General features: G+C 36.7%; 1 protein-coding gene across 1 annotated transcript; it reads left to right on the plus strand.

Annotated features, from left to right (window-relative positions):
• Positions 1-7,086: 7,086 nt before the first annotated feature.
• Positions 7,087-47,800, plus strand: rtn4r (reticulon 4 receptor). The gene is made up of 2 exons (XM_088935769.1): positions 7,087-7,772; positions 45,715-47,800. Exons 1-2 carry the CDS (start codon positions 7,751-7,753, stop codon positions 47,130-47,132), a joined length of 1,440 nt encoding a protein of 479 aa, XP_088791895.1. The 5' UTR covers positions 7,087-7,750; the 3' UTR covers positions 47,133-47,800.
• Positions 47,801-72,089: the final 24,289 nt, after the last annotated feature.

Consider the following 72,089-nt stretch of genomic DNA (forward strand, 5'->3'; position numbering starts at 1 on the left):
AATAACCACTAGGCTGATCTGAGTTAAGCAGCCTAGCGTGGCAGAACTCCAGGACTATGTGATGGATATAAAGGGACTTTGAATAGAAACAAAAGGACAGGAGTTGGAAGGTCTACCCTGTTAATAGCATGACAAATTATCTAATATTTTATGGAACAATGTATATTTAAATTCTGTATATTGTGCAAAAAACAATGCAGATATTATAACTGGTGATAGTTATGGTCGTTCAGTAATACAAATACAGTTTTTACCATGTTTACCATCACAATGTTTACCACAGTGAACAGCATGTACAATTTGCATATGAAACAGTGCTATGTTTTTCTATAAGTACTTTGCATTTTAAAATTCATATTATGCAAAACCTAGATACTCTTCCTAGTGATTTCTTTAAGTAAAAAGAGAACGGTTAAATTATTTATACCTATACTTGATGCAACATTTGAAAATCTAATTAAATGACAAAGAAAGAGAAATTGGAGCCCTTGTAATTACAGCTTAATGTTAACAAGTTTTCTTTGTCTGTATTCCAATAACTTAATGAGGTCTGGACACATTCGCTAGACAGTTTTATCAAATATATTGTCTCCCCAGCCTGTAGGCTGCAAAGCAATTAGCTTCCATTGGATTGCAACGGCAATGGACCTTCAGGCTTGAAGCATTAATATTCGTTTTCTTCAAATGTAAAATCAGTTTACAGATCACAATAGCTTTCGAGTGTCATGTTCTCACAAAATGAAATAATGAAACGAGTGAATACTATGATCGCATAGTTTTAGAATGTGTGGCAGGTTATCCCGTGAAATGACGGTAGGAATCCGAAACTACCACTAGGGGACGCCAAAGCGGGTTTGTAAAGACTGATCTTTGCCATTGTTTGGAATGGGTGCATTTTCACGTAGTGTTAATCAGGTCTTGCATATAAAGGTATACTTTGAGGGTTGTAGTAGTAGTATTTTGGACTAATTATTAGTTGAGTGTTATTTTTGGAGCAACTTATGTAATGAGAGTAGTGAAACCACCCCTGCTCTAGCTATTATTTTGATGAATTTTTTATAGTTTTTGCTAGAAAACCTGTCAATGGAGCCATGGAGACACCTGGAGCTTAAAAAAACCTTTGAGGTTTGTTGAGTAAAGGCCTGCAGAGCCATGTTACAAGACGAGCTCTTCCAGAGAACACATTTGCCAGTGAACTTCATCAGAGGGGAATCCCTATGCAGACAACAAGTTGGCAACAATACAGTACGGTACTAATAACACAGTGCTGTGATAAACTGCTTAACCTCTATCCTCAGTATTGAATTGTAAAGCCTTTTTGACTAGCTTCATTTAGTGCTGTGGGAGATTTCATCATTCACAGCTGGGCCCATGACAGGCAGTGATAAAGGCTCCCCTCCCTCCTCTCATTAGACTTTTTTTTGCATTTCTCTGACAGTTGGCACCTACAGGATAGCTTTAAAAACTCTCGTACAACTACGCTGGCCACTTCCGTCCTTTATCATGTTGTTGCAGCCATAAAAAAATTATTTCTCTTAAAAAGGAATCCCTTTTCTGATTTACAGACCTCTCCCTCTGATCAACTGATGACAGGGCTAGGTACCAAAACCTTCAGCCTTGAAACGTGTCATTCTGTGTGCTGTAGAGGATAATGCAATGAACTTCCAGTCTTAGGAATGGTGGAGCTGATAAAAAGAGAACTTTAATTCACTATAAATACATGCGGAGAGAGAAAAAACATTTAAGAATTTTGAAAGAAAATCAATTAATTAAGTTCAACATTTCACAGATTAAATGTTGGATTTAAGAGATGATTTGTGTGCTTCAAAATGACTATAAACATTTTAATTAATGTAGCACAGATTTAATATAGAGAATGACACTTTTCCAGGGCCAAATGTTAGTATAGTGTGCCAAAACAAGATTGCATTATAGATTATTATGTACTTAGTGCTTGGTCTTATTTAGTTGTGACTTTTTAATGTCGCAGTCTTCAGCACATAACCCTTAAAAGCACATTTCCTGATTACCTGGTAATAGATTACTATTATAAAAGGATAAAAAATGACCTTGATTGCTTTAATGCAAATGAATGACCATAACCTTTTCTATCTATGTGTGGCGTGTACAAATCAGAGTGTTTAATTAGTACCAAAGGAACTTAAAAAGAAAATATAAATAAATAAAAGCACTTACATATTATAAATGATGACTAGGGTCATGTTTACAGTGGTTTCAGATTACACAGAAAAAAGTTTCCATTTTCCTCAACGGTCCTGATTTTGTCACAGAGTTTTCATTTATAGTGTGACTGTGCTCAATAAGCATAAAGAAAAGCTCTCAGCACTGCTGACAATTTTCATTCCAGTAAGATTATACTCTAATATAGAGGGGAAATAAGTAACCATTACATTTTAGAATTCATTCCTGCATGCTACCCTCATGCTACTTCTCAGAAATAGAAATAAACAAAAACATCACATCTAGTATAAACAGGAATCTGTGACAGAGGATGGTCTGAACTTTTCTTTTTAATACAGTAGCGTCCCCCCTCCCCAGAAAATTAGACTGTGGTGTTGCAACCCTGCCTTCTGTCTGGCAGCTTCTCCTCCCTCTGCCCTACATAAAGAGGGTCAGCTCTAGTTTTCTTCGTCTTTGAACCACATAGCAAACTATGGGAGGCTGCACTCCCCTTTTCTTTACCCTTCACCTCTCTCCCTCCTTATTTCTCCCAAGAGAACAACACACACCTGTAACCTAAGGGGCAATAAACCCCTGCCTTGTGAAGCTGTATACCTGCCTCCTGCCTCAACAGTGTCTCCATTCTCCACTGAAACAGGTTTGGGGCCGTTTTGCCACAGTACTGTTGCTACCCTGCAAAACTAAACATTGGATCATTTACACTAAGCATAGACATACATGCTATGGTTCGTCTCATAATTATATATGTGGATTACAATAAGCATCCATCGAATAAATGCGATAAAGGATGCATTTTAGGTTTTGCTTGATAGCTGGACTTTCTTAGCAGGAGTTCTTTAAAGCACATTTACTGTTATAAACTGTATATGAAAAGACAGGAAAGCATGCTCACTTTTAGTATTATTTAATAACTGGGTTAAATGTAGCTGAGGATCCAGGGACACAAGCATAAATTAAGAGGATTATGAGTTGGATTGATGATTCAGAATTGGATGCACTTCTGTTCACAAAGGGCTACTGATGTCTGGAACAAGCTATCTAGCCATAGTGTTCAAGCACATTGGCTGGAATAGATGTCTGGCTCAAAAAGCTACTGGCAATCAAAGCAGCAAGAAGGACCCAATGGTCTTTTCCATTTGCATCTTTTCTTGAGTGCCTTAAAAACCAAAGACAAGAGGTACGTCTTTATACACGTGTGGCTGCATGAAACAACATACCTAGCTATGTTGCTGTATTGGATTAGTGGGAATCCTTCAAGAAATGACTGGGTGAGATTCTCAGATTGACAAAATACCAGGAGACAACTGAGCCAGGCAGGCTGCAAGACCTCCTCTCATTTGCAATCTTTTTTTATATCATAATCCAGTAGGTCCCAGTTCTGATCCTGGAGGTCAGCTCTGTTTTCTGCTTCTCACTTCAATTGATTTCTTAATCAATTAGTTTAAAGTATCGGTAGCTAATGGATAAGAAAAACGTGAATGGTGTCACCCCTGAAAATATAACAGGGTCATTCCCACTAGACATGATTACTTAGGAGGGCTGTTTAGACAGAATAAAAGTAGTTATTATAAATTGTTTAAAAGTGTTGATTAATAAAAGTAGCTGAGGAGTGAATGGACTGCTGAATTTCTCCTCAGCAAAAGACTTACAGCAGAGTATTTCTGAGACCAAAGACCAAGTGCGGAAACAGGGTTTAGAAGATCTAAACAAGGAAGAAGTTAAATTTAAACAGATCAATTAGCCTCAGATTAAGAGCTCAGTTAGAACAAAAACAAGAGGCTCTCCAGGACCAGGGTTGGAGAAAATCTTCTAGCATCTGGTGTCATTTTGTTTGATTATTTGTAAGAATGGGGGAAGATTAGTTATAAGCAATCAGAACTTGATTTAGTTTCAGAAAACTGTACTATAGCATTATGAAAGATTTGAATACTTGTGACTCTGTAAAGCCTAACTCTTTCAGTTAAAAATACATTCCTTTTAGCTAAAACTGTAAGTAGCTGTTGCTTAACCTTCATGTCAGATGCCCCTCGTGATTCTCACCACTTTCTGCTTTGTCCAAGTGGTTATTAATAAAACATTATTTTATATGATCAATGATCAAAAACAATTCTGTATACCTTCTCACCCTTTCCATTTATGTTTAGCACCTGTAATCTGCAAATACTGTTATTGACCATTATCTGCTTTACCATAGGTTGACATTTTTGCCATATGTGTTAGTAGGTACCTGCATGAGTATGTGAAGGCTATAAAAGAACAGGTAAAGGTTTAATCCATGCTGAAAGGTATAGAAAAGCAACACAATGTTTCAGCTGTGGAGCCCTGTGGAGCCTTTTTCAGGTGTGAGGGAGAGAGGGGAAGCAGATATAAAAGGCATAGGAGAAAAAAAGAGATGGTAAGAAAGGGTGGGAGCAGTGAGGTAATGAGCAGAAAGCAGGTGAGAATGAGTCTCAAAACTGAGGGAGAACAGAAGGGTAGGTGTGGAAAGCTGAAATCTGCAAATGAATAGCGAGGATTTCGAAGGAGATGAGTTTATACTTGAGAGAAAGTGGAAGGTGTGATCCAAGTTTAAGGATAATTTTAATTTCAGATGTCTTTCTGCAGTAGGAGTTCTGAAACCCCTCTGTGAGAGCACAGACAGAGAGATGAGAAAGATCATGTCCATTAGAAGTGAAAGGGGGAACTATCGGTTTGGGGAGATCTTTGATCCTCACAGATCTGACATGTTCCCTTTAACGGTCTGCCGGTCTTCTACCTGTCTCACCAATGAATGACTGGGGATTTTCTGCATGAGATGCAGTACATTAGGTTGCTGGAAATACTGTACATGATATAATCTGCGTAACATGGAATTGTCCAGTGGAGCCTTGAATGTGCATGGTATTAGATATATCTTTACAGTTGATGCCACAGATTCTGTTGCAGGGGAAAGTGCCTGGTGTGGATGATTACTGTGGGCGGTCAAAGGAGCTGTGAACAAGAAGGTTATGCAGATTAGGTGGTCCGTAATGAGATGATATGGTGGTCAGAAAAGAGGATACCAGTGGAGGGATCATCCTGTAAAATGGGGTAGTTGTCATTAATGAAGAAAAGGTGTTAGGGCGATAGGGAAGCACCAATGGAATGCGATTGTGAGCCCGGGAGTTCCAACCTCCCAAATATTTTTGCCATATTGAGCTTCTAGAACTAATGTGACAATTTTGGCTTCAGACTAATCTATAATACTGGGTGTGCCCAACACCTGAAAATGATCCCACTCCTGGAGGGACACACTCCAGTGAGTTGTATAGGCCTTTTTAAATCAGCAGCACTTTAAGAGCTGGGAAAAGTTGCCAAGCTTCCACAATTAAGTCAGAAACTGGGTCAATAAGAATGGAGCTGGAATTAATACCTGCTTAGATAAGAGCTATGGTTTTTGTGCAGTCCAAACTCATCTGACAATTTCTCAATACGTGAGTGCTGCTTAGCAGCCATGCAGTTGCTAAAAGCTTCATCTACATCTCCAGTATGGATTAAACACTCTGCTCAACCTGCCAGTGTGTGTAGATTATGCTTTGAGCTTATCAGTCACCTTCAGGTCCACAGAAGACAATCATCCACGACCACAGGGCCAGCCAGTGAATGAACAAAGATACTGCCTACAGACTCACAACCATTTGTCATTACTTGGCTCAACTCCCCACTGATAATTTCTCAATTTTCTAACCCTCTTGTTTAGTTTTGTAATCCGATAGCAAAACAGACCTGAAGTGCATGAATGGACAGTGAATCCTTTTTTTCTTGCCACTGCTAGAGCCATGTTTCATATTACACGTAAAATGACACCCTCCGAGCAGGAATATGCTAACTCATGTTACATCTCCCTTTTTAATATAACAAAGGGGAAATAACATGTCAATTCAGCTTCTGCTAATGTACCAATAAAATGATTTGCCTCAGGCTACGACGGCAAGCCATAAGTATTGCTTATAGGGGTGGCATGATTGTTTAAGCAATTTTTCGAGTACTATATATACTACTATCAGCTCTTCTGCACTCATGGCACAAAAGATTTAATCAAAGCCGTAATTTAAGATGAAAAGGGCATAACGAGGTGAAAAAAATGTACTTGAGAAAGGTGAGCTGTACGATAATACTGTGTTTAACCGCGACAGTAGTGCTTTGTCGCTAGGTGGCGTTTCTCCCTTACGAATAATACTGCGCAGTTTATTCACCGCCCTAAGGCTTCCCTTAATTTATGTGCAGCTGGTAGTCACGGATCGAATTTGTCTCTGCAGCTTCGACCGCTGGTGTGCGTCAAGCTTTCATTTCGCATCACTACTTCACTTTTTAATATTACAAATTGGAAGTATTGATCGCCTTATTATTATTTTACAGTTTTATTTTTAGTGCATTTTGTTTGATTCCCTCCACGTGTTATATATTATAAATTAAAAGAAGCTGCTTATTTCTAAAATTACAATGCAACTCAAAACGCTAAGCTCGAATGGGCTGCGCTTTCTTGATTTTCTCGTCTGAAACTTGTATTAAAAAACAAGATTCACTTTACAAAAATGACAAGGCGGTTTCTTTCCCGGTGTGGGAAAAGACTATCCACATCATCGCATTTTCTAGCTTTCTGGCTGTTAATTTCTCAGTCTATTTCAACACTAAGAAGTTTTTCCAGGGCTAATTAGATCCTAAATGGATTCTAATACATCATCGCAGGTTCACCTGAGCACCTGCCCGCGTCCAGATATACTGCTGTTGTGTTTTAAAGTATTTTCTCCTCCCTCCCTCAGTTTATACTGCACCTGACCTGACGCCTCTCTCACTACCCCCCACCCCCCCACACACCTCTTTTTTTTTTACACACGATTTCTGTTTTTGTGCAAATCTGATCCAGGCTGCTTCCCCTCACGTCAAACCACATGATCCCATAAAACATTCATCAGCTCTCAATCCCTGATCCAGCCCCATAAAACATTCATCTTTGCTTTTCTCCCCACTCACAAGCCCACCCCCCCCCCTTTCCCACTTCCTCCTTTGCAATCCCATGCAAAAGCTTATAGCGCGCAGTATTATAGTCAATTTCCCTCAACAGACACAGGCTACACGTACTTTGGGATACCTCTGTGTTAGAATTACAGACCGGGGACGGCAGGATCTGCGTTTCAGCACCCGTGGATTGCTTTGGGCTTCTCCCAGTTTCCTTCAAGGCTCTGTCACACCTTGGATTGCTGCTGCTGTTCTTTTTTTGTTCGCTCTTTTTTTTGGGGAGGGGGGTTGTTTTCTGAAAGGGATCTTCCGTATGGATGTAAATCGTAGTTGTGTATTCCTTGCGCTCCCCAAATGACTGATCTTAGTTCGCTGGGGAGACTTGGTTCTCCGCTCCGCTTCTATAAGCAAACCTTTGGCTAAAGTTTTCATGGACCGGTTCTCAGTGATCACCGGTATTTTGGATTTGGCGTTATTTCCAGTTTAAACTGCGTCTTTTCCGTCCTCACAAAAATCAAGTATCTTGTTTTCATTAACAGGGTGCCTTCAGTTGGAATTTATTTAAGTAAAAATGAAGACCACTGTTGCAGAAGGTAGGTGGACACTGCATTTCAAATGTCATTCAAAAACTTATTTGAATAATGTTGTGAACATGTCTGCGTTAAGGTTTTTTTTTTACTTGTGGTGTTAGATGCAGTACCCACCTTTGCTTGAGCAGTTAGACGCATAAGACGTTTTCGGATTAGTAACTTGAATGCAATAAAAAAAAAATTAGCAGCTTAAGCAGCCTTGTTTTTTCAAAAACCACATCAGTTCTCTCAAATGCCTTAGGCAAAAGGAGACCATTAAAGAACCAAGCAAACTGCACTGTGAATAATTCTAAATTATTTAAGTCAGCCTGTTTGTATTCACTGATAACTAAATTGCCATGCTTGCTCCCAAAACGAATAAATATTTTCCAGGATGTTGAAACTACCAATAAAAACATTGCAGAGACACACGGACTTTCAAATAGGCAATCTGTTCAGTTTATTCCGTTATTCTTTTCTAAGTGGTGCTGTGACATTCAAATATTTTCTGTGGAGCCTGTAAAAGTCTGATACCTAGCCAGTCCGCAGAAAGGTGAAAACGCGTATACAGGGGCATGAAAGTATTTTGTGTGCATTTTTGTGTTTCGTGAGATTTAAATTTCTGGTGGATAAATGCAGGCAGTAATGTTCTTGAGAATGGACACGCCTCTTCAGTCTTTTTATGCATTTCATGTTCTCCAGCAGCCCGAGAGTCACCTTACACCATCGCAAATTGGTGCCCAAATCGCTAGGTGCGTTCTTGTGGCTCGAAGCCAGCTTTCTGGGTTTCTTAGTCTCAAGTTTCAAAGCCCCCTTTTGCGTCTAGCGCCGGCTAGTATGCATAAAACCCATCTTATCAATGCTCAATGTGTTTTGGTATGAAGCATAAACAGCCAAAAAACTCCGTGTTGCCGAGGATTTTTAACAAGGTTCCTGGGCTGTGCGACTTGTTTTGAGGGCTGAGGATTGTGCACAAGAAGGTGCGGTAGCACACCGGAGTCCGGAGGGAATAGATAGGAGCGATTTATCCCCAGTATCTTCCCGGTACAGACGAAGGTGGCATTTTAAAACGGCTGAGCAGATATTTGACGTCCCATGTGAAATTCTATTTAATATTCTGCGGATGCACACACACTTCAAGACTTCGATTTAATATCTATGTATGGGGAATCGTTTATTTAAAAAGGTCCTCAAGGAACACATGGATGATAGTTTAAATTCGTTTTATCCATTCTGTTTGTGGTGTTAGACGAGATACCTAATTTCGAACATCAGAGCGCAGATCCGAAAGGAAAGAATACCTGTATTATTATCTAAAGTAAATTATTTGCACTAAATGCTCGACTTAAAACTATAAAAAGCGAGCACGATTCACTGCAGCAACTGATTTTCTTTGCATTTATTGAAACGTTTAGTTCTTATTCAAAATCTGAAGATGAGAAGATCTTCTTTCTAACCTATTTCATAAGATCATTCGCAGTAATGCCACTAGAAATGGGGTGAATTGGCTATTTTATGAAAATGAAGGTCTGAGTTTTCAATGCCTTATTAAGAACTAGATTGAGAGATGCAGCTTTGTTTGAAACTTTCTAGTAATCCTTAAACTTACCGATTAACCACATACAAAACCCAGGAGACAATGCTTCCAATTATTATACAATATAGTTTGTCTCTCTGGAATAATGGATTTTGCAAGTCATTATGTATTACAGCTTTCCTAGATGCTTAAGGCAACATACGCCATGAAAAAACTTCCTGCTTAAAAATTATATGCCTACAGTTATTCTGAAGGCCCAAACAGCCAAGTCGGAAAACGAATCTGAAAATCGTAAAATTCCTGAATGCCTTTGGGGGGCATTTGTTAAATTGATTGAATCTGTATTTGGCTGCATAAAATGGGAAAAGGGTTGCATTCCCACCTCAGACTACAGAATTAACAATAATTTGCAAAACCACAAACATGCTAAATCCATTTAATTATGAGCAAACTGCTTTGAAAACATCTTTCCAAAGCTGTCTAGCAAGATGCATTACGACTAGTTTTTGGAAAACCTTGGGAGTCACAGTGTAAATCCCCTGAGGTCATGTGTCCACAGGTTCCCACACACTGCTGTTAAATGAAACGCTAAACTATGGTTCATACCATCTTCTGTTTTTTTATACACATCACAAATAATGACCCTTTGGGAAGGGCACAGCAAAAATTTTTAATTTCTTGTGCTAGACAACACAAGTTGAGTAACACTTACTGAAAACAATCCAATGCAGCAGAAGAAAAAAAGCAAATCAAGTACACATAATGCTGAGACCTTGTTAGATTACTACTTACTAATACTGTATTAGTATTACAATATATTAAATTTAATGATGCCACTGCAGCCATCAATACAGACCTGAAATATTGTACCAATATCATATATGGTAATTAAGTATATAAGGCAATTAGGCAATGGTATCTGGCTATTTTATGGTTTGATGCTAAGGGCATGATTGTATCTTGTTATGCATTTAAGCTGTCAAAGTCTGGGATGTACAGTTACAGTTTGATCATTTGGTCATTATATTGTCAAATCTGTATATTGAAAATCAAATCCATATTAGAGGCTTCAGGGTGTTTAGCACTGCTGAACTGTTCTCATATGACAATATACCTTGACAAGACCTTTCATTGAAGCTGTAGTATCAGTTCCATTCCTGTTTGCTTTCTAGGATCAGTTTAAAAAAAATAAAAAACAAACATGTAGTAAGGAAGTATATAATTTGACATTTTTGGTACAGTGTACATGAAAAAACATGTACTGTATGTTTGCAATCATATTTTTAGATGCAAGGCTTTCTTTATTTGTATGTTTAATAAAAATGTAATAAAATGTATTTTTATTACATCAACATTAAACAACACCAGAGAGAATATCCATTGTCTGTGCATGTGTGACTGTATGTTTGCATAGAAGAAATCTTAGCTGAAATATGCTATAGATTACAGCAGTATGACAGTTGGGAAATACAACAATTACACATTTTAACATTTTATTATTAATAGAGTATAAGGAGACATATGTGGGTCACGTGGAAGAACTCACATTTAATGTTACGTCTGATCACATTTGTTTTGTCAGTTATACTGAATGATAACTTCTGATGTCTAAGGATGATGTGAACCCACACTACCACCAATATATCAGCGCACTGCAATATGTAACCTCTACTGCCTGTACTGCAAGCACCATTGTGCTCATCCCAGATAATAATCTCTTGGGGACTTTGTACAAAACAGATCATCCATTGCTAGGCTAGTGCATATGAGTACAAATGGCATAATTCATCAACAAGGGTGTATCAGATCATGCACCCCTTTATTTTTCATAAGGTGGGATCTCTCACTTGCCTGAGTATTCAAAACTATTTCAATCAGAACCAGGTTGCTTAAAATACATTCATTGAATTAAAAAGCAGAAACGTTTGAGACAAATCATTCAGTGCTCCTATACCACTCCCTGAAGGATTCTACTCTCATTGATAAAGGTGTTGGATGTGTTCAGGAGGCACCTTTAATTGAACGTGTACAGATAAGATGTCAGGCCTTAACAGGTGAAACGTTGATTATCATCAGATACTAGATCTGTGCGTGAAAATTGTTCTCTCTTTCTGTTCCCTTGGGGACAAGCAGAATGCTACTGGTGTTAGAAATGTGTGAATTATTCTGTGTTTTTCAGGATTAAATATGTTATTTTAAAGCAGGCATTCTCATTCCTGGACCTGGGAACACATACACAAGCTGGTTTTCCTTTTAGCTATGGTCTTCACTTAATTGAATTCCCAACTGAACTAATGAGTTATTTAATTGGAGACTTTGCAAGTCTTTTTTTCTCCTCTAAAGTTGGAGACCCTAAATTATAGAAGCAATGCCATAGTTTAAAGGCAAGCTCTAATGTGATTAGGAACTGAAAACAAACTAATCCTTTGATTAGGATAATTAATCTTCAATTATGTAACTTATGTAGAGTTCAGCTGGAAAGAAAACATGAAACCCTAATCTATACATTTTTATTTTAATATCTAGAAAACCTGAGAGATCATGGCCTACAAACTCAGAATTAGTTCTTATGGAAGCTGGAGTTATTAAACTGATGACTTGGAGAGTTAGGGCAAGTACATTTATTGCAACAGAAAAGAAAATTGTAAATTAAAGTCAAAGAAAGAAAAGCAGAACACGAGCACAGTTGGTGGCTTAATCCTTTTTCCAAAATAGTTCTGAATAAAGAATTTAAAATGGCAGCACATGGTGAGAACATGTTTTGAGAAAATAAAATCAGCAAATGTTTTGTTAAAATAATAAAGATAAACTTAAAACATCTGATATATAATAATGAAAAGTCTGAGTGTGCTTTAAAAACAAGAGAGAGCTGTGATGTGCAGCATTCGGACAGCAGGAGATTTATTTGTATCCTGAAGATCCACTACATTGTCAGTGGCCTCCTTATAATCCATTTAACAAAACCTAATCTCCACTCAGCAACAAAGATTAAAATACTCCTATGGTGCCTTTTCTCATGGCAGTTTTGAAGGGATTTAAGAACAGGATTTTATAAATAGCTCAAGAACAACAGAAAGGACAGAGAGTAAGTAGGGAGTTCCAGCAGAATCAATCTAGGTAGAGGTTAACTTGAACCGGATAGAGTTCACAATGGCTTTTAAATGGTACAACAGGCCAGGAGAATAGATTATTCAGATTTAGACGATCTCCCCAATGTGCCACATATAAATCTTTTAACTAATTGTTGAGCTAGCCCATCTCTCACTCGTTTAGATATCCATTAGTAGGACACAGTCAATTGGATTAAAGCTAATTGTTGAAGGACTAAATGCATCCTCTGTTCCTGAACAGTTGCATGCTATAGTCCTTGTCAGCACCTCAGTATGTCCCACATGAAATTTTAATCATTTAATCTGCTGGAAATGGGAGGGAGGGGATGGAAGAAGGAAGGGGTGCATTTGTTAAACTGATTGGTGGAGAAACTGACTGATGGCGTAATAAATTGTTAATTAGGCAGAGGAGAACCAGGCCTTTTTAATTAAGTAGCTTACTGAAGCTTTTGTAGGGTTGATAACCTATTGTTTTCCTTTTTAAGGGTAGGGAATCTGGGGGTAACTTTCAAAGGATCATAGGCCAGAAAACAATGGAAGCCTTCATTGGTTTTCATCTTGTTTTTTTAAGGAGTGTGTTTGGCAGGAACACGAAGGACTATGTGCCAATAGCCTTGTGTAAGCAAAGTGAAAGTCATTCAGTCACACCTTTATTCAGGCAAGTGGAGAAATTAATGATTTGGGTGAAGTTGAGGTAAAAAGTATTTAATAAAGATTCTTGTCTGTGTTCCCCGCCACAAATAATCTCTTTTCCTCTATCGTGACCTTGATTTATTAACTGCCCGGTTGCCATTTGGATCTCACAGAAAATTGTGATAATGGTAATTCTGAGCTGATGACAATCCAGTTCTGCAATGGTTCTGTTTTTAATGGAGGAGGTAAATTACAAGTCCATTTTTCATACTCATCTTTTGTTTGTTCCCTATTAGCATATTTCAAGCCTAGATTCCTAATGGTGCTACGTTTTATAAAGGTGTAGGTACTGTTATTGTAGGTGGTCCTAAAGAATTCATCTAAGTCTTGAGTTATAAAACCTCTACTTATCTTCATTAGGATTCAATTAGTACCTTAAATGTTTGTTAAAGTTGACCATTTTTTGTCAAGGGTAAGAAAGAGTTCATTCTAGAGCGAAGTGTGATGGGTCTTACTGCACCTGCTCTTCAAATTATTCATCTGTGTATGGAACAGGACTGATTTTCCTTTGATTCTCAGATCAAAACACATCTTTCCTGAGGGTCATTGGGTGGGTTAGTGGTGCTGCGAGAGGACTTAATAAATATTCACATGGCTCAGTCCTGTGTATTGTGGTATATAGTCTCTTGCAGGTGTGGTCAGCATTTCAGTCGAGTGCTGTCTCTGTCTATGGTGTTACGAGTGGTAACTCAGTTGTTTTATAAGCCATTGAGGTTGAAAGTGTATACACTTGGAATTGTATAGAAAAGTGGATATTTGATTTTCACAGAAAAACAATCGTAAAGGAAATGAAACTGAAAGCTGTTTGGAGGTAATTGAATTGTAGCTGAAGTGAAATACCACTCTGGAGTCTATAAAGTATGTTTGAGAACAAAAGCTCATCCACAGCTAACTAGGTATAAAATATGGGTAACAAAACCCTATTTCCCACATTCATCTCTTTGAATCCCTCTGTCCTCCCTATCATTGGCCTTGCTGCAGCTCTTTTGCTAATTCCATTGAATGGATGGTTCTGGTGGCCTCATCCTTATGGCCATGCTACCACTCCCTTACCAACGCATTACCGGCAGATCTGTATCTCAATGGCTCACACACTAAATCTCTCAGTTCGGCCAAAAGCTCTTTGAACTGTTGTAAGAAAGTCTGTATGGATGGTAGTATTTATGCTATATAATTTTCTCTGTCCATTGACATTAAATCACCTTCTGCAATAACTTTCCAAAGCATTGCTGCTGTATTAAATGAAATCGCCTTTCAGAGATTTTGATAAATTGCAGAGTCTGGAGTTTTTGCTATGTACAACAAGGAACAGTGCCTTAATGGATAGCTATTGCAAGAATGGTGCTGCAGTTTGTTTAGCACTTTCCCATCAATCCCTATAAGAAACAAGGGAAACTCTTAATGGCAAATAAAATCAATTCACACAAAAGGGCATTGGAGTTATGGCTTATGTACAAGCACAGGCAATAATATATATATAGGCAATTTTGCAGTTTTCAGCCAATCATGTTGCTCCACTATTCCACCTCTTCATGCCTTCAAATGCTGTCAGTGGCTTAACACAGAAACAGCTGCTCAGATTATTCTTTCAAACTGTAGTTTTGGAGGAGTGTTGTAAAATGGAAAACCAAGCTAAGATCATTGCTGTTTGTGAGAAAAGCCTTGACAATTCAACTGTTGAACCTTCTGTTGTGTAATGTGCATAACAGATCCTTGAATGTAGAGTCCATCGAAGTACAGCCTTTTCACCCCATACTCTTTGGGCAACATGCCATGAAGATAAGTGGTTATAGACTCCTCAGAGGTTTTAGTTTATGGAAGAAAATAGTGTGGTGTGGTGTGTCTCATGGACAATAGCTGACTCCTGGTAAAACTTTATTCTGAGGTGGCTAATTATGGATGTATTAGTCATGCTCTACACATATGATATTTAACGGCTAGATAATAAAGCAGTTACAGCACAAAGTATTAACAAAGCAGTAACAAGGTATTAAAATATAGCAATGACTTCTCAAAAACAAAAAGTAAAACACCTACATAAAGATATCCTTATTACTACATTGTAATTACTTATCTACATTACTTTATGAATACTTTATAAACAAAACATCTGTTGAATATGTATAAAACATTTATGTAGAGCACCCTATTATATTAAGCATTACTGCCACAATGATAACAGATGCTTTGAAATTGATGTCCACTTCTAAGATGTCCAAGAAGTATCAATATTCTGGTAATCTAAGTTCTTTTTTAAGTGCCTTTCTTAGGATTTCACTGACTTTAAAATAACTCGATATGCCTTTTTCCCAAAGCAGTATTATGCAAAGAGTGACAGAAAAAAGTTCCTAGCAAAGAAAAAAGACATCTCTTCAGATCCTGACATCTAGGAGTTTTTTGTATTGTCTTCTAGTCTCCCTTAGGTCAGTATATTGAATAATTCTGTACTATACTGTAAGTGTTGATTATCTTGTATGGATGTCAGACCCTGTGAAATTAAATGTGACTGTTGCTATCTTGCCAGGGCCTTCATTATAATGATATCTGTAATCTCAAGGGCTCATGAGGGGTAAAATAAATACAGTAGATGGAACTGAATAGAATATGGATCTTTTTCAATAGGCTTGGCATCACCACAATATTACGCTTTTCCTCAAGAGATAAATATTTGTTCCCAAGTGCATTAGGCAGCTCAAATGCAACTTTTCCATTCTAATCTGCACATAAAGTCTGAATGATGTATTTCTGTGCTAGAACATGCAGTAGGTAATAAAGCACAGAATGAAGAGGCGATCAATCCAGTTTTCATGGAAGGTTATTTATGACAAAGCAGAATGCACTTGCAATAGTTAACTACTTTTCTTCCATCTTTCTCTGAACAAAAACACCTTTTATTTTAAATCTTAGAATTCTTATTTTTTAGGCTTGTATGTGTGACTTTAATCTTAGGCATGAAATGTACTTCAAAGTAGAGGGAGAGCCTTCAAGACTGAAGCCCCACTGTTGTAATGAGGGAGATCTGCAGTGTGTATGTTAATTTAACATAACTTGAATTAGTTACGTTTTGCATTTACATTTGTCACTATCCATTTCGCTTGACATTTCACTGTCACGACACTGTATTGGTTTGGCTACTAATATTCCTCAGTGAGATTCATTTTCATAAAAGTCAGTTTTCTCTAGAGAAATGAGTTCCCAGGCAACAGCTTTTCCCTTTTAAATGAACAGATTCTTCTGTATTAAGTTGCTGCTCAAGTTTTTGCAGACATTTTGAGCCTTACATAATTAAAGCTCCTTGTGAGTTTGTTTTTCATTGCCTCAATTAGCTTATTAAGAATGTCTGTCTTCATTTCTGTCTTATAAGTGAAAGTCTTGGAAAACATAATTGGGAGATACAATTTTTATTTATAATGGCCATGACAAAGATATTTGTTTAAAAAAAAAGATGAGATCACAGTGGTTAACATGGCTCTCTTGCAGTTTTGGGGTCCCTGCGTTCAATTCTTGGGATGCTATCTGTGTGGAGTTTGTATGTTCTCCCTGTTTTTCTGTGGGGTTTCAGTGTGTGATCCGGTTTCCTCCCACACTCCAAAGACACACTGGAAGGTTAATTGGCTTCTGGATAAATTGGCCCTGATGTGAGTGTGTGCATGTCTGTGTTTGTGTGTGCCCAGCAATAGACTGGCACCTTGTCCAGAGTGTATCCTGCCTTGTGCCGGTTGCTTGCCGGTCAGTGGTTGGATGGATGAGATAAGTTGTTTTTTCACTTTCACATCTTTGTTAAATATCTCTAAAAATCAGTTAAAATGTGCTGAAACAAATGTTTCTAAGATTTGTCTGCCAGGCAAAGTGCATCCAATCATTATGAGTGAATTTAACAAAGACGTGAAACAACTCTTTATAAAGTTGTACTATAAAGTATTAAGGTAACAAATGAATCACTAATGTGGTTATTCAAATAGCTTTTTGTTAGCAACTCAAGGCTCATGCCTTAAAAGTACAATTCCTAAATGAAAGGGAATCTTTTCCATCATCTCCTTTGAAGTATGGGTGTATTGTATTTCTTTCCTAGTTTGTGAGGTGTCTTTAAAAAGCTGTGTTTATAAACCACATACAAATTAGCAGTAAAGAAACCACAAGAATCCTCATTGCCTGCATATCATATATACCATAAACAAATTCCTTGGCACTATCAAAACCAGCATATACAGTATATATAGACCAGAAATGTCTGAGTAGTTCATATCTGTAAAAACCCATTAATATCTGAAAATACCAAATGTTTAGATATTTGTAACACCCTTATCCAGAGTGACTGTACATTGTACTTAGATAGATAGATAATACTTTATTAATCCCATAGGAAAATTAATAAATGATTTAAATACTCAGCCATTTTCTGAACAAATATGAGTGAAGTACGTTTCTGGGAGCCCACAACATTCCAGTCACAATTCCAGAGGTCTAGACATACAGCATATAGCCCTAGTTACTGTTTGGAAAGTAAAAGAAAGCTGATGGGTGAAATATTAGAAGGGATTTGTTTTAGGGAACAAGTAGCTTTTACCCTCCTACTGTTTTAATCACAAATTTTTCCCCATCTAATTTTTGCCCCTAAGATAGTATTTCCAGGCATTCAGTTTTTATTTTACAATTGTTTCATTTAAGCAATAGTGCTTGGCAAGGCAAAGAAAGAATTCCTTACATGGTTATTAATTTATTCAGCTGACGCTTTTTTCAAACCATTGTAGTTTTGTACAACAGGCATTTGGGCTGAAGCAGCCTTACTCAAGGGTACAACAGCATCCCCCTCACCCGGGACTTGACCCCACAACCTTCCTGATATATGCCTAGAGCCCTGCTCTTATTGTCATTCCTGTTTGATTCATGAGTTTTGTCTGTTTTTTGGATCTTTGAAGGTTAGCATGCCACTCTTCATTTTCTTGCAGAAACTATTTAAGCTGCCAGCAGCCATATCACCCCGCAGCTCTCAGCTGGCTGCCCACTGAAGCTAAGCGCAGTTGAGCCTGGTCAGTACCTGGATAGGAGACCTCTTGGGAGGTTATGGTTGCTGCTGGAAGTGGTGTTAGTGGGACCAGCAGGGGGCGCCCACTGGGTGGGTCCTAATGCCCCAGTATAGTGGCGGGGACACTATACTGTAAACAGGCGGTGTCTCTCAGATGAGACATTTAACCGAGGTCCTGACTCTCAGTGGTCATTAAAAATCCCTGGCATTTCTCAATAAGAGTAGGGAGTTATCCGTTGGGGCCAAATTTCCCCCTCAGCCTTTACTGTGGCCTCCTAATTGTCCCCATGTATGATTGGCTTGCACTTGCCCTGCGATGGACTGGCGCCCCCTCCAGGGTGTACCCTGCCTTGTGCTCGTTGCTTGCCGGGTAGGCTCCGGCTTCCCGCAGCACCGTATGGTATAAAGCGGTTTGGTAAATGACGTGACTTTAAGCTGAAAGAGATAAAACTGGGGGAGGGGAGACAGTGACCAGGCTAAAGTTCATAAGAATGTACCTAAAAGCACTACACATCTGTGTCCGAGTGATTTGCTCCACCCTAACACACACAGCCAATAAGAATTTGAGAATTGTTTGGTGGAATAGAAAATCACCATATATCTCAACTGAGCAAAGAGTCAGATGCAGTAATTGCCACATAACGTGAGAAAATGTACTAATACTTCCAGTAACTGTTCAAAATTATTTTCCTATTGTAACACATTTTCTACAACTGTTTCTGTATTTATAAAAATTATTATGTGCTTTCTTGGAAATTGGCTGAGTCAATTATAGGTTTTCCAAAAGCGTTACTACCATCCATCAGAATTAAGAGAATCTCAACCATAGATTTTGTAGTGAAATATCATCCGTTATTAAGTCTATAAAAGTCCATTAGCTGCACTTTCCACAGAAGAAGAGCTTTTACACTCAATACCACAATGATGTGAGTTCAGAGGTTTTAAAATGAAGAGTTTATCAAACAAAAAAAAATCAAAATCAAATTAGAGCATGGAGCACCATGCACTTGTCTGGGAATTAGCAGTTATACTGTAATTCTAACATTAACATTAAAAATTTAATGTTTTTAATGTTTTAGTCTAGTTGATGACTGATCAAATGACAGGAACATAGTCTTACTAATTATGTAAATGATTTCATTTTCATAAAACCTACAGTCTATAGGTGAGACTGTAGTACCGTACATTAAAATGAAATTACAACCACACGGTTATTTTACTATTTTTTTCTAAAGCTTTTAACCCAGAAATTAAAACAGGATTACATAGGCAATGTTCAGAGGTGAAACAGAGTTAAAATTCAGGCAAATAATATTTAATAATCTTTTGAAATGTAGGAGCAAAACCATTTATTATTTTAGCATTGATGAACCTCTCAGATACTATAACTGAATTTGACATCATTATTACGATGAAATTCTTAAATTAAGATGAAGACTCACAAAAGCATGTCACATACAGCCTTAAATTCACTGGTGAGCCACATACACAGACCTACAGTAATTAGAAGACATCAGATGTGCCACAAATCAAAAACTCCAAGTGACCGCAATTCCTCAGATTCAATGGAAGACCTGCTAAACCTATTATCAATCAGTAAGACACTACTTCTTGAGGAACTGATGAAGAAATCAATAATGTAGTCTGATGATTTGCGATAACATGAAATTAAATGGATAATTAAGTGTCAAAAGCTATATGTAAAACTGAAACCCTGCAAATTACCAGCAGCATAAACCAATTAGAGATAAGAATGCAATTCAGATGTAGTTGTGATGTCTGCAAGCTTATTAGCTTTGTATTTTGTGTATTTGTCTGTGGCTTAAACTGAATTGGTCATGTCTTAATTCAGTGCTCTGGGATGAAAAACAGATTCTGCAAATACAGTGAACTCGGCAGCAAAAGAAGTTATTTTAAATGCTATTATACAGACCTCAAAGCTTACTCAGTGAATAAAAAAAAACTAATTTGAATCTCCCCTTAATGTTCAGTGTATGTTGTTTCACAAACATTTAAGCACAGTTTATCCACATTCCCCAATTTGTCACAGAATTTAGAATATTAATAAGTGATGGATGTCTTTGACAGAAGCAAAGGAACTGAAACTGTTACATATACATTCATTTTGTCTTTTATTGTTATTCTTTATGTAAGCTTTGCCATCTGAGAGTTGGAATGTAACAATCATTTATGATTTCTGAAGTTCTTAACTCAGATCGTTGAGGAAATACAGGTATTTCCATTGCTTCAAGCAAGATTTGTATTAAGGAATAAAAAGCAAAACAGCAAATGTAAATGTAGGAGTTAGTCATTTAACTGGTTGCCAGCAGCCATATCACCCTGCAACTCACAACTAGCAACCCACTGAAGCTAAGCAAGTGTGAGCCTGGTCAGTACCTGGATGAGAGACCTCCTGGGAAAAACTAAGGTTGCTGCTGGAAGAGGTGTTAGTGGGGCCAGCAGGGGGCGCTCACCTTGCGGTCCAGGTGGGCCCTAATGCCCCAGTATAGTGACGGGGACACTATACTGTAAATAAGCGCCGTCCTTCAGATGAGACGTAAAACCGAGGTCCTGACTCTCTGTGGTCATTAAAAATCCCAGGGTGTTTCTCGAAAAGAGTAGGGGTGTAACCCCGGCGTACTGGCCAAATTTCCCATGCCTCCTAATAATCCCCCTCTATGAATTGGCTACATTACTTTGTTCTCCTCCCCCCCCTTTCCCACTCCGATGGCAGGCGGAGCGACGCGCCGGTTGGAGTATTTCTCGGTCGCAGTTAATGGCAACGTCAGCTCAAAGATTTGGTTCAAACCACCAAATGGAGACTGGTGTGCTGACAAGCGGACCCTGCTGATGCGAGATTAACGCTAGGAAAGAGAGAGAGAGTTATTTAACTGGTTACTGGTTAACTATTTTATTTTTTTAAATAGTGAATGGTGAGAGGAATGCATATTTAAATTTTGTATCTTGATATAAACAACATTAAAATATTTCTAGGCAATATGTATTTTAGTCTCACTGCACATCTGTTCACTTACATGTGTAGCTTTGTGGGATGTGCCCTACTGAAAACAAATACTTTTATACATCTCTGCAAGTGCTGATGATAGCAGTCATGTAATTTGCATTAGAAAACAACAAAAAAAAAACATCATGCAATGGAATACTCAAAACAGCACAACCAAAAAATAAAAGAACCTGTCCTTTTACACAACAGGAATAAATAAATGTCCCGTCTAGCATTCTAGTGGATGACAGCATGCAGAAGTCAATCAGAGAGCAATGAATTAGAGTCTCAATAAGATATCATCCTCCAAGAAATATTAACATAGAACTAGAGTCCTTTTGCCTTAAACGTTTTTTAAAGAATAGTCAGATCTTATTAATACTTGGCAGAAAAAGGGGGCTAAAAATAACAGAAATTTAATACAAAGCACTCTGGTGTGATTAAGATGACGTGGAGAAAACTGGGTGTGCATTAAAAGCAAACTTACATTGAAGCATACTTCGTTTCCCTTGTAATAAGATAACTGCCGGTGCCTGGCATTTCTTAGGATTTAAGCAGGTGTGGAAGCTGAATGAATTCTAATATGGATTGAGTACTGAAAATGAAAACTTTTAGAGTTTAATAAAAGCCAGCTGCAGGAAAGTGATGTGTTTGTATAACCACTGCCTTTAGAGACCCTCTGGTGTCATTTAGTTTTTGGCAGATGTTTGATATTTCAAACATAAGAAGAGACAGGAGAAGAACTTATGTTCTGTTTTTCACCTAAGTATAATGTTTCATGTTAAAATGATTTTTTTTCTTGTATCACACATTCATGTTGGATAGACATAAATAACACCTTTTAATAAATTCAGTTCCCTTCACAGCACATTCTGCAACCATCTCCTTTCTATCAATTAGCATTCATATTTTATAAATGCTGCGTGCTTGGATTTAATTGGGCATATTTTGACCATGGCTTTCAGATAAATACATTTAAACCTTCCAGAAATAAATAGAGCCAGTTTTTTTGTTGCTCATCCTTTTCATAGGTACACGACCAACCAAAAAATAGGACCAGATTCATTTACTGCACTGGGAGCTAAGCAGACCTTTGAAATTCTCAAGAAGAAAATGCATTGAATATAGTTGCCTTTTATCTTTATTCAGATGGTTTATCTCTTCTGTTAAAGAGCCTCTGCATTTGACTGCACAATTTCTTTTCTGCAACAAATTATCATTCTGCTTAACTCATTACCCATCTCTAGTTTCATCCATTTATCAGTCTTTCTATTATGCTTTTCTAGACTTAAACTACTAGCAGTGTCCTTTTTGTTACACATAGTCTCAGATACAAGTATAATATGGATTTTACTCCTGATCTGTCAGCTGTAGTTAATCTCATCTGACTTTCAAGTTTCAACCCTCTTCCCTACTGTGCTGTAAGGTCAAAAGGACACATTACTTCTGCAGAGGGCCTTAACCATTCCATAGTACCATTACACAACATGGGATTGAGCTGTAAAAAGTTTGCTTTCAAGTCTAATAAAGATCTTGGGATTTACAGGCAGAATAGAACTTTATTTTAGTGTATAAACAACTAAAATATTTATTTATGATGATTTTAAATAGAAATCCTTGAACCATCCTTCGAAATTTTACAAACTTTGCTTTGAACGAGAAAACAAAAGTGGGATTTCTTTAGAAAATAACATCACCCCTGAGAAATCTCACCTTTCCCATTTCCTGAAGGTGTGACATTACTCTCTACCCCTTGCCATTGCTGGGGCTGTTGTGCCAGAATCTGTCACATGTGTTTTTATACCATAATATCTATAATAAACTGACCATCTGCAGTGCAAGAGAGTACAGAATCATTGATGTGGTTGGTAACACTTTCTTATATTATATTTGGTGTTGATGGTGAATTATCCTCTACTTTCTTTATTAATGATCTCCTTGTGAAGCTCTGACTAAAATGGATGCTTTGAGCTTTGTCCCCCATTTTAGCATTTCTCAGATCTATTTTTGACTTGTGATGAGCAGCAACAACAGGGACATAGAGACTAGGGTTCTGCTCATGTAGCCTAATTCTTCTCCTGGAATGGTAAATAGAAAAATACTAACAAACTAATATATTCAGCTGAGTGAGCAATTTCTTAAAACAGTATTTTAAACAGTGATGAAAGTTATGTGCCATCCTTATAGCTCATTGAAAAATAGAACATCTCCATAAAACATGCCTGATATCAATTGTTCAAATTTTCTTGATAGGTATTTGAATAGATACCTGCAGTTAATCCCACTTACTCTTCCAACTAGAACTTTGCAATACCATAAATGTAGGTTTAATATCTTGCTTTAAACTAGAAACAATACTTCACCTTGTACATGCCTGCCTGTTGCAGCTTTCTTTAATTCATAGTTGGATCTTTTATGATGATTTATGAAACAAAGTAAAACAAAACGGAGAATGAAAAAAGTCTCTTATGCAGACTGGGTAGTGTAAGACAGACATCTTACACATTTTTAAGGTTCAGGGAAGGGAGAACAGAAACATTAACTGGCCATCATAAGGAGTGTGAGGAGAACTTACTCTCCAAAACACAAAAACCCTTTCATTTTTTTTCTTATGAAGTAATCTGGTCTCCAAATGCCACAGAATATGAGTGTCATTCTTAACAGCTGTCTGACTCTGACAGTAGTGTGAGATCTGAATGTGCAGTCACCTTATCACTCTAGGCCACTTCATCTGCTTGGTGTCTTACCGAGATAGCTCTCTCTGTTTCACATCCAAAAGCTAAAAAAAGCCACCTGAGCTTAATAATTGAAGGAGAAACTTTCTCTCTGTACAAAAATGTCCTGCCTCATTAAAATGAGTAGCTTTGGCATAGTGATAATACAAAGTGGTGTCCAATGTAGGTTATTCTGTATTAAGACCCAAATGTATTTCAATGTGATGATAGTAGATGTAAATTATGTAAATTTCACATGTAAATAAATTCAATATAATGCTAGAGACCTAGTCAGAAACTCTACGGAGCTCTGTAAGTACTGCAGGTAGATCTTATTCGAACCACAATAGGCCGGAGCTTATCCCAGTTTCCATGGTGTTAAGTGATCAGAGAGCATGTGACTCTCCTCACACTGGATGGAACACCAGATCCTATCCTTAGCAAATGCAGGTTGGTTAATAGAGCTGGGTAGATTTTATCCTTTATATCTCTCTGCTAGCATTTCAGTTTTGTGCTTTGTTTGTTGTAACAAACTTACAATGTTACAATGTCGTTGATTTAAAAGGTGGTGGTTCTTGAGTGCCATCAAGTCGGTATCGACTCATGGCAACCCTATGGACCATTCCACTGTCACTATCCATAGAGTTTTTCATGGCAAGATACGGAAGTAGATTGCCAGGCTTTTCTTCCACGCAGATACCCCCAAAACCGTCCCCCCATACTGCTGCTGCCCAGTGTGGGTTATTAGAGAACCTTGCGCCCGACGTGGGACATGCACCCACTACCCTAAAATGATGAGTCTTATGCTCTACCAACAGAGTCCGATTTAAAAGGTACATGGTCTCTATTCATCATGGGAATTTTTCAAAACCTCTCATTTGGAAAAAGGTTTGGTGAGTGTTTTGGAGTGGTTTGTATCATAAAGCTTAATTTAAAACATTTAACAGAGATAGGAAAGAGTGAAGGAAGAGAAAGTGGTTTTAAAACCAATCCTGTTATGAATAATTGCTTTTCAGAACCTTAATCAAGTTGCACTTAACATCTTACTGCAAGATTCTAAGTAAAGCAACATGTTTGTTGAGGCTGATATGGAATAGATTTGTAGTTTGTGATAAATTTGCTTCTGATTTTTTATCATTACGTTTATTTCAACCTTTATTCCAAGAGTAAAATAAAACTGATACATAGTGTTTATAGGTTAATTTAGTGTAGTTTTAGGGCTGACTTGCAGACCTCAGCATTCTTGGAGAAGGTTAGAACTTAATGTTTCCACACTGAAAGACAAATACTGAAATAGTTCTTTGAACAATCTTGTTCATTGACTTTGGACATTCACTGACATTGAGATTACTTTCCCTATAACATATAGATTGCTTTCCCTATAATAATAAAGGTGCATGTGGCCCTTTCAAGAAAGCTAATAGATTGTATAGTAAGTTACATTTGCTATATGGTCAAATACCAGATGGTATTTAACCTGTCAAACCTCAGTACAAAAACTGTTTTTCATAAAAAACAATAAGCAAAAGAACCACTCTTGAAATGAAATAACCTGGATTCTTTCAAGGGAAGTTTGCTCCCAGCATTTCTGCACCTTTTCTGCATGACACAGAATAAACATGGTTAAACAGCCTGCATTCTGATCTCTCTAGGATTGTTTAAGGGTGTCATGAAACAATTAAGGAACAAATGCATGGAAATGCGTACCTTGAGGGGCTGAACATGAAGTGGGTGATAAATGACAAGAAGGAAAATTGTGCATTTTTAAAGGATATGTTTGATGAAGACAGATGTCAATGTAAAAGCTGCCAGACCAGCCAAGTACCTTTCAGTGTAATTGATGGATATGTACCTACTACTGTTAAAAACACATGTACTCATTTTTCACCTGTTCAGTCGGTGGGAAAAAAGCTGCTACCATACTAGACTCATTCAGCCATGTATCATGATATGTTAGGATTTACAATATACTGAATCTTAAGAATAGTTCACATTTCAGGATATTTTCTTTACCTCATCACTAGGAAATACCCTTAATATATATATGTATCTCTCTTGTGGCAGTTTTGAAATACATATTTATAAACCTCTTTAAATTTGAGGCTCAGTGTGACCATGGCACATTTCTGTTTTTTGCATAGATAAATAAATGTTTGGGGTTTTAATTTGATGGCATAAGCTTTTAAGTTTTGCGTATATGTCAACTTCAAAAATATGGAAGGTGTGTATTTTGCACAACAACCATACCAAATGTCTGAATTTTCTGTTCAATTTATAAAATCATAAATCAGTTTTTATTAATACCTTATTTTACTGCGAATCCAGGTAACAAAAGCAGAGTTTATTTTCTCGATTGCCTGGTACCAAACTGGGCTTTATTGTTGCTGCAAAATATAGCTTTCGGCCAAAAGTGAGCCTAAGGAATAACAGCACATGATTCAAAACAGGATGCAGCATGTTGATGTTCAAGCCAGATACTTGCTAAGCATACAGGGGTTAACATTTAAAGGGATTGTGTCTCATTTAGGAGAGACCTTTGAATGCTGAGTCTTAATTCACCTGAGAGACAAGTGCATGCTGATTTTCTAGGCCTTATTTTAAGCTGCTTTAATAATGAGCCCTGGATGTCCCTAGAGCCTCCTCCTCTGCACGCCTGTGGGCTTTTTTTTTTCCACGCTGCTTACATAAAAATGCAAAACAGAAGTGTGAAATAATAACCTCCAAAGTCAGACACCACTGAATTCCGGAGATTTCCTGTTTATAGTTTTCTATGTGCAAACATCTGCATCTCAGTGACAACATAAAGTTTCCTTACATCAAAATACAGATTGCCATCAATACAAAGTGTCCTCATTCATTTGAAAGTATCTTTAGCCATTTCCTTCTCACATGAATCAGTACTGTGAGTACTGTTATGTCTGACAAAGATTGGACAAGGATTAGACTTTAATGTAGCCTCACTATACATTTAAACGAAGGCACAGATCTTGATATACAGTATATCTGATGTTCTGTAGCATTTGTCAGCCTCTTTGTTGTTTCATCTTTCCTTTTTCTTAGTGGAAGCAATACTAAAATATAAATCAATACGATTAGAAATTGATAATGTCTTCAAATATGAAATGAAATGAAACAATGGACAATCATCATCCCTAAACAGTAATATTTAGTAATAAAAACTTGATTTGTGATAAAGTGTAGGAAAATTTTCGAGGGTCCACGAAGAATAAAGATGACTTTGAGTTAGAAATTTTTGAGGAATCTACATAAGATTCTTGAGGTTCATAAAATACATTTTTTAACTCAGTGCAAGTAAATGTTTCCAAGGTTCAGAAACCTTAAAGATGCATTCATTGTTGTATTGCTGCTACATTACACATATACTAACAATCTGGAATTAATTTACCATAATGAAAAATGTAAAAAAAATCACAAATCTGGAGCATTTTATGGTTCATGTGTTTAGAGAAGTGCTAACCATTGTCAATATTTCTGTTGGGAGATTTTAAAGTTATAATTGCTGGCCCAGGTCTAATCATTTGACTGCAAGGCAGTGGTGTCAAGGGGATTGGTCTGAACACTAGGGGGCAGGGTTGTGTTATTTTATACCTGATAGGTGGTTGGAACCACAGTAGATAATGAAAGGGAAAGAAGACATATGACTCCTGCAGACTTGCAACATCCAACATGGAATGTCTGGTGCCCTCCGTGTGTTAATTTAAATCTATAAATAATGTGAACAAGCTATTTAGCATTTTAATTGTGGGGAAAAATGAGAATTCTTATACTTTTATGCTCAAATCAGAAATACATATATGTCTTTATGAGAAACTTGAAGCTTCTGAAAAGGAGAAATGTTGGGTCCAGAAACAATTGATTTTACAATATCTGCTTCAATATCTTATGATCCACAACAAATAGAATCAAATAATTTTGTTTAAGAAAATGACTCAACCAAATAAATTAAAAGCAGTAATTATTTCTACCCAATATAATATATATATACAACATTTTACATTTACTGATGCCTCTGTTGGTCTTATAATTTTGAAATACAGAACTTTCAATATTCACTAAAATAATTAAAAACATTAGGTAACTGATTGAGGCTGCTTTCTGTTATCAAACCTACATTTCTTAGAGAATAAATCAATTATTTGCCCCTTTAAAAGAAAAGATACAGAAAGAAAGAAATTCGACCTTTATAAAAGTAGAGATACAGGCAAGCCGCAACATTATTTCAAACTACACAAGTCGGCATTTAATACTCTATAAGTGAAATATGGTACTACCATAAACATGACCCTTTTTAAAAAGAGAGTGCTTTCACATTTAAGACCTCATTGAATAGCAATGTCTTTGCCACTGCTTTAGGTTTTGACAGCATGCCAGAAAATAAATGAATTTCTAATGAAGGTCATTTTTTCCATAAGTTTTACAGGCATGGGATAGAAATGTCTGGAAATATAAAGAACAAGATGTTTCACCATTAGAAAGGGTTATCAATATAATCCATCCATCCATTTCCTAACTACTTCATCCAATTCAGGGTCAGCCAGAGTCTATAATGGCAAGCAAGAGGCTGGAAGTGGGACTCACCTTGGACATTTGCCAGTTAATCACTGGGCACACACTCACCCCAGGGCCAGTTTTCTCAAAATCCAATTACCTGTCAGTATGTGTTTGGGCTTTGGGAGGAAACCTGAGCACCCGGCACCCAGCAAAATAAATTAATAATAAGAATAATTCCTTACACTTATATAGCACTTTTTCTCTACACTCCACTCAAAGTGCTTTACAGGTGAAACCATAGTGTACCAGTACACACCAGTACACACACCAGCTCTCAGTGGCCTAACACCTCTTCCAGCTGCAACCTCAGTTTTTCCCAAGAGGTCTCTCATCCAGTTACTGACCAGGCTCACACCTGCTTAGCTTCAGTGGGTTGCCAGTTGTGAGCTGCAGGGTGATATGGCTGCTGGCTAAAATCCCACACGAACATGAGGAGAACATACAGACTCCTCACCGTTAACACCCCAGATCCATAATTGAACCCTGCCCTGTGAGGCAGCAATGCTAACCACTGCGCCACTGTGCTGCCCATTGTCAATAAAATATCTAAATAATGCAGAATCTATGTTTGACTTGGTGGCATCGTGGTAGAATGGGTAAAATCTGTTGCTTAACAACTCTAGGCTCCAAAGTTTGAATCTGACTTTGTGTGGAGTTTGCATTTTCTACTTGCACTTGTTTCTTTCACAAACCAAGGACACACTGTACAGGTTAACTGCCCTCTCTAAACTGCCTTGTGAATTTATTATTTTGGCTGGAAACATAATCATCATTATCCCGTTCAAAATGGACAAACAACGTTAACGATATTCCCTTTAGTTTTATATTTGTATTGTCTTTTTAAAAAAAAATAGACTATTTAAAAATACATTTTTAACTATCTGTTTGATTGGCTTAAGACTAAAGTTTTCTGTTTCAGCTACGGTAGTTTTGCCTTCTAACAGTGTAGAGAATACGTTTACTATGTAAACGTAAAAGGCCATTATAATGTAATGATCCAAAACAAGCTCTGATTTACTTCACACCTCTTTCAAAATTCTCTTTTATATAAAGAAACAATTTTGCTCTTATGATACTGCACAATCAATGGTAGTAAAGGCAAAAAAGGTTTAATGTACATAAATGGTTTTAATAGTTTCTCAGATCCATGTACTATACTTCTTTTCTGCTTTATGAAAATGTGTGGGTAAGCAATAAAACATAGGTTACTTTTATTATTTTTTACCTTCTCGATATGAAGGCAATGCTGTTTATTTGTAGTACTATGCACGTGAAAAAGTCACTATTATAAAAAATGTTCTAGCAGCATTTTTTATTGATAAAGGTTGAAGCTCCAAGATAGCAGAGTACAAACAGCCACTCCATTCAATAGATATCCTTCCTGTGCTTTCTTTCCTTACTTCAATCTTTGATTCATAAATGATTTTTCATTTTCTCAACTATCACATTTAAATCCGATGAGATCTCAGACTATGACACTTCTGCATCTCCTTGATTGAAGGCGTGTTGAAAAACAAATGCCCTATTTAATGAAACAAACCACAGACAATAAAGGAAACAATCTCAGAACAAAATTACTTATGGAAACAATAATACAGGTACAAAATTAAAGTGATACAATAAGATGAGGCTGCTGCTCTGAATCTTACATAGGACTCTGGACACCAACACGCTGTCTGCACCAAACAAACCATCTGTCTTAAAGGAGCCATAGATACTTGTTTTAAGAAGCATTAATCCCCTTTTTCCCCTCGGCAGACAAACATTACTTTGAGTGGAACACCACTTGCATACCTTACAGTAATATTATTCCCCTTTCTTTTAATACTGGCAACCCACTGAAGCTAAGCAGGTGTGAGCCTGTCCACTACCTAGATGGCTGACCTCCTGGGAAAAACTAAGATTGCTTACCCTGCGGTCTGTGGGCCCTAATGCCCCAGTATAGTAATGGGTACACTATACTGTAAAAAATGTGCTGTCCGTCACATGAGATGTAGAAACAAGGTTCTGACTCTCCGTGGTAATTAGAAATTGCAGGGTGTTTCCAATCATGGCCTCCTAATAATCCCCATCTATGAATTAGCTTAATTCCTCTGTTCTCCTCCCCACTGAGAGCTGGTGTGTGGTGAGCATACTGGTGCACTTTGGCTGCCGTCTCATCATCCAGGTGGGTGCAGCACATTAGTGGTGGTGGAGGGGAGTCCCTATTACATCTAAAGTGCATTGAGTGGAGAGCCCAGAAAAGCGCTATATAAGTGTAAGGAATTTTTTTTATTTTAGTGCATTGAACACTTGGTGTGTTGTGTAAAACTTAGCAACTCACTCAGTTTCTTACCCTGGTTCTCACTAGGGTTCAAGGCTCATTCATGCACCTGCTGCTCTGAGCAAACCAATGCACCCTAGACTCTGGATTGCATATCCCTCTTGATGAGAGTTGAACCCTCTTCTGACTAATGTTGTTGCTACCAGCTAGTTTGTGCTCCCACAATTTCCCACAATAATCCCACATGATTGTTATATTTGTTTTCACTCCTGCTAGTTATGAAGCTAGAAAAAAAGACAAATAATCTTGGATCAATCATTTTAGTAATTTTATATTGATAATGCAATTGTAGTTATCCTACACTCCTATAGACCAGGAAACCATTTTCTCACTATATTTCTATGATCCTGTATTATATATGGAAGCCAAAAATCTCAAAGTGATATTAACTTTTCGTTACATGGGTCTGGGGGTTCAGGTAAAATGTATATTTGTGTGTTTTACATTTACATTTTACATTTTTAATTGAGTGGAAGCACAACAAGTATATTTGCAATCTCAGGATCTGTTTCTATTCTAACTGTTTGACAGGAAATGATCACAAGGCTTTTCAAGAAGTAAGCAATCGAATAAATCTCAATGTCAGTGTTTATTGTTGTGCTTCTAAGACATAAAGAGAACTTCAACAAAATTTCTCTTTGATTAGGTTTCTAGATGTAGTGTGTGCCTGTAGAATGCATTCCTGGCCCTTTGTGAAATAATCATTTGAAAAAAAATGTGCTACAGAAAAGAGTGGTGCAGTAAGTCCAGTGATCCATTGCAACACTGAAACAACTCTACCTATTGATTGTCATGAGTGTTATGTACCAGTGGAGATAATTAGATAGGAGATCAGAGAGAAGAGACATGAAATTGGTCAAAGCAGGGGGTGGGTAACAATAACTATTCTCTCCACGCTTTCTCTTAGTAGTGTTGTGTAAATGAGAAAACTTTTACAGTATGACATTTTTGGATGGAGTACTGTCATTCTGTCCCTGGCCAATACAGGTTCACTTTAAGTCTTATCTGCATATCTGGATTTGTTAAGTATTTGACAACAATTGTACAAAATAATAAAAAATCATACCCCAAATATCATGCTAACACACTTGCTGAATGGTACCAGATCAACCCATTGTCTCTACCCCACTACAAAAAAAAGAAAAAGAACATCTTCCCCCAAAATGTAAAGGTTACAATGAAAACCTATTCTGCATAAAACCAAATGAAAACAATACTTCTTTTTGAAAATGTTGTGGTCTCTCTCTTACTGGAAAATCTTATTGTGTCCAATCTGCTTCTACACAGACAGGATAGGATGGAATCCTACTGTGCTTAAGCAAATCCATTTCAATGTCTATTGTGACAATGACGTACACCAATTTTTTAAAATGTTTCATGCATTTGGCTATTTGTGTATATGCATTTCTTGTCCTTGTCCTTTTAAATTAGCTCTGTACATCATCCATAAATGTCTGATGACACAATTTTCCAGGAGGAACTTTTCTGTTACACTGTTTTGATTTCATTTTAAAATGCATTCAAAGCTGCAGCATGTTCTAATACATCTGCATACTACTGAGATATATACAGTATACATTTAAGTACTTTAGCCTCATTGGTTGGCACTAAGTAAGTGTTCCTAGTAGCTGAGTTCTCTGTCATTCTGAGATGTGCTGCTTAGTGAAGTCAGAGAGGCTGTTAAGTTTGATATTGTTTTTTTCTGCACTATGAAATTTCATATATTATAATACTGGGTAGATGAATACAATACTTAGTTCTTTTGGACAAACTAATGCTCACTTCTGTGTGTAGCATGAGCAGTGAAGAGATTTTCTTCACAGGAGGCTATGTAGATAACTTAATGCATATACCATCTTCTCATTTATCTTCTTCCTATATCTAAGCAGACTCTTCAGACACCACTTGTGGTTAGCTGAACCTTGGCAGTAGTTAGATCCTGCACCAGGGTGGAATTTACTGGCACAAAATTGCTTGCTGTGAGAATTTTTTCTTATCAGGTGCCAGTGAGGCAAACTGCTGTGTTGTAGCTGCTTGTTAAACTTGTCATTCCTTTATGTATTAGGCATTCTGCTATCTATTTACTGTAGGCACAATCCTTGCAGCAATAGGATATACAAGCTAATTTCACATTAGCGGACTCTTAAGCCACTGTATGCACGTAAGATAAAAGCCAATCGTTTCCCGGCAGGAGACACTGAAAGCCAGGACATGCCCTTTAAATGAAAAGGCAATAGATCAATAACGAGATGATGTAAAGAAGTTCCTTATCAGCACAGCAATGAGACTGAGGGGTACCTTTGACTGTTCAGAAGTATCAGAGTTCAGTGGCCCAGTGTTATCACTACCCTTTTCAGGGAATCCATTTTCTTTAGTATGACTAAAGCAAGGAACTGTAGCTCAGGGCACTGAAGCAAGGCTGGAGTGAACTACACGGTAAATAATGCACTACTTTTCTTTATTCGGTGAGAATGTGATTCAGGAAAGGATTATCTTGAAGAGAGGTGTAAAAAGAATTGCATCTTTTGAGTGCAGCACAGTCAACACACCTAGTTCACTCATCCCTGCTTCTGATGAGAATCTATGGCAAAAAGCCACAGTCTCCAAGAGTCCACAAACGTCATTTCGATAAATTAGCGTGGTATGGAAAATCCCAAAACTCCCCACTATGAGAGCCCAATCCAAAGATTTAAGATGACTGAGTGCTTTGCCTTGTAATTGCTGGCTTAGAGCATCAGGATCAGCGACATCAAAATAAAGCAGATGGCTCTGAAATCCACGTTTTCCTCTGGAATGAAATCATGGTTCACTGATTTAATTTAAGCATCTGAATTTAAGCTTGCTGTCTGCGTGTTACATCCTGACACCAAGTTCCGAAATGTCTGAAGCTTTTTTTCCATAATTTGCTCATATCTTAGAAAATGAATAATGACCCTTGGTTATGATATTGACAAGTCAGAACAAAGAGCTTAGTGATTCAGTTTTTTTAAAAAAAATACATTTTTCTATTATAGTCTCTTTTGCTGTTTTATGTCACATTCAAATTACATCCACTATTTACAGTGCAACACACAGTGATATGCTCTTGTGGCAAAGATTTACCAATCCACAGGACAGTGAAGAAATGAGAAGAGTGTTGAATTTCTCTTTCATTTCCCCTGGAGAGATGGAAACGCCGAAAGGATGTGGGCTAAATAAAGAGCTGACTGCGGTTTACATGGAGCAAAAAAGCTCATACTAGCAATTCAAAAGCTACTTTTGTGCCATTGAAAGGATGTGCCCATGACCTCAAAGCACTGGATTTTTGTAGTAAAATATAGTATGCCAGTAAACATTGATTTGAAAGTGTCAGCACACAATTTTTGTCATTTGTTATTTAAAACAACATATTAATCACTGATATAAGATGATCTTTTGTCTTCTACATAAAATAGAAAGATCAGAATGCATGATTAGTCTCCTCCTTTCTCATTACATAAGAGGTCACAAAATAATCTGCAATATCTTGTATTAACATCTTACAGAATAGTGACTAAGAAAATGGATCCTCTCTTCCTACCTAAAATATACTCTTTCTAGACAGCAAGCTGCACAAGAGTGTATAAGCTTGCAACAAATGTGAAGATTGTTCCTTGCTCTATCACAGAAGTTTACCTCCAGGGTACTTGGATTTCTGGCTTCATTAAGAAATAAAGCTCTGTAACGCTGCTCTGCATTAGTGGAAAAGTCTTAATCATTAATATCATCTTCCTTTGCATCAATAAAGCCTCAAGATAACTACTCTTTTTTCTAAATTTCAGAACATAAACAGCAGGGGATTTTGTGAAACTCAGGTCTGAGCCGTTCCCTTGTTGGTTATGTTTCTGGTTTCCTCCTGAGTCTGGATTATGTAACATGTGATTGTGTGCTAAATGATCAGTAATCTTCTCAGCGTAAACATTTCACCAGCTTAGCTACTTTTTTTTCAGAAAAAAAGCTGCTATATTAATGCTTAAACTCTGAATTATAGGTCTTGTCAAATTCAGGGCTATTGTAATCAGGGAAGAGTGTGGACATTTTTGTGCTGCAAAGACTATTCCACAATTGACCTTCTTTAGCTTCCTTGTAATGTACAAGCATCAGCATTTTTCTACCAGGCTGGAAATGACTTGGGGACTTTCTTGCCAGCCTCAATATTGATAATGGCAGGACAGATAAAATATTGTAACCAATTCAATGCTACAGCCTTTCACTGTATATTTTTGTTATTTTTAGACATTCTTCTATGGAATGCTTTCCTAACAGTCAGCATAACAGAGATGTAGAGACTAAATAAGAGACAATACGTACAGAGCTTCTCAGCCACAAAGGCACTCATTCAGAGACCAGGTTGAACTGTATAGCCCAGATATTGCATGCGTCTGTGTCTGCTCTATGCACTCATACTGAGATTTACCAGCAGTGACACCTAATTGGGTAATATGAGCTTGAGTGAGCCAGGGTATTCTCATCATGTGGGGCCCCTGGGAACTTGCAGCATTGTTAGTGAGAACTTCAGCACACCTCCAGCTGGGGTTAACTCTCCTGTGTGACAAGCAGCATAAAAGGCAGAGGATGTCTCTGATGAGAGTACACTGCTGAACGTGCAAACTTCCCTCCACTGTGCAGGTTTGCATTGGCCAGTACCGACAAAGCAGAGTTGTTAAGCAATTTGCAGTTCTTAACTGTTGACAGAGGCTATAGAAAGGAAACTATTCATCTCCCTTTATAAAAGAAAATATGAGAAGATACTCAAGATAATCTATCACACACTGAAAGAACTCAGACAGCCTATTTCTGTTATTCTCATATGCCTTTGCTTTTGTTTCTCATTTTGCATCAATTTGCCCTGCTTAAAGCAGATAGATTACATGTTGTATGCACCTGAACATACTGTTATAGTAGACCAAGCTATGAGGTGAGATTCTTATTCCTTCTCATATGTTAAAGAAATTAATCTTTCCATAATGTGTGCACATCTCTCAATCTATCTGCCTGGAATGCAGTAAAGAATATATTAGTACAGTACTTATTTTAAAGAATGGTTTACAGTTTTACATGCTCAGGGCTTTAGATCAGCATCATTTATGGGAGCATAACCAACATGAAACTCCCAGTGATGGGGCAGAATCATTTGCATTTATTTAGGCATTCACGATTTTAATTAATTTCCCCTGCGCAATTAAAAAGCTGTGACTGCATTCTAGTGTGTCTCTGTGTGTGTTTATTCCATTTTTATAAATGCCAGATCCACAGACATTAAACGAGATCATTTTTAACACATCTGTTGTGAGCCCACTGCAATGCAGGCTTTTCAAAAATTAATAACCAGTTCTAACCAGCTGCTGTGCTAGCTGGGGAATAGAAGCATTCTTTCAAGCAGGCATCGCCTTTTGTTAAATGTAAGGCTGCATGCATGTTTCGTTTTCTGAAATGAGGCACATTTAGCTGCAAATAACTGATTGGAGAAAATCGCAGCCATAAGGCTTTATGTAATCATGTTATTAAGTGTTGTAAATGATCATGTTATTAATACAGGTTTCTGGAGATCAATCCATCAAATCAGTTCTCTTTGTTCATAGAAGACCTTTTAATGGTGAGCATGATACCTTGAGTGCATGCATGTCTTTTGGGCGCATTCGTTTAAGATGGGACTGAAAAGGAGGACGTTGTGATGTGGTGGGTACTGCTCCTGGCCCCCAGCGCTTGGGTCCTGAGTTCAAGTGTGACATGGAGAGCCATCTGTGTGGAGTTCACATGTTGTCTCAGTGGCCACATGGGCTTTCTCTATTTTTTTTTCCAACTCTCACCCACTCTGAGCAGAGTATGTGCTTGTACAGCTAAATAATTCATCTTGATTAATGTACTTTTCTGAAGGAAATGTTCTGAATAACAGTGTAACTCTTGTTACAATTACACAGTAAAGCCAGCTTTTTAGACCTTTAACAGATCTCTTTCTAAATATATTTACATAATTACTTATTATTAGAGTACCTTCTAAACAGTTCCATGAGCAAAAAACTGAAACAGGAGGAGTCGCTTACCAGAGTTTTTGACAATTTGCTACTGTACATTATTCTCATTCTCCTACAAAAGAAGCAGATTCCCTTTGTAACTAGGATTCATACTTAATTAGCCCTTATTTTCTGCTGCAGTGCAGGGAGCAATAACACAAACAGATCAAACAATGTTTGCTAACCAATGCGGTTTCTTTTAAAAATGGCAAAGGTTATCAAAGTGTAAGAAGCATATCTATTCAGGGCAACGTAGAAGAAGCTTTCATATTACTACTGTATGTGCATATTACATATGTCTTCCAAAGTTTAGAATCATTAAGAAACAAATTATGTTCTAGTGCTTTTGGAAACAAAGTTAGCTTCTATGAGTCGGTTATTTGCTACCTTCATTAAAACACCCACCAGTGGCAGATCTAGGCCATTAGCAGAACTCATTGCTTCTAGGTTGCCAATCAAATCCAAGCATAGCAATGGTCACATTCATCTTTCCTTTTCATCTGCTTTCAATCACCGGGAAAAATGAAGAAAAACAAAATCTGGTACAGTTTCACACAGCAATGACTCACACAAAACTAGCATGTAATTCATCAAAGTAACTTTTTATTTGACTAAAATAATTAGATTACAACAGTCTTATTAACAAAAATGAAAATAGGGGGAGTTGGTGGAGCAATATGAAGAAGTTGTTACCTCTGTTTAAGAGCAAGGTGTGCAAATTAAACATTCCTGCAGAGATTATTAGCGAGTAGACGTGATCAACAAATTTGAAAACTTGACTTTCACTTTGAGGTGAACTTGGTTAAGTTTTTGAAGTATTGTAAGCCTCATTAATCAAAGCGTTCTTTTCAGCCTCTCCCCTGTCTTTCTGTGCTTGAGATGATCGTCACTGACACACATTATAAGCCTGTCTGATCTGGAGTCCATTCACTTTTTCACACGGGCACAAGGATGTGAAACAAGAGAGGACAAAGAGTGGCTATTAAAAGTACCCCAAAATAAAAAAGCAAGCTTTTCCTCCTTTAAAGTAGTGCACACTCACGTTTTCTCTTACTTCCCTGAAGAAAAAGAAGCTCGTTTTTTTCCAAGTCATTTATTTTTGATGCATTTGAGGCATTCTGTTCCACTACCGAGAAAACATGGTTCCTTGCCAGGAAAAGCTGTTTCACTTTGTACTGTTTGCAGGGACATGGCTAGAGTTTCCCTTAATTTGGTCTCAATGGGTGAAAGAAAAACTTGTAACTTTCACAGCCACAACAATAAACTGCTGCAAAATATTTTGCTTCTTGGATATCTTTACTTGTTAAATTTAGCTGATTTTTCTGGGTATTATCGGAAAGTGAATCACTTTACCATATTCTTATGACACATTGTGGTAGGCCTACACTAAATCATTAAAAATACATATTTGTATCGTTTGAATTTATTTCATTTAAAGGTAGTTTTTCAGCTCATCAATAAAGTTATAGCCTTCAGCTCACAGGCTTGCAACATCATGTTTCAAATTTGTTTTGTGCACACCATGCCTAATGATGTGTTATATTAATTTATATATTTTCAACATCTTTGCAGCATCTTACACATGATGGCTTCATCTACACAACAATTAACAAAGGGAGTTGACAAAAGATAATAAATGCTTGAGGTTTGAACATCCCTGAGGTAACCTGTGGCAGGTTTCACAGCTGGTAAGATTTTCAGGGGAAGGCTCTGAAACCAGCAAACAGCAAACCAGCAGTGAGATGGAAAAAGAGACATTTTGTTCATTCAACCTTACACAGAACTGCTGTGAGCAAAATACAGTACAGTAAGGTAATATAGGCCCTTAATATTAATTATTTTCATAAATTCTCACATGCCCTCTTAACTCTTAAATTCAGCTTCAATTCCATGACCATGAATTGGCACAATGTATCTGACCAGTTTCTTCTTCAGATTTTAACAAAAGCAAGATTAAATGTAAATTGGGATTTTCCGCTTAATGTTCTTGGCTGTGCCTCTTACCAAACTGGACATGTAGTTACATCTAGCTTCAGTTCTATGGCTGGGTAATTTCTTTGACCTCCGAGATGAGTACAGCAGATCAGAAAGCCATGCTCTTGTAAAGTTGTGAATCTGCACTCTTTTCTGTCACTCACTTTTCTGATTTCTTTAGTTATTTATGAGCCATCTGTTCACAGAAGCCCAATTTAAGATGTGAAGCAGATCCCTCTAAAGCTCATTTGCTAATTGTGTTCTAGTCGGCATTTGAGACATTTTCCATTCTACTCTATCAACTGGCACTGTGTTAGTTTTTATCTCGGAAGGTCTGTCTTTCATTGAATTGACAGCTTAATTGATAAGATATTTTTAGACGCTTATATCAATGCTGCCTCTGACAAACTCAAACATAGCCAGGCTTAAACTTTAGCTGTTTTTCCACCTATTTCTTTTTTTCCATACAAAAATGTGATTCGCTCTACAAATCCAAATGAACGGAAGCCTCATATAGTTTTATCGCCTCAAGGATAATTTATTTTACAAATCAGCATAAGTGTTAAAAGCATACAGTATTTCTTACAGAAACTAAAAACAAAAGTCATCTGGAATATGGGGCAACAGTAAAATGTTCAAACTGAGAAAATGAAAGCAAATTATTGAGTTTCTTCTGAACTCCAGCACCTCCCATCTAGAGAAGTACGTGGGCGTACTTTATATGCATGTTTTTGGAGCTAGGATGTGTAGTAGAGGAATTGAGAGTGAGTGGGAAAGGAAGAATTTAGATAACTTGGGAAAAATAATTTGATCCATAAGTCATAATTAGAACAATTCAGAAAATTCAGCATTGTAATTACAATATAATATCTTTTTTAACTTTTATGCTGATATTTACTTTTATCAATCCACTTCAGAATAGAAATCAATGTATGTTTTTGCTCGACAATAAATAGGTTTACAAATAGATATCATGTTTTGAAGAATCTGAATTAAAATCTTTACCAGAAAGGAACCGTCAGTAGCTGATTAGAAATTCCTAACAGCAAAATTTTGTTACAAGAGATCTACTGTAGTTATCACTGTGTTATTTTTTAATCAAGTTGTGCAGTTGCCCTATAATACATGATAATACATGTGATGCATAGTGCATTTCATTCACACTGTGGTATCATTTTACCATGCAAGACAAAATGCTTTTATGACTACTATGTGATATAAAATTAAAAGTGTTTTAATGTGAATTAGAACCTGCTCATTTTAGTAAAAACCCACTGTCCTATTTTCCTAGTACTATTAATTAACAAGAAAAGTGCTACACTTCGGAAGAGAACAATGTATTTGAAGCAAAAGGCCAGATCCTGCAGCCGATCTGTTCAAATCAATTACTTCACTAAGGTGCTGAAATGGAAAAATACAGGCTTGCTAAACACTTCAGAGTTTCTCATTTTATGCAGTGGAGTAAATTTCTCTTGAAGTGCAAGACAGGCTGAGGTAAATCAAATGGGGCCTTTATCATATAGGAAATGGTATAGAAAATGGAGGAGGAATAATGTTTCCTTCTCTATTCACTTCACCACACATCAATTTTGAGAGATAAATGCAAATTACACATTCAGCTTCTTCAAATGACCTTTACTACTTTTTATGTAGACAATGTCCTTAAATTTTCAAGAGGTATACATGTTCTATCATTTTTTATTATTAACCAATGAAAACCACATATTTTCTCAACTCTTGTTGTCACTATGAGCTACTCGCAAGTAGCCTGTGTAGACATTTTTGTTTTTTTTTGCCATACAGAATTTGCCTAGAGTTCATATGGTTCCAAATGATGTGTGGTTAGATTCTAATTTCAGTATATTTATGCATTTTATTCTGTTTAAAATGTGATTACATCACTACAGCAATAAAAAGAGAGGATAAGATTTTAATCAGGTTAGACATAGTAACAGACAAAGGCAGTTCAGAAATTTATATTCTTTCAGAAAGTAAAACCAAGCTGTATATGCAATACAGACATATTTTCTGCTCGTGTATTTTCTTTAAGATCTGCAATGTGGTGAAGCCTCCAAGTAATTATGTGAGTGCCTTTTGAAAAACTGTAATTGTAAACTGTAACTGTAATCTGTAACCTTGCTATAATACAAAACCTGGACTGTATTAGGGATAATAGTTTTACATTTTTTTCTGGGGTGAGGAGTGAAAGCTACTTTTTTTTATAGAAATGGAAGTCAATTCAGATAATGATAATGCACAAGCCTAAGAAAAGTACCACAGACTGTGTAGTGACTGACTGTCAAAGAAAAGCCACAAATTCACATGACCGCTTTAAAGCACATTCATGTCATCCATTAGATGAGATTTTAAGCTGACTACTTGATTATTAAAAGTCCTATAGTACTGTTAGGGGTGATAACTGTTTTGTTCTGGCCGAATTTCACTTTGGGCTTGTACGATTTGGCCTTTCTAAAATGTCCCCTTTAATTCGATTGGTGGAGTCATTTTTCACTCCCTCCCTTGTTCTGCAGGCAGATAAATGCGGTGAATTGTGTCACCTAAGTGGATGGTGGTTGATGAAAAGTACTATAGAAATGCGAGGAAATAGAATTATTCATTAGGAGCACATAAACGTTTGTTCCATGCTGAAAAGAAAGGAGACTCAACGTTTTGGTTGTGGAGCCTTCTTCAGGTGTTAGGGTTAGGATGCCTAACACATGCTGACACAGCTACCTACTTGAATTATGCATTAGCTCACTAGACGCATAGCTAGACCTGTGTTGACAATGGACATCAATCTTGTTCATCACTTGGAAAACATAATTTCTTAGGCACTTATTACCACATCTTGCAATACAACCCCATACATATGAAATATGTATTGCTGTGTGAAGTATGGCATGGCTAAGACTCCAAAATGTGACCTAGTAAGCTAATTATGCAATGACCCTTAGGTAGCACATTTCTCTGACTACAGCATTGCGGGTCATTGGTGTGAAAACTACCAAAGAATATATCTGCATCTCTGTGAAAAAACTGCCCACACTGTATGATTTGGCAAAGTAAAGCATAGGCCATTGAAAATGAGCTGTGACCAACTCAGGGTATGTGAATCATCATTATTTTCTGACTGCACATTAGTTTAAGTGGAAGAGGAAGGAAGATGTGGGTACGATAATTGCTCAGCAGTGGTTTCTAGAGAATGTTGATTTGGTGCTGTGGAGGAAATGTAAACCTGGTATTCTAAAAGAGTGAGATAAGCAGGAGACATATCCAAAACAAACTGAGGGCAAAAGAAAATGAAAAAAAGGAAAAAAATCTAAAGAATTGAAAAAGGTAAATGGTAATATTCAAATTATAAATATGTCATGCAGGAAATAAAACCTAAGACCCTGATTTAATCAGAACTTTAAGTCAAGTGCCAATTGCAACTCCAAACTGCATACTTCAAGGTGAGCTTCCATTGCATAAATGATGAATAAAATCCTGAAAGCTTAAATCATCCCTTAACATTAAATTATTTGGTTGATGTCTTTATCCAAAATAACTTACATTAATATCAATTTACCCAGCCTGTTATCTCACTAGCAAGTTCCTTAAATTATTATTAGAATTTTATAATTGGAACAGGTGTTCCAACTGGAAAGTGAATCTATAACTTTCCAATTATGAGTCCAGAACCCTAAGAACTGCTCCACCCTACTAGCCTATACTATATAACACTGTCATTTCAATTACTGAGTTGATCAGTTGTGAGTGGTAGATGGGTTAAATTCTGATTTAAGCTGGACCAAACTCTGTCACATAGCTGTGGTCTGCATCAGGTCAGAGGTTCCTCCATACCTCAACCCCTCTGAAATAAAAGATGTGTGGGATGTGTTATTGAAGCACGTTATCAGGATATTCAGAAAGAGCTGACACAAGTGCTAAATGATGGGAGATTTGCTCTTCTAAAGTGATGAAAGGTATGACAATATTCATTTTTGCTCTCTACAGTATTAAATATGATCCTTTTGATTGTCTTTGGAATCTCCTATAAATTAGATTACTCATTTTTGTTTCGTATTCCAAAGGATTTTGTTGTTTAATTCTTTATCTGTGTCTCTTAATTAGACAGACATTAAGTACAAGTATGCAAGCCCAGGCTGTGTGGTATGACAGACAGGGACACAGAGAGTACATATAAACCATTATTTAAATGCTACTGTATGTTGGACAAGTAGAAATGCACAAATTCACCTATATTATAGAGCAAGGATTAAAGATTCAGGGAACAAAATTAGTAAATGTCTCTCTCGGGCATTCATTACTGTACAATGCATGATTTACAGGTACTGTTTACTTTAAGTTTAGCTTAAACAGAGCTCATGTTCCCTGAATCTGTTTTGACCTCAAGGTGTTAGGCCATTTTATAGCATTTAACAGCATGAGATCTGTATCATCCTCCTAGATTAATCCACACTAATCCAGTTACATTTCTTTCTGTCTTTCATTTCTTACGGAGGATGTGAAAAGTAGTTGGAGGTTTAAAGAGCAGGAAGAAGAGTTGAAGAGGTCATCAACAGAGGAGGAGAATTATTACATCATTGAATTTCTGTAGAGGGTTAATTATGTTGATCCTGCAGCTCTGTTTTATAAAATAAGCACTTAAATATATTGCTGGAGTACACGTGGCGTTTTTCAGGCTTCAGAGATTGTGAGACTAAGTGTCAAATTAAGTGATAACTCCTGTGGATAAAATTATAGGACTATAGCTCGCAAGTGAAAGGCAGAAAGTATGTGTTTAGTTTAAATTATACATGTACAGTATAATATCGTTATAGCACTGTGCATAGGTTTTTTGTCTAGCATTTTGTCTTTGCTTTTTCTGCTCTTTACAAAAGATATAATAGGTAGGGAGAGAGGGTTAACTGTACAATACTGTGAAAGACTTAGGTTGTCAAGGTCAAATTCATGAAAGAAAACATTACCAGATATTGCATAATTGTAAAAATGATTTAAGAAGTGAAAGGGTCTCCAATAAGTCTCCAATGAGTCAAACTGTGAAAACCCATGGATGTCAAGGGCATCTAGGAGCATATAGTTGTTTACATCATTTAAACTGATGTTTCTGAAAAATGCAGCCAAACAATTCCCCCTACTAATATTGTATCGATAGCAATAGTTGTCACATTCATAAATTATTGAACTCTTTTTGAACAACTTTGTATTTCATGTGACAATTAAAGTCTTTGGTTGCACTTTTGTAAAAGCAAGTGACAGCACAGCTGGGCTGTGAGGCAGCAGCAGGCAGTGAAATAGACTGATGGGAAACCCCGACAAGACTTAATTCTTTGTTTTTCTCTCTCTGAAGCTGTTAATAAATGCAGTGCAATATGTGAATCAACCTTCCAGTAAAAGGTTCTGCTATACTATACCTTGTGGAGAGCTACATGTTTCTGCATTCTTTTCTAGTCGCACTTAGTGTTCAAATCTTTCCATACTTCCAGACATGCTACTACTGTGCAGCTCCTACAAAGTGGATATTTAACCCCCCCCCTGGACTTATGCTATATTCTATTGAAGCATTACATGCAACTTGTCTCCAATGGCAGGCTAAATGTTCATTCCCAGCATTACTTAAATGCAATTATTTCCATTTGCTCTAATAACTTGAGCTAATTTTGCACAGACAACCCACCCATGTTTAATTTATCGGCCTTTTGTAGTGCTTTCACTTGTCCACTTTCCGTACAACTGCTTCACCTAGCAGCGAAGAGAAATTACTCCCTAAACAGGGATTATCTTGTGTAGTTTGGCCTTTTAAAGGCAGACTGCACCACTGCAGAGAACGGTACTGCACTCTCTTTTGTATTATAATAAAATTGTATTTTATAAAGCAGAGGCTTTGGAAAAAATGATTTAACAAATGTATGGTATTAGTTAACTTTTGCGATATTCTCCATGAAAAAAAGTATGCTTTAGTGTAGCTGCACACAATTTCCTCTTTCCAATAAAAGAAGACTCCTCAAGTGTGAGCCAATAGCAGCAGGAGATATTTTTAAACTCTTTTCCACAATTCCCTTTGCAGGATGTCTGCAGAGTCACGCAGTGAGAAAGAACAAAAAATAAGAATATCTCCAGTGCAGGTTTCTCATCTTCAGCTAATTGAGGCTCAAATTAGATAAGTTTCCTCCTTTTTAGCAAGATTCACCATACACCTTTGAAGATGGCAATTATATGAACAGATATAAAATTGTGTCACTTGACAATGCCCCTGTAACAGTGATTTTTTCTTTTTTTCAAGCTTTAGATCTAAAAACAGAAAACTAAAAGAAAGTTTAACTTTTTTTTTCCTGAATCAGCAAAAAGAGTAATAAAGACATTTTTCCATCTCTAAACCTTAACTCATCTTTCCTCTTTACATAACCTTCTCCTAGGTTTGCAATATAGATATTTTTTATTGATCCAATTCTCAATTCACTATTTTAAGTACTGAACATTTCATTAGCTTCATATTTCAAGTCAATGGTAGTACAGAACTTGATCACGGGAGCATATTGTTACAGTATATAAATTAAATTAAATTCTTTTTTTTTTAGTTTTTATTGATTGCAGAAATGGTTTACGTATAAAATATACACTCAATGTTTCCTTTAATTCACAGTTGCACATTATTATAACTATTTACAAGAGATGGGACTTTTAATACTGAGATATACTATACTGTACATATTCAAATCTATATTAGAGATATACTATACTGTACATATTCAAATCTATATTACATTAGTTTGGTCATTACAGAAAAACAACAAAAGAGGTCTACACAGAAATACAACTTAATTTTAGTTCAGAAAGTGAAATCAGGTCTTAATGGAGACATTTTGTTGCCAGGTTAACCAACATTTGCTAAACCTTTCTGGCTTCATGTAAAAATGAATTTCTTTTGAAACATCTGTTAATCCACCCTTACCACCCTTATTTATTACTCTTTTTCAGGAAGCAGACTCCTATTCCTGGTGCTGTGGCTGAATTCTGTACCCCAAGTGGAGTGCTGCCCAGGGGTCTGTGTGTGTTACAGTGAACCTAGAACGACAGTGGCGTGCCAGCAACAAGGACTGTCCTCCATTCCCACTGAGATACCCATTCGCAGCCAACGAATATTCCTCCAGAATAACAAGCTAACAGTGGTGAAGTCTACCAGTTTCAGTTCTTGCCACAACCTGACTGTGCTTTGGCTCTACTCCAACAACATCAGCCACATTGAGGCTGGTGCTTTTTATGGACTGGAGCGATTAGAAGAACTGGACATTGGAGACAACTCCAACCTAAGGATCATCAGTCCCACAGCCTTTCGGGGGCTGTCAAGACTGCACACCTTGCACCTACACAGGTGTGGGTTATCAGAGCTGCCCATTGGTGTCTTTCGAGGGCTATTTTCTTTACAATACCTGTACCTCCAAGACAACAATTTGCTGACCCTGCATAATGACACTTTTCTAGACTTGGCAAACCTGACCTATCTCTTTCTCCACGGCAACAAAATCAAGACAGTGTCTGAGAACATGTTGCGAGGCTTGATCGGTCTCGATCGTCTGTTGTTGCACCAGAACCGGGTGACATTTGTGCACCGGAGAGCCTTCCATGACTTGGGAAAGCTGACAACCTTTTATCTGTTCAATAACAATTTAACCGTGCTCACTGGGGAAACCATGGATTATCTGGTGTCGCTCCAATACCTGCGTCTGAACGGTAATCAATGGATTTGTGATTGTAGGGCCCGATCTCTATGGGATTGGTTCAAACGATTTAAAGGATCCAGCTCTGAATTGGAGTGCCATGTTCCAGCAAGTCTAGCTGGTAAGGATCTCAAAAGATTAAAGGCCAGTGATCTGGAAGGGTGCTTAGATAACTCACATCAAATCCGAACCAGCATCTTCAGTACCAAGACCCGATCAGGCAAACTACCCTCGACTGAGACTCCACTAAGAGAAGGGTCGCCCAGGTGCTGCCTTCCGGAGAGTGACAAGTCCTCCATTATCTCGAGCAAAGGCCTGCCAGATCCCTCATCCTACAACAGCCGGCAAATCACAAATAACCCACTCAAGGAGAAGGAGAACATCTCAAAACCTAAGTTCCCGGATGTAGACCCCACTAAGAACGGCACTCGGAACAAACAGAGACTGAATGACGATCCTGTTGGGACCTTTTCCAACACGCAGGACGATCCTTTGGGAAAGCTAAAACCAGATTACACTGACAACCTGGAACCCTCCACAGCCCCCTCAAGGAAGAAAAAGAAGTGCTCAAAAAAGCCAAAACCAGATGCCCAGTGTCTCAAAAGCGAAGGGTCTACATCTCGGGCTCTGAACCTTCTCTTCCTGCCCATCATCTGGTTCTCTTTAACCATCTGTTAGGAAATGGGACAGACGTTGCATATTTTTCTTGCTGATGACAATTTCTTAGAACCTGCAGTGACCTCCACAAACTGACAGAAAGAGAAAATAAGGGACATGCTGTAAATCCTAAGAGAAAAGAGAAGCTTTGTTCAACTAAAACAAAAAATACAACTGGATGCCTTTATAGAATACATCAAATCTATTGTATATAATTAATTGGTGCCCAAATTGTTTCTGTTCTATGTACTGTGTCTAAACTGCACTTCTGAAACTCCCCCTCCCTTTCAAGGCTTATGCTGCAAACACAGTGATGTGACAGACTACCGAAGACAAAGCAAATGGGAACACAAATGTACCATGTAGATGCTTATTAAACCAAGAATGTTTTGGGGGTTTGGAAACCTACTTGAACCTAAAGATGTGGCAGAATTTTTTATTTTTGGCAAGAAGTGATGCATTTGTTCAATGCTGTGTTGGGTTCTTATGTTTATAAATACTACAGATTAAAAACAAGATGTTTATTCTCCTTTTAATTTGGGTTATTTTTGTCACACCGTGGTTACGGGTAGCATCTGCAAAAGAATGCTGTCTATTTGTTCACTGAGATTGCAGTATATATAGATATGCATTTTATTTTACTTGTGTAGAAGTATAAATATATTATAAATAAAGTCTTCTTTTCTTAGAGATGTGCATACTACGGGATTTATTTTTTTCAAAGAATAACCAAAGAGAAATTGAAGATGGCTGTTTGAATACAATTTTAAGAACAATAAAGTAATTACAAGGTTGAAACACTAAAATGGCCTTCCTTACAAAAAAGGAATGAAATACAGAATTCACAAAGGTGAAGGAAGAATTCGTAAAACATTAGAGGAAATTTGTGGAAGCTTTGTGTGTAACACTGACAGGTCCACCCTTCAACCTTGATTAAAATAACAGAAGACAATATAAGCAGTAACAGCATAGGAGAATCTCATAGAAAACACTCGAGAAACGAATGAAACAAGGTTCTCCCTAGCAGATTGTACAATACAAACACTCTTGTGGAATGCAGGGCATGCCCTAGAGTCCATCACCACTTTGAGTCTGAGCAATACCATTAACCAACTGTGGCCGGGACTCCTCAAGCTGCGTGGAGCACAAATGGTCATATTTTGCAAGTCAGTCAGGGTACATACTGTACCTGCGATACTTGATCTTTCACCGTTATCACAAAGCACCACTTCTCCTCAAATCTGCTGTGGACAGATGCGGCGAAGGGTTACAGTGTGAAGAAAAGGCATGAGGGTGGAAAATGCATGTTTCTGTGAGAGTCTCCATCTCTTCCATGAAACTGAGAGGTATTTAGATAAATATACTGTATAACTGCCAATTCCCCAAAATAATGTAATTAGACAGATGTGCAAAATATCATGGGAAGATACAGATATGAACGTCTCCGTTATGAAATAAGCTGTAGAATGTTAGATTCTAATTAAATCACATTAGTTTTGTACCATAATAGAGATATAACAGATTACTGTTTTATTGTGCAGCAAAACTATCTCAATCTATAACAGCCTGACTGTATCTACACTGACCCATTACAATACTTAGATTATCAAATCAGTGGATGAAATGAAGACTTAATTTGGTGAAATGATATTAATTGGATTTTGTTGTTAGTAATTACATTAAATTTGCAAAAACAAATGATCTAACCTGAAAATGGATACAGGTATTTCCATATATAAATATATACGATTCCTTAAACCTGTTTAAAATGAACATCTAATGTTTCTTGATTATGTTCAATTATATAATTATCATATCATTATACCATGAACAATAAACCATAGACCAATGGGACAAAACTGACACATTAATAAATGTGGGCACAGAACTGCTATGGATATTCAAGGACAATCAACAGATAAACACCAATTAAGACCATGAAATTGCTATTACATACAACTGCCTCACATCACTGATGTCTCACTTGTGTGTAAGTGATTGTAGCTATGCGTTTTAACGTTATCTATGGCACGTTGTATTCTACTGATCTCTTCAAAATGAGAATCTGAAAAAATGAGATCTGAAATGCAAACTAATCTGCCATAAATAATGGTAAATTGAAATTGTATTTTCTGAAATAACTTCTCTGAACAGAAGGCATTTGTCCATGCCAGTTTTAAGCTGAAGATATTTTTAATCTTATGCTAATGTGTAAAGGAAAAGAAAATTAACTTGAGTTGACAGATATAAATATAAAAATTGGGAAATTGCAGGAAAAAGATATTATAGTACAAAATGGAATCAAAAATCTATATTTCTACATTGAATCGTCTACCTATTCTTGACAAGCAGGAAAGAGTTCTTGAATTAGAAAATGGGGTGACGCTTGATCTTAAGAAGATTTAAGTTCCCTGGTATTCTTGTATTAACATTTTTTTTCAGAAAAAGAAAATGGCATTTTAGTGAAATGTACCTATAAAAAACAGAGAAAAAAAAATGAAAGAATAAAAACGCACTGGAACAAGAATGCCAATTTACATGCTCCAAATTGGCCCGTGGTTAATTAGGCACCTGACAAGCTTTGGTTTTCTGCCAAACATGATTTTTAAATATTTTACAAGCACAGTGAGGAAAGCTAAACCACTGTAAGTGAGACTATTTACTACTACTAACATTATCCATATGAAGAAAATTGCATTGTAAAATCTCAGACAATAAAAATGCAACGTTTTGTTAAAAAAATCATTTTAATGCATAGCAGTGTTTTGCACACGTGTCATTATTCATACATATTTTTTGTAAAGTAATTTTTAAAATTTCCCCCCAAACCTGAGACCAGAATAATAGTTTGCCTTTCTTTTAAATGTCAATTGATTTTTCTAGTTGCCAGCTGTGATGAACATGAGAATCATTTAATAAGAAAATCATCCTTTGCACATGAACCATTAACTTATGGAAATGTTGATGGTTTCAAAAACTATTTGAAATCATCAGCTAAAAAGCGTGTTATACTAACTAATTAAAAAAAATATTAGAAACTTCCAAAAAGTATGTGGCCTAGTTAAAACCTAGCATGCTGTAGATTCTGAAAAACATGATACAGCTACGTAGAAGCCTTACAGCAAGCAGACACACTTATTTCTAGAACACATTAGGAAGAGGTATTTTAGTGACAGCAAAGAACAGGGTCATTTTATAAACCAGGGTTAAAATGTGTTGAAAAAATAAAAATGGAATAAAACTTTACTTTTAAATGAAATTTATGATCTATCTTTTTTGGGCTTTTAAAAGGTTTGACCTTATGCTTATTCTCCTTCAGATGAAGGGTAAAAGACAAAAAATATATAATAACTCCATTCTTCATCACTGTTATTGTTACATTTTGTGGTCATTATAGAACTATTTCTGATAGTTCATGAGCCATGTTACTTCCTGATTGAACAACATTCCTGTTTAATGAGAAACTGTCAGTCTAGGTTGCTGCATAACCTCTAGCCAGTATTAATAAATGGAAGCTGTCTCCCTGCAGCCTCTTACAAAAAGCTCTCAGGATACAAATATTTTGTATTTGTGATCACTAACGTTACTCATCTGAAAAGGAAATGAGTACAAGTATTATCATGGACATCTTAACAAAAAACTTTAAAAAGGATAATTCTAAAAGCAGAAGTCAAATGATGACTGATGCCTGACAAACTGAAACGTTTATATTTTATATATATATTACAAGGAAAATGGGCATGCAGTTCCTATGCATAATATTTATTAGCTCTCGACTTTTCACAGAGGAGTGGGACCTTATAAATCTGCCTTGTGCCATTATAAACTCATATACGGTATATATTTTTTGAACAAATGAAAGTTAGGTCTGTCCAGAATGAGAGAGACATACAATATATCCAAATAAACTTCTCCTTTTTCTCAGACAATTAAAACACAGTTAAAAACTGTTGAAATACAGTTATTTTCAACAGATGGCCCAGCTGCCACAAAACAATATTTTATTTTGAAATGAATCCCAGTTCCTAGTGAAGGCTGGCCTAAAATCAAGTCCCTGGTGCTTTACATTTAGTTACCTATACTTATCCCCAGGCTACTGGCTTGTTGAAGAGTGACATGTTCCTGTACTAGATGTACTGTGTGAAGCTGGCATCTTTTCAAAGTACAGTATCTGCATTGCCAATGAATCTGTGGATTCTTTGAAGGTAGAATAAATAACTCAGATGTTAAGAGCACCCATTAATGCCAAGGGGACTTCAGGCTCTGTTTCAGAAATGCTTATGGACATCTCAACCTAAAAAGATTCCTAAGAGGTTTTATTTTGCTAAACGTCATATTTGTAGATTAAATAATTATGATCAATTCTGTTGTCATCAACTCTCTGCAATACAAATCAGGTTTTTCTGTTATTGGTTTTCTGCCTCCAAAGTAACTACAGTTGCACAAAATGCTAAATATTTTTCAGCACTTGCAAATGTCTATAGACAGCAAGACAAATTGGGGGAAGACATAAATGGAGCTAGTAATCAAATCATGGTAATCTCATCTTTGAGCAGGTGGTTCAGAAAATTATTGTACCTGGCTAGATTTTGTCACTGAATATGAGTGTTATAGAATCCCGCAATCAATAATTTTAATCTATTGTTATTTCATATTATAGTATATTAACAAGAAAATATGTAAGAAGTCTTTCATCAATACATAATAGACACCAGCCAATACCAGTATATACAGTATTAGAGTATAACTTTCTGTGTTTGGATGTACTGTTAATTATTTGTGAAACACAAAGTCTATCCTTTCTCCAAGATCATTTACATGAAGATACAAGGTTATGTAGTCTTTTTCATTTCTTTTTGCATGACTAGCTTATGCAATTAATTGCACACAAATACAAGAACCAAAGCAGCAGAATAGAAATACGTGTTTCGAATCTACCTTTTCGTTTGTTTTTATTGCATGAATGTTTCAGTCATTTCCTATAGTCTTCTAGTCAGCTTAATGCCTAGGGGAATGTCCATGTGTTGGGTGCCTAAGGCATGTGACAGCTGAAAAACAGAAAATGTAGGACTGGTAAATTCTAAAGCTCTCTTTTTATTGTGAAACACCACCCTTTAAAAAACAATATTCAAAAAGGGGATTGCTGAAAGCTCCATAGGGGATAGGTTTTTTATTTTCAAAAAGGTACCTACTGTACTGCCAAGCAACTGGGATTGAATGTTGGTTAATGCTGTCATCACGTACATGAACACAGAGTTCACAATAGCATCACAACTGATGTACGTAGAATGGAACTAAACTGAAGCCTGGGTGTTCCTTTCATTTAACATGCTCATTCAATCAAGTGTACAGACAAACAGGCGATTGGTACTGGACTCCTGATGATATCCTGATGATTTGTACCCACACACATTTAATCCTTTCAAATCTTTTAATGTCTCTTGACAGAATCTCACCATTGGCCTCATGTCAATCGGATTGTAGATAAAAAAGGTTAGGATAAGAACTTGAAACCAAATCAAACCATAGCACGATTCACTGTCAAAGGAGTGCCCAAAGTTAGTCAGAAGAAGATGCAATCAGGATTTCTGACTGCACACACACTGAGCCACAGTCTTCTGTTTGAATATAAAGCAAGTGGAAAATTAATGCACAGACCTGCACAGACTCTGACATGTTTTTTTCTTTTGTACTCCAGAATTTATAATGAGCAATGCAGCTGTCACTTTATTGATCTAACAAAAAAATGAATACAGAAAATAAATGTTTGTCATTGCACAAACTCACCCTTTCAACCCAGAGACCTATCAGAGCCTGTTTTCTAGCTACTGGTAAATGGGGTCAGCTCTACTGATCTGCACTCTAGTTCACACACAGGCTAATCTGTAGAAGCTGACATGATTGAGAGAGAAACCAATGCTGGCACACTTTTCCCCCGACACACTGCAGAGACCAGAAGGGTAATGTAGTATTCCTCTGGGTCTTTGGTCAAGTCTGAAGGCCAGTACACCAAAAATGGAAGCAATAGTACCTGGGCAGAGGTCTCTCCCTGCTCCCTCTGCAGTCTCAGTCAGTGCCTCCAAAACCACCAGCTTTCTCAATTTTCTCATGCATTCATAATCTTTTGATCTTGGTGATAAATGAAGCAATAACATCCCTCTCCACACTACCTTACATAATTCCATTCGGTGTTCCAATATAAAGTGTTTGGCAAAGAAAACAATTTTTGGAAATATAGTGATTGTTTTGCTCAGCAGATAAAATATGAATCCAAATACTGTTTAATATGATTCATTGCAGTGCATAAAACAAGACAACTTAGGTTCTGTCAGAGAAAATATTGAAACTGACCAGGAGCACCTTATACCCATTTTATCAAAACATATTAAAACAGTACAACGAAACTGGATGTCCAATAGCTTTTCATAGTACAGGTACTGTATAATTAGAACACAATTTTTGATAAACTCATTCACTCAATATTTTCCTATTTATAATCTATTTAAAAAGTTAAGGTCAATAGAAAAGGCCTAAAATATCAATTATTTTCCATGAATCCATATTTATACAAAAGGAATATAGTGACTCTCTCAATCATTTAAACTTGAGTACTTTTTAGATACTTGAATATGTTGTTTTGCCCACCAGGATGGAAGGTGGGGGGGGGCCCAGGAGGTGTTATGCACTCAAGAGCTAGGGCGCCGGACAGGACAGGGCGCATGTCAGTGGGGCGGTCTGCTAGGAAACAGGCCAAACTAAATGGACTTTCAGGGTGGTTTTCTCCAGAGACCGGCTGAACTGGCCAAGCACCATCAGGGCGATCTGTAGCAAACACGTCACAGACAGGGGTGAGCACTGCGCGCGCTGTCAGAGCGGCCTACTCCCTAGTCCAAGCTGAGCCACAGTCCCAGGGGCAGGTCAGGACACGGAGCAGGCAGAAGGCCTGGCAGGCTGAGGCAGAGTGCAAAGGGCTGGATCCCCAGAGCTGGCAGCTGTGTTGAACTCCAACGCACAGAGCTGAGCTGCCAGGCCCCCAGGCCCGCAATAACATCATACGAGGACCATGAGTCCAATGCAGCAGCAGACCTCACTGCCAACACAAACAGCAGGGTGACCAGAAGTGCCACACCCAGTGCAAGGTGGACACTGGGGGAGCAGAGGCGACTGACGACCACGGCAGAACATACCCGCGCTGACAGTAGGCAGCCGCTGCACCACCTCCACAGCCACACTTGGCATTACCACCAGCCAGAGATCCAGCCGCCAGCAGCACCCAGCAGGCTGCGGCGGTGGAGGAGAGCACAGCCAAGCACGGAACCCCCCTTGCGTCATCGGGGCCGGTCGGGATACAGGCAGGAGATGGGGAAAATCCAGACAGCCAGCGATACGGGATCAGATGGGCTACAGGAAGAATTCAGGCAGACGGGGAGCAGGGCAAAGGCAGGGAGAATCCTGGTGGGAAATGCTAACCAGTGGTCTGCGAATGCCATGCAGGGCAGGAACAATACAGGCGCAAGTGACACAATGGCGGATTGCCAAGGAGAAGCTAAGAGGAGCTTAAATAACCCGGAGCTCCTGACGCAGGATGACCTGTTATTACAGCCAGGGACTCTGACTGTCTTCTCCTTGGCCATGAGTGTAGGTGGAGATGTGGCCCGTGGCCCCTGCGGCGGCACAGAGGGGCGGACATACTGTATAGATCACACAACACAACATACAAACAGTTATGGGGGGCGAGCAAGCAATCTTACGGTCAATTATTTTAAACCACTCCATGAAAGGTAAAAGCCTGATATATTACAAGTGCCCTTGTCTATATCGACATTTTTGAAATCCTGAAATTGCTCATTATTTTCTTGTTACGAAGCATTGACAAATCATCTTTTTTTTTTAAATTTAGATAACAGCTAATATAGGAGCTCAAGTGTTGACAAAGGTTGTTACATGAAGAGATTAAATCAGCTTTCAGGGGAATAAAAAAGATTAATTGTATCAATATCCTGCAAGCACTGCATGTTTTACCTCTAGTAGATTGTTATTTCAGCATTATACAGAATTTCTATTTAGGCATTATTTATCAATAGCTTTTTTGCATGCCATGTTGTGGGAAATAGTGGATTATTTCTGGTTAATTACTAGTGTTTTTTTCTCATCTAGTAACCACACTGTTACAATTTTCCTGTTGTGCTAATTCAAAGAAGGATTAATACATCCTTACGGGTACATGGAACAATTAGTGCTTGCATATTACACTTGGGGCTATGCATTATTTAACACCTTGTAGCCGGATGCCATTCACCCATTTTCTAATCTTTTTATCCAATACAGCGTTGCGGGGGGGCTAGAACCTATCCTGGCAAGCAATGGGCACAAGATAGGATACACCCTAGACAACACGCAGACAAGCCTGATGCCATTAGTTCTCAAACAGTAAACAGGCTGGACACTGATAAGTACTGGCAAGCGTGACTGGTTAATGCTGGTATAAGTGAGGTTGGTAGATATGTCTGTGGCACTTTTCCCTCTGCACCAGAATTTCCAAATGACCCAGTACAGTGACAGTCAACGGTGATCTATAGGAGGTGCCATCCATCAGATGAAACAGAGAAACCGACTTCTTGGTCATTCAAGAAGTAGCTTGTTTTATTTCAGAAGTGTATTAAATACAGCAAAAACCATTCTAGCTAGCGACAGCTGCAATGAATTTGCTTCACCTTAGCACTGAAAGGGACAGCACCAACATAATTTTCAAATGAGAGCATGGTGTTTATGGTGCAGAATATACAGTGGTCTACAACAATTTTCACTGCTTTATTAGATTTTCAATGTGGTCTGAAGTTTTATTAAGTAGCATACACAGTCAGAAATGATCATGTCATTTCAGAACAACCAAGGAAAACATCTATTTTGTATATATGTATAGTATATTCTGTATAAACGTACAACAAAGAAAACAAGCCCATTTCATCAAATACTACACCCACTTCACAATTCTGATTTTCAAATGGATTTTTTCTATTATATTTTATGGACATGCTTCATCAATTTTGAAATATACTCCAATATACTTTTCCTCCATAGGGGAAGTTAGATTGTTCCCTCATCAAATCTTGTGCAGCAATCAAACTGACTGGATGACAGCAGTTGTCACAACTAACTCCTTTCTGTGTGTTACTGAAACTGACAATTTCCAAGAATCTTTTTGTAAATTATTCATGATATTACACTTTCCACCCTGTACGCAAAAATAAAGAACAGTGGCATATAAAATGAATGGAGATTGCTGCACTGGTAGATTAATTTCTTTAGAATTTTTGCTTCAAGACCTTTTGCTTTTACACAACATTGAAAGGTGTTCTCTCCACTTGGGTTAATGCATATTTCAGTGTACAACAAAGATGAACAGTGAAGTAGCTACACGATTCTTAAGAAAATGGTTACCCATCAATTGTCAAAAGTTGACAATAGTGTTTGGTGATAATTATTCATATTATTATTTTTTCTATTTAGTAAATAGTTAATACATATATGGCAATGCTCTATTTTGTGTGGCATAAACATTAAAGTAATATGTGTTTGCATATTACATTCATGATATGTTGTGCCTTATTACATTTAATTAAGGTGTAAAAAATGTCCAGATTAATAGAATAACAGCAGAGATAAAAGTTAGATTATACTTACCACACATTTGTCAGAGGAAGAGGATTGTTAAAACAAGGCTATAAGCTTAGTAAAGGAGACTTTTCAGCACAGAAAAGTTAATAAAAACAACTTGGATTATGATGAAACCAGAGAGCCATTTCACATCATTATTTGTATTGTTTACTATTTGTTGTAATTTATTTGAATGTTTCAATATGCTGTATGTAATGCTTTATTAACACTATATCTACTTTGATAACCATATTAAATACGCATGTCATTCATAAAACATTTCTAGCAACATACAGACAAACATTCCCAAGATTTATTTATGCTGCTTGACTTTATTGTAAATAATATTCTTATATGTTCTATATAATTGTGTATAATATATATTGTGTATATATATTGTGTATTGTGTATAATTATATTCTTATGCAAACATTGCAATCAATCACCTTTTGCTCACACAAATGAAAGGTATCTGTGAAAATGTGGATTTCATCTCCCTGTAAATACAGGAAAATGTTATTGAAGAGAAGTAGTCAGATTCTGGGAGGGAGCTTGTTAACAACATTTTTATTCTCAGCAAAGTAGGCATGCTGAATCAAGTGTCATGCCTTGAATATAGGATTCTTCAGCAGAGAGGGTGCAAAAGTAAGAGAACAAACTGGGTCACTGTGCTCCTCTTGCTGTTTGTTTAAGGATGGTAGATAAAGTCCAAATGTTCGTCTGAAACCACATCCTGCCTCAATGTGTCAGATCACATCTCAACTGCTTCTGTCACAGTGTCCTCACAAGTAATATAAAATGTGCTTTTTACTAGCTTTGCACACTATGTTTCTCCCTCTGATCTATTACTTTTGGGGTATCAAAGAAGAATATTTTCATGCGCATTTAGGGTTTACTGTTTTGATTTGAGATTTGCATTTCTAATTCTTTTTCAAACTGTATCTCATCCATTTTGCTGATGTATGGCCTCTTTTTCTATAACTAAAAACTCTTTTTCCTAATATTTTGCTCCATTGATCTGTTAAATCCCTGTGGCAACAGCTTTTTTAATCTGGCTTCACTCACCTTTGGGATGAATTATCCCTGCGTGGCAATCACTTCGTCCTTGAGTCTCGCCCATTTTTTCTCTGCATTGGTTCTTTATCCTGTGAGTTAAGTGAACTTTGCTCTGTCATTTCTTCAAAGCCCTTCAAGAAACCATAAATAAAAACTCACTAATAAAGCACTTCTGTTCAGGAATATATCTATATCGATATCTTTACATATATTAGCAATATTTAATTGTAGGTGAATAGGTATTCATAGAAAAGAATACATATTTTATTTAACTATTTGAAAACAATGCATAAAAGCTGTTTATTAATTTCTTAGAGATAAATGTCTTATAAGGGCTACTTGTAGTGCATGAATTAGGAATTTACAAACATTTAAAAGTACAGACTAAGGTTTCCTAAATTTCCATTAGTATAAAGTTCTAGTATGTAAACTAGGATATGATATACAGTCATTCGTATATAGTCATAAGGACTTGGCTTATAATGTATACCTGAAATTATTGAAATTGTTATGCCAATAAAACAAAGGACTTGAAATGTATGAAAAGTGTTTTGGAGTTAATTGTTTAACATCCAAATTGTGTTTGGTCCTCCAGAAATGTGTTAACATCATGTTGCTCCTGTGCTTTCAGGTAATTTTTTAAAATTGTTTTGAGGTGTTAATGAGACACAATGAAAGAGCAAACAATAGTGGCATCTTTTCATGGTGTGCCATCATGAAAAAAACTGTACTCCAGCCTCTGGGATTTTCATTAAACTGAAATACTGTTAGCCATTAGGAAGAAGCCTCATGGTTTTTGAGAAGATACTGATGTTTGTTTGGTAGAGTATTTAGGCATAATTTTTTGGAATTGTATGGAAATGTTGATGGCAAGGTTTTGAAAAATAAAATCCACCTTCATGAATATTGTAAAAATATAATTTATATACCAGTATTCAGTCTACCACCTATATAAACTGGAGTTAGCCATCATCAATGTCACGCCTGTGATAATGAAATCTACATTCTATGGCAAAACAGTAGATCTTAAAACCTATAAAAAATATGTAACCTAAAAACCAAAATAGCTTATTTAGTGCAGACCTATGTTTTTTAAATTAAAAAATAACCTTGAAAAGTCTTCCAGTTTTTCCTACATGTAGAAAATAATCATTCTGTATTATACCCATCTATGAAAGGTACACAGGTGCACTAACATCAAAACTGCCAATATTTCAGATGCACACATATTTTGAAAAAAACCCTGATTAACTCATTTTTGTTTGCTTTTATGCTAGCTTCTAAAAGTCAGTGTTATATTAGCCTCAGTGGGCAAGCCAATGACTTCATAACCATAAAACCAAATAATTATTCAGCTGAACTGGCTGAGGAGGCATTTGTTTAATAAGGGGTGTCAAAGCAAACACCATGATCCCTATCAACGTGGCTGCCCAGAGCAATGTACAATGAACAGATGGTTCATCAATGTCACCCTTCTGAATTCAAAAGCGGAGAAAATAGCAAATTCATTTTAATATTTTAATGCTTCCGAAAAAGTTGTGAATGTTTCTGGATTTCTGGGATCATTGAGCTAATCTGTCCATTCTTTCCAAAAATGAAAGTAGTGGTTTCATAGTAATAAAATCTCTCAACAGGCAGGTTCCTGGGAGGTCAAGAATAGTCACATTAAAGATCAGAGTTACGCTGATCAGCACCACCTAGGCAGTGGTTTATTCTTAACCCCTTCATTTGGGATCAGAGTTTAGATACTGTATGAGAGACTTCAAGTTTGGTCAGGAAGATCAAGAGTTACAGAAGGTCTATGGTTTAGCAAGCGTCTGAGGTGTGGCTCACCATGGAGCTTCACAAGGTTCCGAGTTCAAATCCCACTTGCATCGGCAGTGTTAGGCAGGGCACTCAAGCCAGAAGGTCACTGTTCAGTGCATGTGGGATAAGGAGCTGTTTTCCACAGAACCATACAAGGATGAAAGAAACTGGCAAACCATTTTGGCTGGAGTAGTGTCCCCTGATGATTTTTTTCCCTGATGTTATAAAAAAAAAAACATTCAACAATTAAGCAAAGCTGCTGTTCAGCTGGCAAAAAATTTGAATGTTCCAGTCTCAGTCACTACTAAACAATTTGCCTAATCATGTTTGAAGCAAACCTTTATACCCATAAATTTGAAAAAAAAACCCAAAGAAGTTAAATGGTTATCTAATGTAAAAGAATACCAGTTTACTCTGAAGCAACTCTTAATACAAAGCAATTTGTTCATTAATTGTGGCACTGCCCTTAGCCTAACTCAGGAATGCAACAGATACACACAATATGCAGATAAGAATGACAATTCCGGTTGTCCACCCATTACTGAACCATAATTGGTTATGCAGAAAATGAGATAATAAGCTGAAGGTGGTAAACATGAAGGGGCTTATGATTAATGGTTGTCAAAGCAATGGTAGAATCATGGAGCCCTTACTGCCCTTCCTGTACTGTATTGAGCAGATACAGAAGGTTTCATTTTCAAAAGAAACTTCTTCCCATAAACCTTATTATTATAAGGTTAGTCATATATCCAAAGAAGGTAGTGCTTCTAATGTAAAAGGGTACAAAATAATTAACATTTAATATAAGAGATATTCCTGCCTACTGTATTGCAAAAGAGAAAATTAAATTAACCTAAATATAGTTTATCCTGTAATGATGGATTCATTTAAACTCACACAAAGTTTCACAAACTAAAGAAGTCTACTTCTGTCTCTTTATCCTCCTCCTCATCACTATATTTTAAGCACTGTCTGAACTTTAGTTTTCAAAGAATATTTCAGAACTTATCCTGCATTAAGAACTGAAATTGTGATGTGCAACTTATATAAACAATAAGAACATCTCAAGTGCTCAGTCACTTCATATTTTCAAAGCTTTTTCAAGCCTGTTGTTGAAGTTTACACATTTCTTAAAGATCGTCAAATACTGTAGCTCTGTTATTCATCCTTCAGGCATATGTTTTTTGCTGTTTCTGAAAGAGAAAATGTCAAGGATCATTTAAAAATGATTTTAAGAGAGGACTGCACTTTTCAGACGTAATATTCAAAACATAGTACAAATTCAGCCAAATCTCGGGTGAATAAAAATGCTTACAGTATTCTTGGTTTCTGTTCCTTCACTTGGGAAATGATTCGTCAGACGCATTGTTTAAACAGAGTGTAGATGAAGAGAATGAAATAAAAACAGGGCTAAACTTTTTTTCACAACAGATTTTCCTTAAACATGTCTAGCATCATGAACAAATCGCAGACAGAATTCATCAGGCCGCAGTTGTGCTTGAAGCATATTTTTCAAAATACAAAGAGTATGTATTTGCGAACTAGAGAAAAGCACCGATGATAATACAGAGCGGTAGGCAAAGGTGGAATGCAAATGATTACACAAAGGATACTTGTAGACGCCAGACATTGACTAAACGTCTGTAATGACAGATGAACTAAATTATTTGAAAAGTAGCACAGCATTGCCAGGTCAACATTAAAATATATCTGACACAGTGTGGTAAAAATTAGTCCAAAAGGGTTCACCCTTAATGTGAGCTGAATGTAGAATAGTTAGAAGTCATTTAAGTCAAGGAAATAAGCTGCTAAACTGCTATGCTGCTTAATTCTGCTGTTTTCCCATGGTAGTTGTGTAATTAAGAAAAGTTTAGCTTATAATTTTTGTCTGATTGTTATTGCACACTTTAAAATATCCTTTCCATTAACAACACCCTGTCAATAATAAACCACTTACAGATATGAAAAGATCATCAGCCTGGATCACAGAAATCAGGTTCATATTAAGGTCTACCTTACTTCTCAGTAGAAATCTGATTTTTGGATTAGAACAGAACAGTGTAAATTCTAGCCTTTGAAACAAATTACCATAACCTAGGAATCCTACCTTGAGCAGAACTTCTGGATAATGTAGGAATGGTCATAAATAGGATGCTATTCTACCTTTAATTTAGTGGAGGTACCAGGCAGTATTGAGCACGACATTGCTGTTATTCAGTTAGATTCTTTTATTTGCAGTTTCGTGATCCATTTTAATATGGCAGTTTATCAAAAATTGGTCACAAATAACAGCATTCAATACTTAAATTTTGTTGCACACCAATTCATTATGATGTAAAAGAGATGGGAGTTTCCTTTTTCAGCACAGTTTGTCTTTCTTTGTCTCTTTGTAAACATGTTGGTTTTGGTATTCTATCCATACACTATTAAAAAAATAATCTGTATTGAAAGAAAAAAAACAAATCCAAGCTATGAATGCTGACAAGCTTTTTCCTTTTTTTTTATTCTGGATAAACATCTGGATTTCAATATCTCAATAAGGCCAATGACAAAGGTTTTAATGTATCCAGCATGCAGCCTACATCTGCACATTGAGTTTTTAGTAGACATTCTGGAAAAATTGGGAATGGTCATAAATTAGAAGCATCAGTGCTATTCTGATCTTAATGGAGTGGGGGTGTCAGGCAGACAATGAACACAAGATCCTGCAGTTATCAGTGACATTCTCCTTAAACTGGACTGTTAGCCAAAAGGATAGAAATTTTCCACATCATTGCGATATGGTACAAAGTAATGGATTTCACTGAGCTAGTCTTTCACTGCAGTAAGCAAATAAATAAGTAAATAACATTATATCCTGAAATGCTGAACTAATTTAGGAAGTGTACATGTATTACCTTACTGTGCATTCCCTAGCTTGTTGACATCCATCTCTAAAATGCCAATTTATTATTTTTTTGTCACTAAAAATTAATTTTCTTGACAGTATTGTACCTGCTTAGTTGCACAGAAGTAAATACAATCTGATGGCATTTATATGGCTTATTATGTACTAAAACATGTTTATCATATTGTGCACCACAAAAAATATGTCTCTCTTTCCTTATTGCTGAAATCATATTAGCAAACCCTGGATCTCTGTAACTTCTAAAACAAATGCTTAGGGATGATTTATTTTTCTGTTTCTTATTCTGGATCTGTATTTGGTTTATGTTGACTATTAAAAAAATAAATAAAACAAGGAAAATGTAGGTGAACTCCACATTAAAAGTGGAAACTTTAAAAAACCTTCTCTAATACATAGTACAGGGACAAATCTTCCACAACACAAAAGCAAACAATTTAGACAATCCACATGCTGGAACCAAAGTTACTGTGAATTCATGTTTGACACATGAACTATGTACAAAGGTGCTACAGAATGTAAGCATTGTAAACATTTAAATTCAGTGAATGATTGAATACAGTATGTACTGTATAATGTTGAATAAACTCTATGTCAGTGGAATCTTCTTGACATAGATGAGCATATTTACTTTACATAGCACATACTGTCTATGAGTTTACATAAGTATCACACCAGTGTACCACTGAAGCAGTCTCAAATTCTTCAGATAAAATGTTGCAACATTGAAAACATCTTTGTCCTTTCAAAAAAGCACAATTCCCACACCATATAAATATAATGTAATTAGGTAAAGGCTGATTTTGATTTCTCACGTCCAAAATAATATGGAAGAGAAAGGATTTATGTATCCTAGGACAAAATATGAAATCCTTTCTGGAAACAATAAACATGAGTAAAGCTTGTGGGGGCTGTTTAGAGTTTCAATACTAAAGAAAAGAAAAAACAAAATGCTGGGTGAAAAAACTGGCTCTTGCTCTATAAAATTAGATAAGAATTGTGCTTTTATTAACATTTTATATTGTTTTGTGAATTGCAGATGTCTTACAAAATGTCTGTCTCTTGTTACATAATCTTTGATTTAACCTTGCACAGATTCACTCAGTCTCTGCCCAGCAGCCCTCGATGTTTCCCCAGAACATGTCTACACCCACAATTTTAATCAGATTCTTGTTACCAAGCGTGCTCGTTCTATCCATCATCTGAGGCAGCAATTTTTTCACCTGGTTTGCCAGCTGAAAGCTCACTTTGTGCTTAGGTTTCCTAAATATTATTTTAGTGCATAGCTGTCCCTAGCAATAAAACTTAACACAGCTCTTTTTTTCCTCTCTCTCCTTCCACTTCCTCACATATTGCCATCTTCCTGGGGCTCTTTAACTGACATATCTTTTCTGGCGAAAGTGAATGTCATATCGAAGGGTGGAAGGAAGAGGAAAGTAGATCGGGGATCGATTGCTATGCAATTGTCCTTTAGTGGCCACAGACTTCATGACATACTGTGCTGGTGAAGATTTTTCAATGCGTTGTTTGACAGTTTTGTGTGTGCTTACATTTAAACCCACTCAGTTCAGACTTGTGTCATTTACACTTCAAACAGAACAACCAATCGGACTACTTAATAGGGAATCCCACTGTATTTTTTCATCTGACTTTTTGTGAGCACTTCCAATTTTGATGTTGATCAAATATCGATTATAAACAAATAAGAAGATGGAATGTTTTACCTTTGATGCACACAAATTCCCTATGATGTTAAACAGATGGGAGTATGGCTTCCTCTTTTCAATAGTTTGTTTCTCTTTGTTTCTTCTGAAACATGATGGTTTTGATATTCTATCTATAAAACAGCTGTTTTGAAAGAAACCAAAGGAATTTTCCAAGCAGAGAATGTTGCCAACTGATTAATTCTCATTGCTTTCTCAAACCTCCACAGCTTCCATTTTATTTGTTTGATCTGCTATAGATGTCTTTTGGATTCTGAGAAAACATCTGGATTTTCAGGGGTCAATAAAGTCAGTGACAAACGTCTCATAAATGTATCACACCCACATCTGCACAATGATAACACAAGCAGTGCATTTTACAGTATTTCCAAAAATGTTATCAGAATTTTGATAATTAATATTGTGCAAAATCAAAAGGTAAATATGATAAAAAATAAAACATACATTCCTTGGCCAGGAATCTGGTAGCAAAAGAGCTGTTCTCTAAACCACCTCATAAACTGCCTTCTCACATCTCCACAGAAGATTTTTCTGATCTCAGAACAAGAGCATGGCATACTTCTGCTTGTTAAATCATACTGAGAGGAATACTAATGAACCCATATGCAACAATAAAGATGTGTCCTATCTCAATCCTTATGTCCTTAAAACCGAATGCTGCTGTAAAATGTGTATATAATGTTTTTTTTCCATTTGTGTTCTGAAGTAATTCTCTAATATAATGTCTATAGTTTGTAATTACAACTGAATCCATCATATACCTCTAACTCCTTCTTGACCTTCAGCAAACAATAAAGGTGTAAACATAATGCTACCAAAAGATCCATCTTAAATCTAAAATGTATTCCAGCTTGTGGATTCTTATTTATAGAGATTTTGCTTTATGATGTATGTTTTACAATCAATAGAAATCTCGGATGTTACATGATTGTTAAAGTTAGTTTATCCTCTACCAAAAGTAATTACTCATGGGATCATAACAGGTCACTGTAAAATATTCCTCATCTTTGACATTTTAAGATGAAGCAAAAACAGAATATTAAATTTTCTTTCTTTTCAAAAATATTGAAGCCACATCTTCCATATTCTTTAATCCATGTACTCTTGGAAATGCTCAAGTTGGAAAAAATAAAGACCTATGTTCTTCTAAATATATATGAATGTACTGCTGTAAAATAATCACACACAACTTCACAGACTTTTCCGGTTCTCCCAGATTCTAGTAAAATGATATTGAAGAAGGATGCATTCTTGGCAAATCAACTCCAACCAATAATGAAAAAAGGATTTTTTCTACAAGTGGAATGTTTGCAAAGCTGACTTGAGTTGCTAAGTGGAAAAAGGCAACTGCCATTAATCTAACATGGCAGCCATACTATTTTTAAACTATCCAACATCCCCAGGTTTGAGTTAATTTATCTTACCCGAAACAGCCAGCACAAACCCCTACCTTATTCTTTTTTGCCAAAATGTGTTTGGGAAAAAGGTACTAAGGGGGAAAATTAAGGTTTATTGCTGTGGCTTCCACATGTTGTACATGAACTTTGTGCTTATATGACGTTTCTTAGTAACAATGCAATAAATCACAGAACACAAGAATGTGCACCACTCTATCAACTGAACATAGGCTTCTTCTAATACTCTATAACAATTCAAGGGATCACTTCAAATTTTGGGATAAGAAAATCTCTGGTATGTTTCCAAAAACAGTTTTTCCAGATCTTCAGAAGGCAAAGTCAATGCCATCTGGTCAATTAAAAGTAGAAATAATAAATGCAAATGTGTCTTATTCAACATTTGCATTTGCTCAGAACATTGGCTAAATCACTTGCAACTGTTTAATGTGATGTCCCAGGTTGAAGCTGAAAGAGACATTCTTAAAAATAAAATGCATTAACATTTTAAAAATAATAAAGAGATAAAAAGATGCACACTTTTACAACAAAATGGAAGTGTAGGCCAGTGGAGTTCAACTTCAATCACCCATAAAAGACAACATCTGTTTTTGTAATTTCTAACGTGTAAACAAACTTTTAAATATTTTCAGAGTACACTTAAATGTGAAGCTGTTCTCTGTTTTTTGTTGATCCTGTTTGAAAAGGGAAATACTCAGTCTTCTTGTTTTCTGACCTTTAGCAAAGCTTGCTCTGTAATGATATCTTTATAGAACATGCACAGTGCTCAACAATGTATATCCGCTATTATTTGAAAGCAGCAATTCTACATATGGTGTACTAGGAGTATTCTGCAATTGATTAATAAACTAATTTATTCTGTTGTATTTCCCTTCTTTTAACACATTCTAAATCTAACTCCTGCTGTTCTTTACACTTTACTTTACCAGTTATGAAAACACCTGCCCCTATCTTTTTCCACAGTTTGCCAGACTTCACTATTTACATATTTTCATGGTTTGGCATGACTTTCAACAGTAATGTTCCGAGAGTGCCTAAATTTACTGATTCAACGGTGATTCAGTGTCTCTTTCAACCACCATCTGTCAGTGCTGGGGATCCTTATACTCCATCCAGCATTTTCACTCTGCCTTCACACCAGAAACACAGCTCGCCCACTTGAAATGAAAAAGAAAAAGTTATTTACCTTATTGGCAGGATGTAAGAGATCACTCCCACTCTCTGACACTTTTTAAATGAATGGAAAACAAAACTTCTCAATCGGTATAACTGAGAGTGATTGATGTCTTTGTTAAAACCGTACAGCCCAAAGATACTTGGTAACAATTGTCGATTTTATCACCTATATTGCTCATCAATGCCTTCTGAATTTGAAGTCGATCCTGGCACTAGAGTAAAACGCACGTGTCTCTGTAACAGACTGCTCACATTCTCCTTCTCTATGATATGTTCAGATTACATACTGTAACAATAAAGGCTCACAAAACAAGAAGATACAGTATGTTCAAGAATATTTTTTGAGGAGCCAGACATAAGAAAGTCAGAGCTCCTGTACAGAGTGAGAAAATAGCCAAGGGTACACAGGTGGAGACAGGATGGAGGAGGAATGCAAAAAGACAAATACAAGCAAAAGAAAGCATAGTTTTTTTATTGCAGCTTTTTTTTCCAGAAAGTGACGTCACGGAGAATTAGAGTTAGCATAGCAGAGGTGAGTCAGACCTGAGATGTGGTCATCTCTCCTGAATGTTCAATACAAATTCAATCCAAAACTTGAAAAGTTCACCTATTGTTACTTTCCCCAGCCACCCAATAGAAAAGCTTTCAAGAGATAACCATAAGATGTCACATTAGATCCAAAAGTTTTTAAAAGAACCAAGGAGGGTTTGGTAATTAAGATTTTGTTTCCTTACATGTTCAAAGTAAAGCAATCCACAAGGCATTTTTTTTCTAAATATTTCTCCCATGGGAAATTTACATAATTTAATTTACTTTAATGTGATTTATGGAAAGCCCACTTCATTTAAGGATCAACAGGTCACCTTTTACTCTCCAGCAGTAAATAACACGCCCATGCTTGCCATGATTTTTGCCAGGCCACCTACTGAGATTTGGATTTATGTTCAAATACCACCCACCGCTTGTACTTGAAATAACTGCTGTTTTCTGCTAATTTTGCCAATATGTCTACAGTTTGATTCCAACAGGACAGCCCTTTCATATTGCGATTGCTTCTCCAATCAGCTATTTTATTTTGGAGTACAAAGGAAGTTTGCTTTTTCAACCCTGGACATAAACTTCCTTTACACTTATTTCCTGCCACAACTTTCCCATTTTTTTTTTCATTTTTTTCTCAAGCCTCTCTGATGTTGGTAATAAGCTAATATTGTACACGGTTCATTTTCAATGAGAGAGATGGGCACAATTGGCGAATGATCAATCAAGCACAAGAATAAGTTAAAATAACACAAAGGCAAAACTCGTCAGATTTGCACTCATCAATAACTGGCATAATCTGCAGATTTTTCCTTAATAATTGCAATAGATTTATTTATGGAACATATGAAAAAAATATCACTGCACGACAAATTAAAGTAAGTCCCAAAGACTGGTGCTTAATATGAAGATTATCTATGAGTGAGATCTGCAGTTGGTGAGGAATGGCTGTTTACATGTTGCATGTTTACTGTTCTAATAGTCACTGTATTTGTACAGTAATTTGAATTAATCCCTAAAACCAAGCAGCAGAGCTTTGCAGAGTAGGTCATGCAGAATGGATTTGAAAGGTAAGTGAATATAAATTGACACCTCATAGTGAATTTAAAAGGCAAAACAATATAAGCATTTTTATACATTCAAAACATGCATGCAGCAGGTATTGTGGACCTGATTCTTAACAATAAAGTCCTTATTTCTACATGGTGAGAGTCATAAATTAAAGGGAAACTGCAGTCTGAATTTCTCAGACTGGTTATTAAATCTTGGTAACACAATAAATTCATTGATTTTAGAAATTTCATATTAAGCACAAAATTGTGAACTTTATGAAAGTGCTGTATAGCTCACACAAGAAGAGGCCTGAAGAAACCCTTCCTGCTCACTAGTCACCATAATGACTAATGTAATGCAATGTACGAGTAAAGATGTACAGGTTGCGCAGCAGACATTTTACAGCAGAAATGTTCTAATGTGATCTACATGCAGTGTTAACAAGTAACCTGTATTTGTCAGTAAAACTGTTCTAAAGTATAGAACAATATTTGCCTTGTACTGAATTACATATGGTGTTGTGCATACCTGGAACTTTAATGTATTTTGTGATGTAAATCAGAGGTTTTACATGTTACTGTGAACATTTTACTTTCATTGTAGTTTGAAATGCATTCATCGATGCCGATTCTTTCTAATCCCAAAATATAAAAATAGTGTTGCAGTCCCCCTTTAAATCAACAACTCCCTTCCATGTTTTGTTACAGAATTAAGGAGAATCATTCTTTTTATTAGATGCGTGAAGTATTTAGGCTTGCTTTAATGAAGTGAATGAAGGCCAGTCTGTCCCCAGACCACCACTACTGGCAGGGATAAATGGAATGAAAGAGATAAAGTGCCAAAAAATCTGCCCATCATCAGTCACTACATACATAATCCTCTTCAAATGTCCCTTATCTAATCACTAGGAGTGCCACTGAATTCAGTACAGGAAGATTTATCAACAGCTGGCAATTCATCTAAGATAAATCTGGTACGATACACTTTGTCGGAGTCCAAATGTTGATATTGTATGACTGGACATATTGCTATGACACGTTTTAGCAATAATGATGAAGGAGAAGATGGCAACAAGATTTTTTATCTGAGTTGCAAATCTGTAGAAGAAATGTGGCTAAGCTGATGATGTCTTCAATGGTGTGGATTATTATACACTGGCCATATTCTAAAGACACAATTTCTTCATTATAATTCCTTGCAAAAGGCCTTTCACAGACCTGCCTGAAACCTTAAAACCAAAATAATGATCTATTTGTTCCTCTATCATGTAACACTTAAGGTTCAATGAAAGAGATTAATCATTTCTGCAAACAATTCAAACATCATTCGTTTATATTAAGCAGCCAATCCAACCAGAACTATTAGAAATAGTGAACTGCAGCAACAAACACTGAAACAAACAAAAAACATTTTCAGTTGAGAGTTTTTATAAATAAATATTTTCCTTTTCTCCAAATTCACTATTTTTTTCAAGTCAAATACCAACCCAGTGGACTTCTTCAAAATCAACAGTGAAACATAAACCAAAGGACACAGTGGAAACTAAAGAGACGTGCATTTAAAAACCTAAAGAAATGATGCACTTTTTTTACACAAACAGTTGTGGAAGTCTGGAACATGCTGCCCAACTACAGTATGTTGTAAAAGCTAGAATCCTCACATTTTTGAAGAAATGGCTGGATGAGATCTTCAGATCAATTATTCATTAGCAACCAAATGACCTGGATGGGTCAAATGGCCTCGTCTAATTCATAATGATTCTTTTGTTCTTATAGAAGGCAGAAAAAGACTTAAGATTAATAAATAATAAAAGATGATCAATATTTAACAAAACAGATACCTTAAAGTAGGTTGTTAACTTTTGCAGTACAATGAGAATGCAAGGGACATTTCTCTGGGCTGCCAGTCCCTAGGGTCTGCATATTCATCTGGGGAACATGCTCGATACTAAGATGAGCAGACACATGTTGATCAATATTTTCGACACATTGATGTTGGTCTTTTTTAACTGACTGATTGCACTATTCACAAAGGTTAATGAGAGTAAAATGCTCCATTCTAGTGAACTGTTTGAAATCTTTCACTGTCCCAAAGCTCTCCCTCTTGTTTTCATTGAAAACTACGGTTAGGAAACATTTATTTCTCAATATAAAGCATAATGCTTGCAGAATGATACTTTGTCTTTTCCAGAAAAGAATCAACATTTAATATACAATAAGAAAATGCATTACACTTATGTATGACAGTGAGTTTTTCAGCATTCTTTTTACTTTCTCATAATTCAACCATATCAGGTCATTATTTATTTATATTGTTCTAAAAGAAACATTTTTTCTCTTGATTATGTTTAGAAATACAGTTCAGAAATGGTAAGTATATAACACACTGACATACAATAATTTTAATGTCAGTTCAAAGGGGAACTGCAGTTCCAATTTCTCAGACTGCTTATTAAATCTTGATAACAAAATGAATTAACTGTTGGTATCACAAAATTTGTCAAATTCTGAATTAAGAACAAAACTGAACTTTGAAAGCTTGTGCAAATTGAGATGTGAAGCAGCCATTCCTGCTCACTGGTCACTGTAATGACAATTGTAATGCGATGTACAAGTGAATAAGTACAAGTTGTGCAGCAGACGTTTTACAGCAGAAATGTTCCAATGTGACCTACAAGCAGAGTTAACAAGTAAGTAGTATATGTTTGTAAAACTGTCTTGAAGACGAGAGCAATATTTCTGTTGGATTAAAAGAGATGTACAGGTATTCACAAGCCAGTTTGTTTACAATATGATATAATAGGACCACTTCATGTCTGGAAGTCTGGTTGCCTGATTATGAATCACAGAATACGGTGGTTCACATACCTGAAAATTTCATTTATTTTGTAATGAACATGTTATTTTGTACATTTTACTTTCATGGTGGTTTGAAATGCACTCATCAATGTTGATTCTTTTCCAACTGTTAAATATAAAAATAGTGTCTCAAGTTGAGAGGTCTACCACTAGAATGTATAGTTAAAGCACAGGTAAAGCAGTATAATAATGATTAATAATTGCTTACACTTATATAGCGCTTTTCTGGACACTCAGAACGCTTTACAGGTAATGGGGACTCCCCTCCACCACCACCAGTGTGCAGCATCCACCTAGAACACTCACCACACACCAGCTATCAGTGGGGAGGAGAGCAGAGTAATGAAGCCAATTCATAGATAGGGGATTATTAGGAGGCCATGATTGGCAAGGGCCAATGGGAAATTTGGCCAGGACGCGGAGGTAACACCCCTACTCTTTTTGAGAAATGGCCTGGGATTTTTTTTAATGACCACAGAGAGTCAGGACCTGGGTTTTACATCTCATCCGAAAGACAGCGCCTGTTTACAGTATAGTGTCACCCTCACTATACTGGGGCCTTAGGACCTACATGGACCACAGCTTGAGCACCCCCTGCTGGCCCTACTAACACCTCTTCCAGCAGCAACCTTAGTTTTTCCCAGGAGGTCTCCCATCCAGGTACTGACCAGGCTCACACTGCTGGGCTTCAGTGGGTTGCCAGTTGTGAGTTGCAGAGTGATATGGCTGCTGGCGTACGTATAGTGTGTAATAACCTTACATTTCCATTCATTTTCAATATCTGCTCAGTC

The sequence above is a fragment of the Atractosteus spatula genome, chromosome 17, assembly GCF_055471065.1.
Source record: "Atractosteus spatula isolate fAtrSpa1 chromosome 17, fAtrSpa1.hap1, whole genome shotgun sequence".
In the NCBI taxonomy this organism is placed as follows: domain Eukaryota; kingdom Metazoa; phylum Chordata; class Actinopteri; order Semionotiformes; family Lepisosteidae; genus Atractosteus; species Atractosteus spatula.

Excerpts from the sequence above, each read along its gene's own strand:
- rtn4r (XM_088935769.1), top strand. The coding sequence starts at position 7,751 with ATGAAGACCACTGTTGCAGAAG. Across the intron at positions 7,773-45,714 it reads GAAGACCACTGTTGCAGAAG|GAAGCAGACTCCTATTCCTG; the intron begins GTAGGTGGACAC and ends ACTCTTTTTCAG.